This window comes from Grus americana, chromosome Z (genome assembly GCF_028858705.1).
Source record: "Grus americana isolate bGruAme1 chromosome Z, bGruAme1.mat, whole genome shotgun sequence".
NCBI lineage: Eukaryota > Metazoa > Chordata > Aves > Gruiformes > Gruidae > Grus > Grus americana.
The window spans coordinates 47,004,985-47,071,984 of record NC_072891.1 but is presented as its reverse complement, the minus strand read 5'-3'; the positions used below and the strand labels follow the sequence as shown (position 1 = coordinate 47,071,984).

The following is a 67,000-nucleotide window of genomic DNA, read 5'->3' as shown; positions in this document are numbered from 1 at the left end:
TGATATAATCCACATCTACTAACGAGTGATTTTAATGAACGACGCAGCACGCCGGGCTGAGCTCCACGGGCAGCTCCGCTTTCGGTGGCCAGCACGCTTGCCTGAGCCAGCCTGCTATTCCCATGTTCCCACCAAGTTGCTGAGCTGCCCCTTTCCGCTTAGAACCGCGGTGGCGTTCGCTACGCCGGCGAGCGCGCGCAGTAACGGTTCCAACAGTTTACGAGCGCAGCGGTGCCGCGAAACGTAGGAGTTTCACAGTTCGGAGAGCTGTTGTGCTCAGCAAAACCAGCGGACGGAGCTCCCCGGCCGTTCCTGAGCCTCCGCGATGTCAGACCGTAGGTGCGGGCACCCCCATGACTGTACGAGCCGTGTCGGTCACAGCCGGCGACGCCTGGAGCGAGCTGCAAGTCCTGTTATTATCTCTGCGGTTTATAACTACGCGCAACGACGCTCCTGGAGACTTAATAGAGTTCGTTTAGGGGGGACAGGCGACTGCACAGACAAAACACCCCCGTCTCCCCCCTGCAGTAACCCCAAACACAGGCTGTAACAATCTCAGCCCTTCAGACACAATCACCGAAAGAATGCCAGCTGCAGCCGTCATATCTGCGATGAGGATACGCTTTTACTCTCATCGCTCGTGGGAAACTAACGCTTCATCTATTATGATAACTTCACCGTACATCCCACCTTGCCTTGAAATTAATCTTATCCTTAAGACGGGACCGCGAAACTAAACCAGACTCCGTGATGTGCTTCAAAAAGCGGGATTAGAGACAGCGCTGGCAGCGTAACAACCGCCTCCTCCATCCGTTTCGGGGTGCAGATAGGTGCAGGCGTAAAACAAAACGTGGTGCACGCGTTACTCCAACCCCTGAATGTAATCACTGCGTCTGCCCTAGCTTTCACGTAGACCCACTTGTGCTGGGGCGCATTTGGTACAAAACAAAAATAATGTCATTAGGCTGTGCCCTTTCTAGCTTCGTCCTCATTCAAGACATCACAAACAGTTTTGCATCAATGGAAATAATGACAGCAACTAAGTTGGGGCTATTATCTGCTCACAAACAGCTTTACAAAATCCTGGTAGACAAGTCGGACCTCTTAGGCTCTGACATGCTTCAAACTGAAGCAGGAAATTCTAACTCGGCAAAGAGAATATATTGTCAGTATTTCTGCACAGTTCTTAAATTGCAAAAAATAGCTAGCCTTAATGAACAACAACATTAAAAATTCTGAAGATATTTCCATGAATATGATACAGTAATAAAATACTGTATGAGATGTTTATCTAGATCAACTATGCTTGCCTCTGAAAAGTTGCTTTATTTTGTAGAAAGATGAAACTAGAAGTATTTTCAGTGAAAATAAGGAATTGGAAAGCTACTTTGTTCTGTTTGAGTCTGGAGACACACATTAACACCATCACATCACTGCAACACATCAACAACAAAAAAAGCCAAATCTTTTGCAGGCCTTCGTTGAGTCTTTTGATATCAATTGCAGTATCCACATTAGATTTCCTCAACAAAAAATGTATCCAGAAAGCTTTTTAGAAATTTTTGAAACATTATTTTTTATTTAAAACTTTCTACAAGCTTGAATCAAAGCCTCTTGAAGTTATGCTGTATATGAAAGATGGCAGACAAAAGGGTGTCGTTACCGACTGTAGAGACTGTGCTTGCAGCTTTAATAGGCATTTTGAAGGTCCTAGAATCTTTGGAGAGGGACAAATATGAGCAATTCAGAAATACTTCAGCAGCATGATTAGAGATTTGATGTTTTGTGGAATCTGGCTTTGTTTTCATGAAGTTTCAAAAGAGACAAAGAGTGTAACTTCTCAGAAAGATTCCACCATGATAGCCAAAAATAGCACTAGTTATAGTCTTTGTATAACTTTGTTTTGTAAAATGAATGTAAACCTTTACAAAAAGTTATTTTCTGATACTGTCAATCAAAATAAATTTTTTGTAATATAGATTTCAAACCCCACACTGATTAAAAGTCTTGCACGGTCGATTAAAGTAATCTGTAATCTCTTCATTTGCAGCTTTTCACGATGTGCAGTCAGTGTGTGATTCTCAAATTACATACTTACACAAACACAAAGAAAACCTGAATTCTACAGTTGACACGTCCTGCCTGGATTTTTTACACTGACTAAGTAACAGCGATGGATTCGGTACAATTACATATTTGCACGTAAAGCCTGAATCTCACATTTGCAGTGCTGAGCATGCCAGATTACTCATTTTATTTCAGTCCAGATGAGGGCTGCCTGCCAAAGTTGCTCCTCCATCCAGGTTCTCTCCACAAGTGGATTTTTCACACGCGCAGAACAGAACAGCAGCCCTACACAAGCTTCCCAAGCAGGTAAAGATATGGAATATAGCATCTTTACCAAAAGACTCCTCACTTTTTTTTTTTTTTTTTTTGAAAGGGCATAGATGGCTAATTACAGGAGACCGAGAACTGCGAATGGAGGCTGATGTTCCTCTGACCTTTACACCTAAGCATTTAATCACCAGTGAGTGGCATCCTGTTCCTCACCTTTCCTACAGCCACTCTCTCATCCCTGGACACGAATCTCATTCTCTAGCACCTAACATCTCCCCTGGCCTGGAGTAGAAACATCCTGAACCCACCACAGGGCTCAAGGTCCCATTCTGGGGCTGGGCACCTGAACAGGTAGAGAGGGTAACACTGCGTCACTTAGTGGATCTAGTCATCACATACATTTTCCAGCAACGTAATTCTACTGAACTCAATTGACTACACAAAGTTTTAAGCTGAGCAGTAAAAAGCTGAAGATGGATTGGCTTATGATTTCTTCCATCACCTTCACAGGAAGATATGGGAATTTACCTTTGTTATGGGCATTTATCTTTATTATGGGCACGCTTTCCTCATTCTGTTCCCTTCCCTCTGGAACATTCAGTAGCTAGCCTCAAGTGAGCTATTAACGTACCAATTTTGTTGTCCTGATACGTTGATTTGATATAAAGCAAAACTTGGACAATGTAATAATAAACACATAGATAAAAGATATTATGACTATTGCTAAGTTATTATATAAAACTATATTCCAACAAAGTTACTTGCAGTGCAGATAAGTATTTGCTATTATCTACCCAAAGGCCATCACTGTCTTGAAATTTTCTGGTCTGAACACTGGAATATTACCATTTCTGGTTGAAGCATGCTTCAGAGAGACAAAGTACCTTCTTTCCTCTTCATTTATCATGTAATTGTGTTCTGTTTCAGTTCGAGAAAAACAGCATTTACCCTTGTCAGAGAATTAGTTGTTCTACTTTTTATTTCTGAAAGAGTTTATTATCCTCAAACTCCTGAATCGTGACATCCTTCTTGAGTCTAACTAGTCAGACAGAACACAGGTACCTTTTCCTTGTTTTCTGTCAAATTCTTTCTCCCTAGCCTTTCACTATTTCTGTATTACGTTGTATGTAATAAAAGGTATGCTTTGTTGTAACAATAAGTAGGATTTGATCTAATTGTAGGTTGTATAATATTTTATTATCTTGGTCCTTTACCTCTTAGAGAGAGCTTTTTCTTGTTTCTACACCAGCACTGAAATATTAATGCTTTTAAACATTAAACTAGTAGCATAGCATCCAAATACTATCAAGAGCAAGCATAATTAAGATGCTGTAGCTCAGATGATTACTTTAGAACTGTTTTTACATAATGTTGCATGAACTATTTAATACATATGTCCGTATGTACCGAAAAGCCGTGTGTTTTAAGCCCTTCAGGCCACGCGCATTGTGCACGTTTCCTCTTCCAGTAGCAGGATCTGGACAGAGAGGTCACTTCTTTTTGGTCATTGTTATTACTACATGAAACACTACTGTTCAGAGCAGTTAAAATATCAGAAGTGGCATAAGCTCACCTCTTCCTTCTCTTGCGCTGCCTCCATTAACAAAGATCTACTATTTGGCATTAGAAAAATTTACAAGATCCATGTAAAGAAGTTAATCTGCTGCCAGGCCCTTGAATGTCACTATGAAATTTAGTGTGTACACTGAGGTGGCATAGGATAAATATGCAGATATTTAGTTACTCACAGTGCATTGCACCATTCACAATAGCTACAATTTTATGTACCAAATTATACCATTAATTCCATCGGTCACTGGAGTTCCTCAGCAGCTACATGTACTTCTTGAAGCATCAGTCCTGTAGTTTTGGAAAGTTATGAAGGGTATTTACAGTGTGGTTTTGGGATGCAATTATTTTAACAGGAGTGATTTTTTTTTTTCCCCCAAATAGATTTTAACATATCTTTCTGTATTACTACTCCTCTACAACATTGTTCTCTTACCGGAACTTTCTTCCGGGGGTTATTTTTAGGGCTGAAGCTTTTTAAGTGGGTCAGATCTAAGCATGTGGAAACCTGTTTGCTCATTTTGGAAACAAAAGTTAACAGGCTGTAGAGTTTTCTTTCTGGCCTGGTAAGCATAGCCTGACCTGGCATAGTAGCGGCAGTACTCTCACAGAGAAAACTGAGTTTGAGAAGCTGAGGTATCATCACTATGAACAAGAATTACCTAAGCAAAAATTAGGATTTTTTTTTAGTTAGTTTAAAAGGGTAGTTGTGACAAACTGAATTGTAACTCACAATGAAAGGGCTGCCTGTCTCTGGATGGACACCGACTACTGCAGTCCAGTAATACAGTTTCTACATTGGAAGAACTGGTAGGAGTTTCCCATTCTCCAGAGGAGAGTTGATTACTAGTCATACACTGCAAATTTGCTCTCCCCTGCACTTTCCTGTTCCTGTCAGCAGTGATGGTTGCTAACACTCTTACAAGGCAGCAGCCTACAGCATACAAACTGCAGTGAACAAAGCAGAACAGGGGACTGTTTTTACAGCTTCATGGCTTCTCTGTGCTCTCAAAATTTAGCTATTAATGTAAGAAATGTGAGTTATTTATTTTGCAACCTATAACTAGTCAGTAAAACTTGCTGTGATGGTAAGGCAGTGAGGCAAATGTAGCACGTTAACATAATGTGACTAGTTAGCTTCAGCATAAAAGGCCCGCAGCAAGCGCCAGGAAATGTGCTCCTGCTTTAGAACAGAGAGACCTACTGCTTAAAAAATGCAGAAAACCAGCATAAAATAAATGAAGCACTGCTGTATCCGATAAAGCTTAAAGCCTTTTTAGTTTCAGGTAACCACATTTCCAAAAGATTCAGTAAATGAGGCACTGTGGCTACTTGCAGATTTAAAAATGAACATATAACCCATTTCATGTTTTTACCAGCTAAAGCCAGATCTGCATATGCCACCGTATTTCCAAATCATTCCTCGCTACCACCAAATCTTTCACAGATCAGCCACATACCTCTTGCTCGCACAGATGAGTTAAAGCTGACCCAAATCCCAATTTATTGTGGCCGTGGAAGGCTTGCACCCAAGCGGACCTGCAGCCTCCCTGCGTGCAGCAGTCTGTGCTAACAGGCTGCAGAACTACACTGGGTCTAGGTTTCAAAGGAGGTAGGCTGGAAATCTAGATACCGTTTTAGTAATCGCAGTATAAACACCTGAACAGCTATATTAGATTGGGAGGAAAACAAAAATGCAAAATACGAAACCTGCCCCTCAAACAGCAATATAGTAAAATCGGTAACCTGCACAAACTTTTAATACCACGTGCCTGAAAAAACCTCCTAAAACTTCCGACTCGCAGCCCGCGGGAGCCGGTGAGGCGGCTGCGGCCCGGGGCAGCCCCCGCCGCTATTTGGCACACCGCTTATCCACTTCTTACACTCCTCCGCTCGGCGCCTGTCGCTCTACAGCAACACGGCGGCGGCTCCGGTCGGGCCGCCTGGCCGGACAGCTCCGCGGGCGCCAAGACCTCCGCCAAGCCGGGCTGCCGGCTGATAGCGTCCCCGGGGGCGCACAGCTCCGGCCCCGCGCCGCTTACCGCCGCGGGGGGGCGCTGCTGGAAGGGGCATCTCTTCACGCGCCCCCGCCAGCGCCCCGCAAACCGCCGTAACGGCCGTGCAGCCGCCGTCTCCACGGCACCTACGGACGCCGCGCTGACGGCGGCGGCACCTCACAGGGTAACCCTCCCTGCTGGCAAATGCGCTCACAGCTCTCCCCGTCGCTGAGGGCAGACACGCAGCAGTGGAAGGGCTTTCCCCCGCCGCATAAAAGTGAAGCCACCGCCGCCGCAGAGGGCGCCCCATCCCCATGGCGGGCAACGCTGCCTCGCGAGGCGGCCCCTTTAAACCGCACACGTGACTCGCGCTGCCGCGGCGATTGGTCCAGGCAGCCCGACCACAGCCGGCGCGCGCCAAGCGTGCCCGGGCGCCTCAGCCCCGCCTGCTCCCACCCCCCCACCCCCCGCCGCGGCGGCGGGCCAATCAGCGTCTCCTCCGAGGCAGGGAGCCGCGACAGGGCGGAGCGACCCCAGCGGCCCGCGAGTACACACAGTTTCGAATTCCGCCCGTGAGCCGGACGCCTGTCCAATAGGACGGCAGAAACGAAGTTGCGTCCCGCTCGGACCCCGCCTCCGGGGCGGGGCCGCTGACTTCCTCGCCTAGCGGTTGGTCGGCGGGAAAGGCCGCTCTGTGACGCTAGTGCTGGGTTGGGTGATTGGTTACGCCCAGGCGCGAAATGTAACGCGGGAAAAGCTAAGGCTCGGCCTGGGCTGTGGGCGCGGAGGGGTCGCAGCGGCTCCTCCTCGGGCATCGGCGGGACCGGGGCTGCCAGCGCGGCTGGCGCCACTTCGGAAAGGTGCGGGGAGGTCTGCGGCTGCTTGACCTCGGCCGTTGCTATGGCCGGGACCCACCGCTGACTTTGCGGGTCTGCTCCGGGGTGGCCGCGGAGGGGGAGGGAGGCATCGAGACCCCGCCGGGAGCCGCCGTCCTCGGCGATGAGCGGCTGAGGTGAGCCCGGGCGGCGACAGCGGCGCCGACTTTGTGCCTCCGCACACACCACCCCCACCCCGGGACGCGGGCTCGGACAGCGGGGCTGAGCCGCCGCGGGGCGCCCCGCTCCCTCACCCGCCTTCCCGCGCCGGTGCCCGAGAGGAGTCGGCGATGGCGGAGCGGCTGCTGCCGGGCCCCTCGGTAATTTTTTGCCAGGACTCCCCGAAGCGCGTCCTGGTTTCCGTTATCAAAACCACCCCGATCAAACCCTCCTCGTGGGGGGGCGGCGAGGAGCCGGCGCCCGCCCCTCCCGTCCCCACTAGCCCCGGCTTCAGCGACTTCATGGTCTACCCCTGGCGCTGGGGCGAGAACGCCCACAACGTGACCCTCAGCCCCGGCAGCACCGCCGCCCTCTCGGCCGTCCCGCCGCCCCGCGGGGGAGCGGGCAGAGCCCCCGCCGGGGACGAAGAGGAGTCGGGGAGCCCGGGCGGCCGCGGCAGGCACCCGCACCTGAAGGTGAGTGCGGGGCCGGGGCGGGCGGCGGCTGCGGGCAGCGCTGCGGCAGGGTGGGCGGCTGAGTTAGAGGGTGACTCCGCGCCGCGCACCCCTCCCCCGCCTACGCCCGGAGATTTAAAGTGAAGTCACTTCCGGCAGCAGCGCGCGCGCCCCGGTACAGTGCGGGGGGGGGGCGGGGACCCGGGACCCGCCCGCAGGCGGGGTGGTGCCGGCGGGGCAGAGTGCCTCTCCTCCCTCCGTTACAATTGGGGGGAAAAAAAAAAAAAAGCTCCTGCCCCGCCCTCCCCCCCGCCTTCCCAAAAGAAGTTGTCTTCTATTTTGTCAGTTCCTCCCCATTTCACTGAGCGCACGTCAGAGTGCTGGCTGTGCCTGGCCTTTCCCCACCTGCACGTCGTAGCCTAGCTGTTAGGAGCGAGTTAGGTAAGGGCTTGTCACGCTCTGGTTCGGTTAACGGCTAAATGGCTAAAGCTGTCGCGGCACCGCTACTTGGTCACACCCTTGACTTAAAAATCACTGCAGGGAAAGCTGTGTTTTTTGGCTGAGCTGCGGAGGTGGGAACGTGCGGAATTTCAGTTCTGTAATTATTTAAACGCAGGATGGGATAAGGCGTGGCCGGCCAAGAGCAGATACTGTCCGTGACCTGATCAATGAAGGAGAGCACTCTTCCAGCAGAATACGCTGCAATATCTGCAACAGGGTCTTTCCGCGAGAGAAATCACTGCAGGCCCACAAACGAACTCATACCGGTGAGTAAAGGGAAGGCGTGAATAGCTGGCGGCAGCAGCTTAGGAAGCAGCAGGGGAGGATTTAAAAAAAAACAAAACCAACACAAACCACAAAAAAAACCCCCAACAAACTCGACCTGTTAATATTTTATTGTAACTGTTAAATTAATCATGTTTTTCTTCCGATGCTTGTTAGTGCAATCAAAGTCTTTGTAACTGTGTTTGTCATGGGAAAGTGTAGCAGCAATTTGGGCTATAATTGTATAGGCAAACTATGTAAATATTTTATCTGCTGCTGTCACAGGCTTACTTTGTAGCAAGGGAGAACTTTTCTTGAGCTTTGTGCTCTGCATGTGGTAGTGCTTTTTATTCTGACTGCCTCTTCTCTGTGATTTGTTTCTTTCTTGCTGGTGTGTTTCTCACACAGCAACTGAAGTTTAGCTTAGCTGTAAGAGGAGACAGTAACTTAAAAAGTGTCTGGTAACTTGGGTAGTGTAACAGCCTAGAAGTATAGCTTAAATGTTGAGAAAAGAGTTCAAATGCTTAAAATGAACATCCATTTGTCTCTCCTACCCCCTAGAATTCATTTTCTGGGGTGGAGGTGGTCATGCTAATTTACTGAACTGTATGTAGAAGGCAACTAGCAGTTAAGTTAAAATGTAGGATCAAGTCATTCAATACCCAGCTAAGCTTGAACTGAACAGGAGATGCTGTTTATTTAAACCAAGCAAATACTTTTTTTTTCCCCTTCGTGTTCCAACAGAGCTATGTATTTTCAGTAAAGTGTGAACTAATGTAGCTCACAATATGGACACAACCACCAACACTCCCCCCCTCCCCCTGCCCCCAAACGCCCAAACAAACAAATCCCCAGAAAAAACAAAACCTTGCCTCCCGTGGTCTCTTTTTCTGACTTAAGTCACTAAGACTAATCTAGATACTAATACTAAACAGCAGTTTCCTCATGCTCTTTGGTCAAAAGATCTTTCATTTCACTTGGTTGTATTAGGTGTTGAATTTGTGTGAACTACTTAACTGAGCAGAGCTTACCCTGGTGATATTCCTCTGACTTAATAAGTCAGCATCACCCTCATTTGGTCGTCCTTCCTGAGGAGCGGTGGCATGGCATGCCTTTGTGTAGTTGTACGCAGTCATCATTTGACGGAGGAAACAGCTGCTATCTCTGTTCTTCTCATTGCAGTTTGCATAGTGAAGCCTGCCTTGATGAGTGGCCTAAGAAAACCTTCTTGGCTTAAGTCTGGAATAAGTTTCTCTTGTGACATCATTTTATCCATTACAATTTTTATCAAATAGTTTTCCCTAATGAGATATTTCTACAAGTTCATATGTTACTATACTGTTGACTTCAGTTATTTTGCCCTAGTTCAGGCTATGTCAAGGATAATTATGTGGTTACAACTTGAATTACACTACTTGTCCATTTTCTCTTTACTTCGTATATTTCTTGCTCTGTAGGTGCATAGTTTCATGGGACAAAGCTTATGTAGTGCTGTGCAAGAGTCTTAAATCAGAAAATATGACAAGGAAAAATACATTTTTTGTTGGTGTCGTGTCGTCCATCCCCCCCCCCCCCCCCCCCCCCCCCCCCGGAAATAATTGTATTATCCAGTAGCATTGAGCATGTACTTCAAAGTAAAGATCTGTTTGGGTAAAAGTGAATCTCTACTATTTGGTACACCAGGACTTTTTATATAGGTGCAAGCATCTGAGTGCATAAAAGGAGAGCTTGATTGTGTAAGTCTCAAGCCAGGGACTACTACTGGATTTTTTTTTTACATTCAGCATTGATAAATCTGTTCTGTCATTATTTTTAAGGTGAAAGGCCCTATTTGTGTGACTACCCAGATTGTGGAAAAGCCTTTGTTCAGAGTGGGCAGCTCAAAACTCACCAGCGTCTCCACACAGGGGAAAAACCTTTCGTCTGCTCAGAGAATGGTGAGCCATCAGAGAACAATTTGCAGCTTTCAGAACTAGGATCAGTCTAGTATTGGAAATGTATGCATGTTCACGTGGCAAAGATCCATAAAAGCCTTGGATTTTAATTTTGGAGGAGCTTCTAGGGAAGGGAGGAGCCATGCAGAATCTGCATAGTTGTGCAAATATGTATCTAGGGATTGCATATGTTATCAGTAATTCTGTCAGTTGATACTAATGTATAAAACGATGGGGCATGTTATGAACCTTTCAACTGGACCTTGATGTTTTCAACCAAACCTAGCGTTTTGTGAGTGAGGAAGGCTGGAGTCAGCAGCATCTTCATCCCACAGATGTTATGCTTACTCATTGTTGGCCACTTATCGTAATGCGTACTTCATTGTCACTTTGTGTTTTTTAAGGCTGTTTAAGCAGATTCACACATGCAAACCGTCATTGCCCCAAACACCCATATGCCCGACTGAAGAGGGAAGAGCTCACAGACAGGCTGAATAAGAAGCAGACGGCTGACAATAAAGCTGTGGCTGAGTGGCTGGCAAAGTAAGTTCCCTTATGGTGTCATCTTTCCCTAAATACTTACAAGGGTGGTCTGAGAAAGTATTTTATTGTTTAGGGGCAAAAAAATCCACCAATAAACCAAAACCAGCTGTTCCTCCAGTACAAATCAGCCCGGCCTTGCCTTTCCTTAAAGAAGTGCAAACTCCTGGTCAAGACAAAGTTCCTCATGAAGCTTTTTCTTAGCTTTTTTTGTTTGTTTGTTTTGTTCTCTATTTAAATGCTTCTTTTTGCTTGATCAACACCTGCTAATACCTTGTTAGTTAATGCTACAGTTTTGCTGAATTTGCATCTGTATGAGGGACAACAATTGTGTATGCCTAGGGAGAAAGCCTGCAGGGAACACCACACAGGAGAAATCTGTCACAGATGTTCACTTGGGCACTTTACACTTAAAATACTGAATAAAGGAGGTTTCTGACAGCTTACATACTACCACGTAAGGGCTGAAAGATAAAGCCAAATGCAGTGCTTAGCTGGATGCAAGCAAGTGCGTGGGAGGTTTTTGCCAGCTTTGAATTGTTGGTGTGCAAGTCAGTCGTACGTATTTTAAAAGCATTCCCCACATTTGATTTTGTAGGTACTGGGAGACTAGAGAACAGCGTGCTCCAGCTTTGAAAACTAAAGCAATCCAGAAAACAGATCAGGAACAACAGGACCCAATGGAATATCTTCAATCTGATGAAGAGGATGATGAAGAGAAAAACAGCGCTCATTCAGCTGCTTGCCACCGCCGCCTCCAGGAACAGCGGGAACGCATGCACGGTGCGCTGGCTCTCATTGAGCTTGCAAACCTAGCTGTGGCACCGCTGCGACAGTAGATAGGAACAGTCTGCCTATACAAAATGTACTTCCTGGTGGTACTTAACCAGTTAGATCATGGGCATAAGCTAAGCACCTTATTTGCTTATCATAGGCTGCTATTCTGTAGAATTTATGAAGAATGTTGTTGCCCCATAACATGGGGTGAGAGAATTGCACTTTTTCTAAGGTAAAAGACAGATGTAAAGTTTCTTAAGTATTTTGTAAATACGGGACTGCATAATGCAGGGTTGACAAATTTACATATTGTGGGAAGCTAGATTTTGCAAGGTTAACTCATTTATTTGAAGCAGGTTTCGTAAGAAGCACTTTCTGAACAAAGTGTTCACGATTAGCAGGATGGTACATGTGGCCAAAGAAGGCTGGCAAAAATATTTATCTGATTATTTAAGCAAATTTATATTAAATGGTAGGTCTGAAGATATTATTAAGCAGCAATGAAACCGTGTTTTTCTAATGTCAGTGTATCTTTACCTAGTATCACTGAGGCAGAAGGCAAAGCTTAGTTATCTCAACTTGCAGAGGGGAAGAAACTGCTTCATGCAGGAAACTGTAAGATCGTTCAGGATCTTCACTGTGACTGCTCAAGGTATGAGGCTTGACTGCTGTTTTATGTTTTCTGATTTGATTTCAGCAGAATCTCTTGGTAGCACTTGTTATTCCTAATATGTGATGTTAGGAACTTTTGCACATTGTGGAGTTTATCTGGAAATGGTTAGTCTTGCAAAGTCTAGACAAAGGTCAACAATTGGTAATATTTTTTTCAGATATTTCTGGACCCTGTAGTGATTTGGCACTTGATTTTGTTAATAAAGGGGGTATTTACAGGGTGGTATGGATTTGTAGTAAACCATTTTAGATTAGCAAACACTAAGTTTTAAAGTATTGCTTTTATATGATTACTAGGAAATAGAAGCCTCCGTACTTTCTGTGCATAAAGCCACCTTATTGCTTTACTTCAGGATAACATGCCGATTTTGCGTTCACTAACTGTAGCACAGCTATCAATTAAACACTGCAGAAAACTAGTCACTATACAACTAGAAAATAGGCTTCCAAAGATAGTTACAAGTGTGTTAACAGTGTGATTTCATGTATTTCCCAAATAATGGAAGTTACAGAACGCTGCCTAGAACTTGGATGCTGACGTGAAATGTTTAGCAGGGTATCTTGTCACTTTGTGAATGTCGTATTCTTTCAAATAGCATTGTCTCATGGTGATCTTTTTCCATATTTTGCTTTGAAAGCAACCAGAGATTCCTAATATACTAGGAAAACTCTTTCAGATTGGACTTCTCATTGTGTGGTGGAGTTTTGGGTTTTTTTTATATTAAGCTACTGATTTAGGGGATATTAATAATTCATATTTACCAACCTGCTTGATTTAACTCCTTCCTCTCATTAAAGGTCAGGAAATTCAGATGAGAAGGGAAAGCACTTTCCCCTCTTGCTTAAACAAGAGGAAGAAATCATTTTATCAATTCCTTGATATAGACTGACCAGATGCGTACAGCTGTTCCAGAAAAGTAACATGATTTTACACCAGAAACTGCAACTCTTGGATTATGTTCACTGATAATTGATAACCTGTTGTGGTTGAAAATCTCATTAACTCAGTTTAAATCATATATTGATGCACTTAACTAAAGAGTAACTGAATAATTTTAAAAAAAACCCCAAACTTTCATTGAATGTAAATAATTTTGCACCAGTGATACGGTTTAACTTTTGCTTTCAGCTCCTAAACTTAGGTGACATCAGGGTAATTTGTTTCTGGTTTAAGTCTTTTAGGCTTAAAAATATGAAACACTGTAGTCATTCTAGGCTTCTAAGCCTATGTAAAACTGGTAATTTCAGTGTCTGTTTGGAGTTTCTCAAATAAGTTACATACTTCTGACTGTTCAGTTGGTTGCATGCTAATAGTCTGATCCCAGAATGAGCCCTGAGTGTAAATCTGCTGTACTTAGGAGTCATAACTCAGAATTGCTCCTGAGTAGTATTTCACAGGGTACAAGACTCTGTAATTACCAGCCAGATGCAGACTGGAGTCATAACTTCATTAGGACTGAATTTTTTTGACTTTATTTATTTTTTTTCCCCTTAGTCAGCTGTAATGTTTTGGGCAACTCACAGAATATTCCTTCAAGTATGACAAGTACACTGAATTGTACTTGGCTGTACACAAAATTGAGACAGGTGAAGCGGTTTTGTGTTGTGACAAGTTTTGGGTAAAATACCAAGTAAAAAAGATAATTGAGATGTTGAAGACTGCTTTTTGTTTTATTAAGGAATTACATACAAGAAATCCTGGAAGTGTTCAATGCTTCGTAAGATTAAGTTGTAGTTTGGCATGAGTTAACAGCAGAAGAGTGGATGTGCTGTCATTTTAATAGAAGCTTTGAATAAAAACTTGGTTTAATTTTCAAGTTTGGTGTGTGCTGTTTGGAAATTGTTGAATACTTGGGTTCTTCCTCGTTTCTGCAATCCTGTCACCCCGACTTGTCCTAGAGCACGAAGGTGTTTATTTTCCCTGCCTGTTGAAATGTGACACACATTAACCACGCAAAGTCAATTATTTAGAGCTTTTTTTAGTGATTGACAAACCCGCGAGCGTTCCTTTGAAGCCCAGCCTGGACCCGGCGTGCTGCAGCGGCGCAGGTCCCTGCGCAGAGGGCTCCAGGCCTGCGGCGGCCCTGCACGGCTGAGGTGGGCTGCAGCGCTTGGCCGGCCGCCTGCCTTCGGCGGGCCTGAGCCTCTCCCTCCCCTGAGGACGGGTGCTCAGACAGGCTGAACTCCTTTCCTATAGACTGGTTTAAAAACAGCAAGCTGGTGGCGGAGGGTACCGGTGAGCCTCGGGCACTGCCCTGCTGGCGTGGCGTCCCCCGTAGGCGGCAGCACGTCGTACCACGAGTGCCCTCCCTTTCGGCCGTGGCCCGGAAAGCCGCGGTGGCGGTGGGCTGGCGCTGCCGGAGACCCCCGGGTGCGGGGGCCGGGCCGGGGGACAGCAGCCCGCGGAGGGGCGGCGCGGCTGCGGGACCCCGCCGGTAGGGCCCCACGGCCGGGCCCCGCTCAGCCGCCAGCCCCGCCAGGGGTCGCCCTGCGGCCGCCGCCGGTCCCCGCCGCTCGGGGCCGGGCCGGGCCGGGCCGGGCCGGGAGGAGGAGCGGCGGCCCGGCCGGCCGCAGTCGTGCAGCCCGGGGTGGGGCCCGGCCGGCCGCCGCTCCTCGCCGCCATGAGCGCCGAGCAGGCCGCGGGGGAGGCAACGGGTGCTGTCGCGCACTCGGCGCTGCCCAGGGTGCTCTCAGCCCTCTTCTACGGGACGTGCTCCTTCCTCATCGTGCTGGTCAACAAGGCCCTGCTCAGCGCCTACAGGTGAGGGCCGGCCGCGTGGGCCGGGCCGCCGGCCGCGGCTGAGCAGACGCCGAGCAGTGGCGGGGCCCGGCCCGGCCGTGTCGCGGGCTGGCGGCGGTGCCGCTTTTCTCCCGGCGAGGGCAGGTAGTGTGTGGCTCCCGAAGCGGAGCGGGACCGCACCGCTCGTCGGGGAAGCGTTTCCGTTACTGTTAGCGCAACCCAGGGGCGTCCGTGCAGCTCGGGTCCCGGGGCAAGCAGCTGGTGCACCAGCACAGGCCCTTGAACAGCGGAGATGTTGGTGGGCAACGTGCTGAGACGGGGCTCGGTTTCTCCAATTTCAGACCCGATTTATGTCCAGCATGTACCGCTTCTGCAGCACCACCTGATGGCAGAGTCCTTTGCAGGCGTGTTTTTTTCAAACACGCCAGCCTTTTTCTTGTAGGCCTTTAGTTGCTCCCGGCGTCGAGGCCGGCGTTGCGCTGCTCGCAGCAGATCAGAGCCTTCAGGCAAAGCAGCGTCTGCCATGACTGTGCTGCCAGACAGCCTTGTTACCTTCCTGCAAGCACCTTTCTTTTCTGAGTTAGGCAAAAACGAAACGGGAACCTCAGAAAACCTCTTAAGAACACTGAAGAGCCACACGTATTGATGGGAGGTCCCATACGGAGCTGTTGTCCTGTAGCTGTGATTTTCTCACTGATGGTATTCTTGACTTAAAAGGTTTGCTCTGGTTTTGCAATGTTTTAGCTCATTGTGAACTAACCACAGAAAAGGAAAAAAAACACCAAACAACAAAATGAAAGGAAAAAATGAGAGAGGCAAAACTTGCTGTTATTTTCTAACATTCAGTGCTATTTGAACACGTAAAAGCTGTATATAATATGTCCCAGAAATGATACATGAGGCAAGTTGTGATTTTGTTTTATAGTGGTTTTCATCATACGATCTGCAGCTCCCTGTAAGTCCCTGGCATACGTCTAGCACATGAGTGAAAGACAACCAAGGACAGCACGCCCATCAGTAAGCCCAAATTTTGTATAAAAAGCTTACAGCATTGCTGGGAATGTTTAGGGCTCTGCAGATCAAAAGAGTCTGGAGAAATCTCTGTGGTACAGATGAGTGAAGTCTCTGTGTTTATATGGTGTAGCTGTAAGTACAACACTTTAGGTGTCACATGACTATAAATGGAAGTCCTGTTTCTTCTGCTCCTTTTTTTTCTTCTCCCCTCCCCGCCCCAGCCCCTTACTATCTCTGTTTCCCGGAACCACTTTTGCTACTGGCCGTTTCTAACCCTTTATCTGTATTATGACTGCAGTGTCCTTATGGCCTTCCTACTGCAGTTCAGACCATTTCTTTCTTTTGCTAATACTGTGTTCCCATCCCAGTGGTGCTCATTTGAGATGTACATTTCTCAGCACACCAAGCTGTAGTATAGCAGCTATTGGTGGCTTCTGTGATAAATAACCACAACCTCAAGGAGCCTTGATAATAGAAAATTACAAAGCTTGCTGAGAATGTGGACCCTCTTTAGGCATTTGTTAGTGCAGGTGTGCACAGAGAATGAAGTGGGTGTTAGATTCCTTGGATGCAGATTTGCACATGGCCATCCCTGACAGTGCACGCCAACAAAATGATGCATGACTCCTGGGGGGCAGCAGGAGCTGTCACGTCCAGGGAGCTCCCTGACGTCTAAGGTTTCTGGGCAGAGGCTCCAGACACTGCTGGTGATAGCATAGAGCAGCCATCCATCATAACTAACTTGCTTGCTTGTATTTCAATATGCATACAGAGAATTACCAGTCACTGCCACACCTGTATTGGTTTTAACTTGATGTAGATTTAGGTGAAAAAAAGGAGGGGCTCAGGCTCTTCAGGTGTTCTGCTAAAGTTTCTGCTTTCTTAACATTCAAGTATCTCTGCTCTCAGCTAAAGCTAACTGAAGGGGTATGTTAGGAATTTAGCCGTTTTAGCAGACAACAGATGTTTCTACAATTACCTGGGTACTTTCTTTTCACAAAAACATTGCTAGTGTGTTTGAGCTGTGGAGATAAGCTTCCAAGTTAGGGCAAATGCAAGAAATTTAGCTTACTGTACCATCTCAGGATGTATAGTGTATACGTGAGGCTACTCAAAAATTTTTAAAGAGTTCTCCAAGTGTGTTACCTTCCCTTACAAATATACCCAAAACAGTTAGCTCTTTAGAAGTCATCAGCTGTGCCTATGCTATGTTATTTGGATGCAGCTTCTGTTTTGCTGCAGAAATAAAATATTAGGACTCCAATAACTGCAGCAGTTCCTGAGCTCTTCTGAAAGACTGGCCAGTCATCTACAATCCACATGTCCAGTTGTTGACTTTGGTGCTAAATTTAAGCTCTTCTTTTTTTGTTGTTTTGTTTTGCTTGTTTGGTTGGTTTTCTTTTTTCTCCCTTTTCCTCAGTATTAAATTTCTGTTTATGCTTTTCAGCTTCCCATCACCAATGTTTCTTGGAATTGGACAGGTATGTTCAGAAGTAAAGCATGCTAAATGTACACATTATTTTGTAAGTTAAACTAATGTTAGCATAGAGGTATATTTTAGGGGGGGAAATTTCTGTTACACTGCACTGCTCGTCTTCTGGATTAGATACACCATAAGGAAGAGTTGATTTGTTTTAGTGAGATCAAGGAATTTCAGCTCAAGTCAAAACTATTACCTGGGAAGAGTCATGTAAAGGACTGGAAATGCTATTTATTTTATCTGGTGGAATTCAGTAATTAAGAGATCTGGCTTTCAAAACTGCCAAGATTTGTTATAACAAGTGCATAGATCCTGTGAGAGTCCCTGAGCATTTGTGGATTATATGCAGATACGTTGCCTCTATTTGTAGGCAAACCGTGTATTTCCTCATAAATCTCTCCCCGCTTTCTGAGCAGTTTTCCAGTAAGGCTACCACACAATTTTGGTTCATTGTTCCCATGTTTGCCTGTGGGCAGTTTGCAGTACTGCAGTGGAAATATATTTTCTGTTGTTTTTGTTGTTAGTGGGCATCATAGTAAAACCAAAGTTCAAATGTTTGTGTACATGGTCCGTAAAGAAGAATGTGTGACTCTGCAGAGGGATAGCTGGGAAAGGTGGAGCCTTGAAGCAAGTGTTGTTTACGCAAATACATTTAAAAGAGAGGATTTCTTTTCTGCCAGGATTACAAGCTAAGGGGTAGTGAGGAAGAGCTGAAACAGTCTGATATCTCTGCTCTTTGGAATTGAGGAGAGTAGAATATCTTGTAAAGTCTTTGCTGTATGAGAGGGGGAGAGAAAGAGTTTCACACGTCCAGACTGCTCAAGGAACCACATGTCAGGTTTCAGTGGAAACCAAAGACTAGAAAATGTGACAATACTTGATGTCATGGCCTTGTTTCTTTGCAGAACCCAAGAGTCTATGGCATTTGCATTTTTTGTTGACTGATCCTTCCAAAATTTCCCTGAATGGTTTGAAAAGTGCATATAATATGGTATAATGCTTTAGTCCATAGAACATGACTCCACCCCATGTTCTAGATAGACAATTAACAGATTTTTGTATAAGGAAAATTTAACATTTTCCTTTCCTTCCTGGGGCCAGTGTGAACTCATATGACGCGTGATGGCTCAGATACTTTCCTTCATTCTGTCTGTATCTTTTATTATTCATTCTTCATGTTGTCAACAGACTGATCAATGCACAACACCCACCTCACATTAACAAAAAAGCAGTAGGAGTGATTCTGCAGACTAAACAACGCTCTGAGTGAAAATAGCATGATTATTCATATCCTGGTTTATTTTCTGAGCTTTTCAGCATGCATTGTTTCACAGAGTGCCACTGATTTTCTCAAGCCACTAAAACATGTCTATATTGTATTTTTAAATAAATAGCAGGCAAAATTGGTAAGAATAAAGTTATTCCAGTTTATTTGTTGCGTGCTCTGTTGTTCTTTAAAAAAAAACATGTAATGCCTAGCACTTGTCAAATGCATATAAAGATTTTGTCTTTGAAGCAGTTCTTTCATTCATACATTACAATTTTGTTTTTAAATGTCTTCTTGTTTTTTCTTTTTGTTTAGATGGCAGCCACTATACTTATCTTGTATGTGTCAAAATTAAATAAGATTGTTCACTTCCCCGATTTTGACAAAAGTATACCTGTGAAGGTAAGATTTGATATTAACAAGAAAGTAAGTGTTACTTCTTGTAATGGCATCCTTTCTTATGGAGACAGGATATAATACAAGAACAGAAAACAGGTTTGCATTTGTTTGTCAAATGTGTTTATTTGTCTTTGTTTCACTTACTGTGGGATTTGACCATTTTAAGTTCACTGCAGTATTCTTGCCTTTTGTTTGTAGAGAAATCTGGTGCCTTTGGTTATGCAGTACATGGGAAAGCGTGCTGTGCCTTCATACAGTTGGATGAACTCTTTCAGATTCCTGAACTTTTTTTCTGGATGTATACAGCTCCCTGCAGGATCAATGGGAGATCTGTGTTTGAGAAAGAATTTTGATCACAGCTGAAAGGCTGTTTAGAAATTTGAATAGGACATGTGATAATAGAAGAAGAATATGTGATAGATGAAAAACCCGAACAATGGTTGATTCCGAAAGTAAGATTTATGTTCCATAGGAGGGGCTAAAATACTACCCACCAAAGATACTGTAGGTAGAAGCTAGCTGCATTGTGCAGACCTCAAGTGTGTATGGTCTAAAGAAGCAGGATGGAGAGAATATGAGAGAGGATCTTTTACTGTCTCAGATTGGATCTTTCATTGTCTCAGAAATGACTGTAGCAATGATCCTCGAAGATTTTTGTATCCATGTGCAGTGTTGCTGGAGCTTTACTTTGATGCATAAGCCTGCATATTTATGTCTTGCTGCAAGGTATTGGTCAGTGTTCGCTGAGAGATACAGAGAGAGTTGTTAGCTGCCAGCTCTGCTGCAGAGCTCAACTATCATAGTGTTTCAGGCCACCATCTTCATTGCAGAATCTTGTCATAGTATCAGTTTGAGGTTTACTATGAATATCTCACAGACATTGGTGAATGCTGTATTTTCTTAATGCATGCTGGAATCATTGGCATTTCTGCATGTAGAAATCTTGTAGGAGTATCTATAGCATGGATTATAAAATGGGCGATCCTTATTTTTTCCAAAACATTAATGAAGGTTTCCCCCTGGGTAGTTTTGAGTTCGGCATATAAACAACTTGTTGAGACTTCAAGAGGTTTCTTCCCTCTGCACCCCTCCAGTCCCACTACTCCCCCTCCCTGGTGTGGCATTCACTTTAAAATCAGTACAAGGGCATTAAAAAATACAGCACCCATTTTCTTTGTCCTAGTAATATCTATCCTTTGGAAGACTTTCCTGGATACTCTGGGACCAGTCAGCACTGCTGCGTCCAGGACTTGCATGTTGCTTGCAGTGCTGAATTTGACTAGTCACAGTGAATCGGCTGGACTGCTCATTATTGATATCTTTACTTTTTAAAGCACCCTTTGATTGACTCTTTATCCTTTTGACAACTTTTGCTTTCACTGATATTAAGATTATTGTTGCTTTTCACTCACAGAGCGTTTATGTCCTCAGTGCTTTCACTGAGAGTGTTAAAGTAACAAAGTGCTTATTTAAGTGAGGAAGCTTTGGAGTTCTTGACCCTTTTTAAGTAAATGTTTCATTGATCTCGGATGTTGTGCTGGATGTTGTGATTTTGCCTTTACAATAGATGAAGTTCAGAGGAAAGAGAATGTAATGTTGGCTCTGTTTTCATGCTATGAATGAGGGTAGTTTTCTATATAAAAATCTGCAGAAGAGATAGTCTATTAAATTTTTTTTGCAAGCTTATGTTGACAGGCTGAATATTTATTGTTACTTATACCCCTCTTACTTTATACGCTGGTTTACTGTTACTTTCACTTAAAAGTTAACTTTAGTTAACTATAGTTAACTGTTACTGTACTTTTCTCCTCTCTCCTCTTTGCTGTGAAAGAAAGGCAGAATTTTTAACATTAATAAAATCCAGGCCATGCCTCTGTAAGCTTTTCCAGCACACAGTGCTTTGAGAAGACACAGCCTCTAACAAACACCATGTCTCCTGAGGGATGTATAGGCACAACAACAGCAGCTATTACGCTTGTTAGGATAGAGGATCTGTTTTGTCTTTCTGCCATTTCAGTTCCGTTTGACTGATAGTGAATGGGACTAGATGTACAAACCACTTTTGTCCCCAGTGATTACTTTGGCTGGTTTTAATCTTCTGTAACTTTTCCGTAGTAGTAGAATAACAGCTTTGAACTACAGCTGATTATTATGTAGGGATCCCTGACTTCTAGCACATTTTCCCTAAGGTTCTGAAGTTCTTTTAATACTTATCTGTATTATGTTAGGGCCCATATGTTTCTGTGGGAGTCAGTTTCATTATGCTAGAAGTTGGAAATAATAAAGTTTAATTTACCCCTAAATACTTATCTTTCCTTTCCAGTATCTTGCATAGCATAATTTGTTAGGTACATCTAAAATGGTGTATCTTCCAGGCATGCTAATATATGTGGAGTACCTAGGGAAGCATAGCATACTTGCAGTTTATTCATTCTTTTATTCCACAAGTTCTCTTGCTTACTGTTAGTAATTAGTATTACTTTTATACTTAAAATTCAAATGTTAGAATGAATATTAATCTGAGGATTATAGTCATTAAAAATAAAATTGATTAACATTTACACTAAATGAAGTCTGAGTCTCATTAGAGGTAGATTTTGACTCTTCTAATGAAATCAGTAAAGCTGTGGTCATGAACGGTCACATGAATGAGAGATGCAGATCAGTTTGCAACACAGTTTTTTTCTTAACAAAACCCTCTTCCTTGCTAACAGTACATCTGATATTACAGTTATCAAATTCTATCAAATAAAGTTTCCTAACAGTACTTCAAAACATAATAATCTGAGTTGTGCTTTTAATTTTATCACAGTTGTTTCCTCTGCCTCTGATTTATGTTGGAAACCACATAAGTGGATTATCAAGTACCAGCAAACTCAGGTACAGTAAATGGAAGTTATAGACTATTTGGATTTTACCCTTTTCTTTTGTGGGGGTAAAAAATAAACACTAAAAAGAAAAAAAGCATTGCCTAGGGACTTAATGTATATGATGTCTGTCTGTCTGTCTAAATCCCTGATACTATTACAAACCTCTTACCCAAACATTTGATCTGTTTACAAGTTGTCTGCTTTTAGGGGGGGCTTAGCTAGGACTGTACTGACAGAAAATCACAATACTCCTTATGACAATGAAAGTCCTTTCACTTTCCCGTCATACCCAACCATCCAGCTTTTCCTAGGTGTCCTAACCACAGAGTGGGAAAGCTGTTAAGAAAGACGTTTTTGAAAAAAGAAGAATATGGGAAGGTTTTGTACCATGATGTCAGTGCAGGTTATTTAGGACACACCAAGAGACAGGAAAACTACTCTAATGGGGTGGTGGTGGCGGCGCAGCCCTGCTGATCACCAAGAGCAGGTTTTGGGAAGATGGCAAAAGGGCTCGTTGGCTCCTATATGCCCATAGGCATAGATCCAGGAGAGCTGCTTCCATGCTAATGCTAAAAAGCTGTAAGCTGTGTAGAGGACCTGCTTTAATAGATTGAATGAACAAATTTTTGATGGAAGAGAGCAGAAGTCTGATGGCTGCACCAGGATTGGAGGATACAGCACTACCATTGCAGTGGCTTCCAGTATATTATTACAGGCTCCTGAGGATTTGATAGTAAGTTAAACCAAAACAGAATTTTATAGGTTTTCATAACTTTAAAACGTAAAGCACCTGATTCTGCAACTCTTTGTTGTACCCATTTAGAAGTTGTTCCACTGAAGTGACTGTTGAGGCAGACAGAAAGGCTTGGACAGTACTGCCCCTAGTAGCACTTTGGCCAGTGTGGATGTGGACATAGTTTCAGTCCTGTAAAAGTTTGATTCATGGGTTCTTCTTCCATAACTGTAATTTTAAAATAAAAAGTTTATTAGGTTATTTTAAACATAAGTGCACAATCTCCTCCTCCTATGACTGACATACTTCTTTTATATTTACTATTCATAACTGATTTTTGTAACAGAAAAGTAAGAATGGCTGCACTGTTTCTACCATTAACATTTTGTTACATTGCATTTTGTGACATGATGTGACATTTGTTTACATTATGGAATTTTCCACCTTATTTGGTTTGTCTATAAGGTGTAGATGATCCTATGCATAACTTCAAAATGTCAGTTATAAAGTGATTAAACTCTGTGTTAGGATTTGTTTGATTTATTAATGGCAGTTGCTGATAGTTATCTTAAACAGATGATTAATTGGTCTGTATGGCCATGCTATCAGATTTCCAAAGTGTCAGATGCAAGTGTTTTCTCAAATTAATCAAAAAGGTTTCCAACTGCATCATTTAGTGTAGACCAACAATGCATTGTTCAAAAGTAGTTGTTTGATAGTTGCAGCTGGTGTTTCTTGTGCTTTCTCTGTTTTTTGTCTTGTGGATTTATTTTACTTTTTTGAAAGTACAGCTTGTTTTCTAAGCATGCTTGCTTTGATTTTTATTTTTGTTTATGTTTTCAGAGACAGGTTTATTGTGTGTCCTTTAAGTTTACAGTAGAAGTAATTTTTACTTACTCTGCCCATGAATTCTACAGGAATAATTATTTCATAGGGGCTATGCTACATAGAAAATAGCTTTTATATTTCATTTCACTGATGCAGAGAGTCCTTTTGGAAGATAGCCAGTTGCATTGTTTTACAAAATGGCAACTGTTGTTATTTTTCAATGATTTGGTTATCTAATCTGCCTGGAGTGTCAGACTGACATTTTTTTTGTATGCTAAGTGGCTGGGAATTTGTTTTGTTTGCTTACTACTGGACTTAAGGTTTCATTCTCTGCTTAGTAAAATTAGATAAGAATCAGAACATAAAAGTGCTATTAATCTGATGCTGTGCTTGGATATTTTTTTTTATTTTGACAGTTTGCCGATGTTTACAGTGCTCAGGAAGTTTACCATTCCACTTACTTTACTGCTGGAAATCATCATACTTGGGTGATCCTTTTTTTTTTTTTTCATTTAAGATACCTTTATTTTAGATCATATCAAATGGATTACTTGTAGCATCTCATCAGAATACCGAGTGAATGCTTTTTACTGAGAAATAGAGAAAACCAAGGAAGGTGGTTTTATGTAGCTTTTTTTTGAAGACAGACAGGTACATGCACTGTAGTGAATACAGGAAAAAATTCAGCTTGCTCTCATTTACACAGCTCATTCCCTTGACTGTTTCACAAGAATCAGGTAAGCAGAGCATGACTCAGACATTTCTTTTAGCAATTATGGTTTGTGTCTCATCTCAGAGGCCCCTAAGCTGCAAGCTGCTTCAAACAGACAGATCCTTATGTCTCAAAACAGTGATGACAGTATGGCGGTTTGCTTACGTAGAGTAGCTTTCGGGGGGAAGTCTAAAAGCATACCAGTTTAATAAACCGAAATGGTATCTCTAGCAGTGTGCTGTTAGGTCAGAAAACTCCTTAAATGTAGATACATCTATTATTTTTAATGAGAGATTAAGAAATGTATGCTATTGCAGCTCGGGATCACTAGTTTCAGTTGTATCAGTTTGGAAGAACAAGAATATAAATACGTCATACTCTGTCACCGTTGTAGTTCTATCCAGATGGCTTGTGCTTGGATAAGGCAAGGTCACTAGGGCAAAAGCAGCTTGCTGAAGCCAAACCCAGGCAACATGAGAGTGATGGTCAGGGGAAAAGCTTTTTGAAAAGCCTCCAAGTAGATTGGTTTCTCCTTTTGGCTGAAGCAGCAGTTGATCAATGTGATTCATATTTGGGGATGCTCCAGGATTCTCCTCTAGTTATAAGTCCTCACAGGGAAAGCAGAATTTGCTGTCTTTTCCTCTTGGCCTGAGGCCTCCTGTAAGCAAGTGAGGAAAATGTGAGTCAGTGAGATTGTCAGTTCTCAGCTAGACTACAGCAGTGTGATGTATGAGTGCAAGCAACATCCTAACCTAGGGGAAGCTTAAGTGCAGAATTCTATATTCATGCGGCCTGCCACAGTGTATTTCGTCAGGGCTGAAAATAAAAGGACTCCAGAGAGTCTGTGCTGACTTACTTTCAGGATTTGAAAAGTAGTCAAGTTTTGGGTTGTTACTGTTGAGATTCATTATGATCAAAGCCTAATGTATCTAGAGACTGCATACAGCTTTGTTGTTTGGACAGCGGTCCACATCTGTGCTCCTTGGACACACAGGATTTCTCTGAGAGCATTGTACATTCTGTTTTGATGGATCTTTTCTCACAGGCCAGCTCAGAGCTGGAGCCTGGCCTGAGAGAATGACTAAGGGAATGTCTGTAAGGCACATTGCAGTATGGTGCAAAAATACTTAAGACATTTCTAAATAAAGTAGTACAGGTATAAGAAGCAGGATGGTTTTATGGTATGTTTTTCCCTACGCGGTGGCAGTGCTGATGTAGATGTACTGAAGAATATAATAAGCTTCTGTGCTTTCCCCTCCAAGTATAAGGTTTCAGTTTGACTTCAAAATAAGTATCTATTTGAAAAATAGCCCAGATAGTGTGCTGTACGGCATCTTCCCCAAGAAAGATGAGATGAAAAACTATGCAAAAGATGTGTAGTGATTTTCCTTTACTGGGTTACTGGAGGACACTGAACTGTGGCCATTATGAGTACCAATACATAGTAAATTAGAGTTTATGCCAGCACTGTTACTTTGAACCTTTAACCTTTACTCTTAAAATTATCTAGTAGCAGAATGCTCACAATGCTTTTTCAATCTTTTTTCTGAGGGCCAAAGTCTGACAGCATGGCACATAACCAATCACATTGCTTCTGTAAGGTTATCAAGACTGTGCCCTCCTATTAAATGTTCTGTGATTACTAATTGCTTTTCAGGCAGACAGCCATTTAATCTCCTCTTCAAATAATGAAAATGTGAACTGTCTAATTTTTGTCTACAGGAAACGATATCCACTGAGTATTATAGTCAGCGTATTTGCCATCATTCTTGGGGCTTTCATAGCAGCTGGGTAAGGTTTTCATTTGTTATATGAAGTCATGAAAGGAGGGGCAAGAAGAGGATTTTCTTCTTTGTTAAATGCAAAGTATATTTAAGTTGAGATCAGTTACGCTGAATTAAGTTGATTTGGAAAATCTCTCCACTGACATCGTTGGGAGGTGCAGGAATACAAAAGGAAATATTTAACTCCAACTGGAAGTATTAGGGTGTTTCTTTTTTTCCCACTGGGTTTTCCATGTTTGCAGAATCATAAATGAAGCAAGTTATAACTGTGTGAGGAATATTGCTTTTATTTCATAGTATGAGTGTATTTTAATAATGTTAGAAAAAAATGTTCTGGGTAGAAAGACTGATCTTTAGGTTGTCAAATATTGTTCTGAATTAGGCAACGTCTATTTTTTTAATCACTTTTAACAAGTTCAAATGTGAGATTAAGTTCACAAAGCACTCGTACGTTAGTCTCCTCTGTTTTGTTTTTTTTTCCTGTTTGGATATTCCTTTACTTAACTGGAAATGCAGTGTTATTTTTTGTTTCTTGGCTTTGCTATGTACAAAGGTAAATAATTTCCCTGTGATGCGACTCGGATAGACCCATGTCCTATTAAGTGAATTACCCTATATCCATGAGGTAACTAGTCAAAACAGAAAGGATGACAATATGTCTGGTCTGACTGTAAAAATTAAGTAGTCATACTTTATTCCCTAGCTACATTTTGTGTTAAAAGACATAGATAAGTATACTCAGTAATAATTGGACAGGTTGTCAGGATTGAGACAGATGGAATTTTTCACAGAATGAAAGCTGAACATTTCCTGCCACTTCCACACTGAGTTCTGGGAGCTCTCTGATGACTCATTTGTGAGGGTCCTGTGACTGGAGAAATGTAGAGTACCTTGACTTACAAAGAAGGCTTACAGCAAAGCCTGTGACTTGCTGGAGTTCTCAGGATTTGCGTTTATGATACTTCTCTGGGTAAACAGGGTAGTGCAATGCATTGTATACTGTTTGCTTATTTGCAATATATTATTTCTTCCCAGGTCTGATCTGTCTTTTAATCTAGAGGGCTACACATTTGTGTTGCTAAATGACATCTTCACAGCAGCAAATGGAGTTTACACAAAGCAGAAAATCGATCCAAAGGTAACTGTGGGGTGATTAGGTTGAATTTAACATTATAAGAACAGTGGGTTACTTATTATATGATTTTATGAACATACAGTTAGGAACTAATAAATAGTTTTATTTGCTATCATATTTCAGTTGATAAATGCATCTTCAATACAGAATACCCCCGGAAAAACTTGTTATTAGTGTGTCAGGCCAGGCTTAGCTAAACAGCATATTGTCTTTTTTCCCAAGTCTTCTAGGCAGTTTGTAGGGGCTTTAAAATGTTGGTTTTGGCTAAAAAATAAATCCAAACCAAAAGCAAATTGTTTACCTGTAAACTTAATATATATATATGTATACACACACATCTAAGGAAGATGTCTTTTTGACTAGAAACACACTTTAAGTGACGATTCCGTAAAATAAACTTGTGGGTAGGAACAGAGACCTGACCAGTTTGAGCCAATAGCATAACTGGTATCTTTTTTGGCTGTCTAAAAGCAGGTCTACACCAAACCCAGGTATGCCAAAGAAGTAGGCCATGCGTTGATACGTTGTACTTTGTGTAAACATTGAGCAGACACTGGCGTGAAAACACCAAGCCATAGCGAACAGCAGTCTTGGAGATGCTGGATAGAGGTTTTGTGACTGAGTTTTGTGGGTCAGTCTGTACAGTGGAAATACATATCTTTTAATAGTCTCAGGAGCTGCATTGAGTCCAGACTCTGTATTTTTCTTTATGAGCAGCACTTAACAGCCTCACAGGTTTCTGCAAAATACAGGGTTTCATTTTAAAGCAAGAGATAAGCTGGAGAGATTTGCTACATAGCATGCCTGAATCTGGAGGAAGGGAAGACTACTGTTTCATTCCCCTGATCTTCTGCCTTTGTGTCAAGCAAGTTAACCAACAGGATATATGGCATCCCTCAAGTTGCTTGAAGTTACATCAGTTACCAGTGATGACAGATGTTTTATCAAAATTAAAATGCATTCATTTTCCTGCTATGCTGGCCCCAGGGAACGACCCTGCCCGATGCTTTTGTGGTTGGTTTGCAGTAGATGGAATGGGTAATCCCTTGGCCAGGTGGAGACTTATCTGCAGTCTAACACAAAGCAGTTCTGGACCAGTGCCTTGGGAAGTTTCTGACTAGCTGGTGTTGTATAGAGACTTTTCAGGGTATAGCACAGCAATAATGTTCTGCTGAACATACAAAGTGACTGAAATGGAAACTCAGCTCAGTACTAAACACCGAATCCAACAATTGCAAGCTTGTATTTTAAATTGAAGTGTATTATGTCTTGTCTGCTCGTTGACAATAATTTCAGAAGCATTACCAGAGTAATATTTAGTATTTTGCTTCCAAGTAGTTTGTAATTCCAAACACTGTGTTTCATTTTTCACAGGAGTTGGGAAAATACGGTGTCCTTTTCTATAATGCTTGTTTCATGGTGCTTCCAACAGTTATTATTAGCTTTTCTACTGGAGACTTTCAGCAGGTAGGGAGCAATATTCCATATCTCAGACTGATAATAGTATTTTGTTCAATTTTTTCAGCTGGGGAGGTGGGTGGGGGTTTTTTTTGTTTGTTTGTGGTTTTTTTAAGAGGTAATCCTACCTCCCATGTTAGTGACTAGTATTTGAAATATGTGACTTGGACTTCCCTTCACTGGTAAGAACTTATTATTCACTCTGATGAGAAGCTGAGGCTGTGTGACAGCCCTTCTATGAGTCTGTTTAAAAACTAATGTATGACTGGGAATTCTCAGCTAGAGCAATTGGTTGGGAATCCAGCTGCACTGTGTGATTTGCCACATGCTCTGAAATGAGATTGCAAATACCAAAACCAGGCAATTTCCAGTCCTTCTCTCATTTTGATGCACAGAACAGATTCCTGTTTAGTCTCAGTCTAGTTTTGTAACCTACATTTTACATTCCTATAGAACGAGCAGCATGACCCTCCATAGCTAATTGTAATATAGTATAATACCATAGGCAGTATGTCCTGGCACGTAAAGTATCAGACCAGGAGGTTTGTGTTGTTTTTCTGGCTCCCTCACAGACTTGCTGAGTTGCGTTATTCTTACCAATAAAATGAGTCTAGAGACTTGTATTATCTTTTGGAAATACTTGAGATTTGCCAGTGAAAATTGTTACAGAGCTTGTGGGTGTCATAAATCGTTCCAGTGTCTTTCATTGTATGTTGTTGTGCCCTGGACTCTCATGATTTTGTCATTGTGTTCTTACAAGTCTGCTTTAAGTGGAAAAATTGTCATTTGCTGAAAAATGGTGGCTTCAAATCTGCTCTGAGTGCGAAATCTCTTCTTGTGACATCAGTCCAGCATGACCTAGTGCCAGTTTAAGAAAATGCAGCTGATGCCCTTCCTGGCAGACTTAGTGGAGGCCAAGTTTGTATGGCCATAAGGTTTCAACTGCTTTCCCAGCAGTCATGGCTGGAGGCATTTTGGGAGAAGTGGACAGGGGAATTTACCTTGTTGCTAGATTTATTCCATGGGAGAAATAAAGAGTGCCTTGTTCCCACATGTTGATTTGACACAAACAATTTAATGTTCAATTACCTGAAAAAAAAAAATCAGATAAGTGGATAGTGCCTATTTTGAATATGCATTGGCTTGGTAGCTTAATATTAAAAGTCCCATTAAATGATGTGGATAACTAGTGTCAACATGATGCACATGCACAGAGATTAAATCACAGAAAAAAGGTAGAAAATGGAAAAATACTGATGAAAATTCAACACATCATTGTAGATAACACCTGTATTTAGCAGATTTTCAGACCAGAGAATTTGGCGTGCTTTTACCCTAGCAGAGATTTTTGCCCTGATCCATCACAGGCAATGGACAGTGTGTATCTTTTGCCAGTCAAAATACCAGTACCTTGTCTATGTGGTAGGGAGACTGCTTCTGCTCCTCTAGCTGTTCCTGGAGTAGTAGCTACCACAGAATCACAGATAGGCATAGGGGTTATTCACTTCTCCTTCACCAGCCGGCTGACTAGGGGCCTCAGGAAATCATCTAGTCCAACCCCCCTGCTAAAGCAGGATCACCTAGAGAAGGTTGCACAGGATTGCATCCCAGGGGGGTTTTGAATACGGAGAAGGAGACTCCACAACCTCTGGGCAGCCTCTTCCAGTGCTCTGTCACCCTCAAAGTGAAGAAGTTTTTCCTCATGTTCAGATGGAACTTCCTGTGTTCCAGTTTGTGCCTGTTGCCCCTTGTCCTGTCACTGGGCACCACTGAAAAGAGTCTGGCCCCATCCTCTTGACATCCACCCTTTAGATATTTATAAGCATTAACAAGATCCCCTCTTAGTCTTCTCTTCTTCAGGCTAAACAGACCCAGCTCTCTCAGTCTTTCCTCATACGAGAGATGCTCCAGTCCCTTAATCATCTTTGTAACCCTCTGCTGAACTGTCTCCGGTAGTTCCCTGTCTTTCTTGACCTGGGGAGCCCAGAACTGGACACAGAACTCCAGATGTGGCCTCACCAGGGCAGAGCAGAGGGATAGGAGAACCTCCTTCGACCTGCTGGCCATGCTCTTCTTAATGCATCCCAGGATACCATTGGCCTTCTTGGCCACAAGGGCACATTGCTGGCTCATGGCCACATCTTGTAGAGACTGCAGTGCATGAGTGTCCCAGTTATTCACTTCTCCTTCAGCAGCTGGCTGACTAGGAGGACAGGAAAGCATGATACAGTGGAAGAGAAATGAAGCCCCAGAATGTCTCTTTGTAATACTTTGCAATTTGTTGTGGCACACCAGCACAGTTCTAGCAGGGCAGAGCTGCCCAGGATCCCTCTAATCTATTACTTCAGGTGCTGGAGGCTCAGCTAGTTGCAGCTCAGCAGACTAACAGCCTTTACCCTTTTTCTCAGGGATGTGTTCAGCCTTTGCTGAGTTTTGTGCTGATACAGGTGACTTTAAACTAACTAGATTAAATTGAGGCATATCCTGGAGTTACTAGAAATGGAAAAGAATCTGTGACGTGTCTTAGTGACTGTTGTGTGGCACTGTGTGTTTATTTGCTGCATGTCACTAAGGAGCAGACTTTGGAGTGATGATTTAGCCTTTTCATTGACCTTCATTGATGAGAGACCTTGTTAATGCTTATTTAATCTACTTCTGAGCTCAAAAATGAAGGCTTGGACCTTGGAAGCTGTTAATGAATGAATCTATGATATGAAATAGATTTCAAGGAGATTATTTGCTTTTCTCTCTGTCTGATATCAACACTATTTATTACGTAATATTAATCACAGTGTTGGTATCTGTATCAAAAAATATAACATTCAGATTCTCTGTTTTGTGTTTGTATTCATTGCTTGCAGTGTGCAGTTTTATATCTGCACTGCTATATATGTTACAAGAATGTGTCTAGGTATCATCGGTGCTGTTGTTCTGTTGTCTCTAAAGTTAAATGCATCAAACTGTTTCCAGTAGTAATATAAACATTTTGTAATTATAATATGCATTAAATATACTTTGTGATTTTGCACATTTTCATATTAGCTATATTTTATATGTGTTTACAGTTGGTTGTATAGCATGTAATTGTCACACTCTGTCTTTTTTTTTTTTTTTTCTCAATAGGCAACACATTTCCAGCACTGGACAAATTTTTTATTTGTCTTTCAATTTCTTCTTTCCTGCTTGCTGGGGTAAGGACACAGGGCAGTCAAGTAAGACATTTTAATGACAGTGTTTCAAATTGCAAATCTCAAATGTAAGACTTGCTAATAAGTTATGTTAAAATTCAAAGAAAATATATTTTTTGCATAGGCTTCTGTCTTGTTTTGTAATTACTTCTAATAGTGTAAGTAACTGTTGCAGTACTATCTATGTTGTTGACCTCACAAGTACATTGGTCAACAACATGACACTTAGTTTTTTATTTTCTGCACTGAGTATCTCTCTGCTAGCCATCTCTTCTGATTATTGAACTACTACTTTGCAGTAATAGAATATAAGCCCTTTAGTATAGGAACTGTTTCAGTGTGTTCTTTAATGTATCTGGAAAAGTATGGGAGACTTGAAAGTAATGAAGCAATGCTTTGTTCCTGTTGGAACTGCAGAGTCAAAGCAAGAACAAAAAAGTGAGTTGGATTCTGTTCTGCTCTTTCACATGTCACCAACCAAGGGGTCAAACTAACTTCAAATATTGACATTTAAGAAGCACAGAAAATAGGGATGAATCTGCTAGAACTCCAGCAGCACATTATAACGTGCATTTTGAGTACTCTGTATATGCACATCATTAACTTAAAATACAGATCTACTGAATTTTTTTTTAGGGTTTGGAACAGGTGGGATTGAAGATCCCAGCAAAATACTGATCCAGAAGATGTTGAAGATCTCAAAGTGTTGCTAAACTTCTGAGCTCTTTGGAAGGCATTTAAAAAAAATTCTCCTTTGCTTTATTTAGGTTTCTCTTGATGTATTCTACTGTCCTATGCAGTCATTACAATTCTGCACTTACGACGACAGTAGTTGGTGCCATCAAGGTGAGTTATGGAGAAGAGGGAGATAAATATGCTCTAATAGACAGGGAAGAGCATTGACTCAGCAGTGGTCCTGATTATGCTTTGAGCTGAAAACTCAAAATGAGGGCTGATACTGAGACACTGCTTGTGCTATACATTCTGGAGATCCACACAATAAAGTGACCTTGTTTTGTTCCATTGAAGCTCAGGTATACTCTAGAAAGCAATGTGAGTGTTGATTTATTTTTATTTTTCCTGCACAAGAAACTCGAACCACTTTAATTAAAAGATGTACATTTAACCACGTTTCATGACGTACTGTTACCCACTTCTGTTCCTTAGCAAGTTACTGTGAGTTAGTCAAGTAACCTGGTGCAAATCCATTGCAAACTGTTAGGGACTAACCCACTTTCAGTTTGGGCTGAACTAGTTTCCATTGCTGCTAATAAATAGGGCATTCATAGCTACAGAATAATGTCTCAGCTGTAGTAAGGAGTTTAGTGCTTTATGGTTCTGTTTCTGTGTGAGAACTTGTATTCTAGCTGAATGGACTATTTCATTTTGGTTTGTATAAATTCTGGTCAATTTGATCAACATCAAAACATGCTTAACTGAACTTGATGTCCTTACAGTCTGTTTTCTGTAACCCAGTTTGATTTAAAACCAATGCAACTTCCATTGTGTTGATAAGGCCAGCATGCCTGAGCTGGGAAAGTCACCGACTGCACAAGCACCTTTCTGTAGGCCAGTTTGGAGAGAAGCACAGAGCTGTAAGCTGGAAGAGTTTTAGCAGAAGATAAAACTTGTGTGGTTGTGGGCCAAGCAACTGTCAGAATCCAAACTAGCTTAGGCACAGGAGTGGCAGTCGGCAGGGTGCTCCCTTTCATGGGTGACAGGAAAACAGTACCCCCAGCATAGCAAAATCCGCAAAAAGAAGATGGTACTTTTCTTTCTACAGTTGGGTTGGGTTTTTTTTGTTTGTTTGTTTTGTTTTGGGGTTTTTTTTTGAAAGCTGGCAACATGAGTCTAGTAGTTTTTGTTCTGTAGTCCTGAAAGCATTCTTTTAAATTTTATATGTCTGCATTGAACTATTAAGATAGAGCAACACTATTTCTTTTTTCTGAGTAATAATTAGTCTTTGAGACTTTTTTAACACCTTTAAAGCTGATAAGCACTTTATGATGCAATAGTCCCCAGTAGAAATTGGTAGAAATGATGTCACTGTCCAGGCTAAATGCTAAAACATTTGAAACCAGCAAAGTGTTGGTAAAATGATCACACAGTTCTATAGCTTTCCTTCTGTCTATATGGGACAATTTTCCCAAAATTTGATGGGGGCAGGGTGAGGGGTAGAATCTTTAACTTTAAACTGTGCCTGCCTTGAACTTGAGCCAAGTGCTTTCAATGCACATTTAGTTGGCAAAGTAAGGAGGTAACCCTTTTAAAGCAATCGTAAAGAACTTTTATTGTAACTTTAAAGCATAATTTTTGTGCTTGAGAGCCCAAAACCTGCTTCTAAGAAATAGGATTTGAAATGAACCTTCCAAAGATTAAAAAGAAGCACATTTTCAGAAGGTAGCCATAGCTCCATGTCATCTAATATCAAATAGCTAATTTTCTTTTTATCTTGTCTTTTTTATAATTTTTTCTTTTTTCTCCTTTTTCCTTTTTTATTTTTTCTCCCTTCTTGCTTCCTTCTCCCTGCCTCCCTCCCTTTCTTGCTCCCTCCCTCCCTTTCTTGCTCCCTCCCTCCCTCCCTTGCTCCCTCCCTTGCTCCCTCTCTTTCCCTCTTTCCTCCCTCCTTCTTTTCCCCCTTGGTACATTGTGTGCATTTAGAAAACACTGATTTTATTACTCTATTTTGCTGTTACATTACTGATAGGGCTGACATCCTAAGAAAGTAATTTAAACACTGATTTTAGAGTGGCCAGCAACAGAGTATAGAAAAGTAAGTTAATTGATATCATTTATATTCTTGGAGATGAAAACCGACTTCAATAAATGCGTGACTTTTTGTTTCCTTTCAGAATATATCCATTGCTTACATCGGAATGTTGATTGGCGGAGATTACATATTCTCCGTGTTAAACTTCATAGGGCTAAATATTTGGTGAGTGGTACTTGAATGGCTTTTATTTGTTAAAGCTGAAGATTTCTCAGTGAGATAGAGTTTTATGTTTTGTTTGATTTAGCCCACTTGGGTGATGCAGTTTTGAAACTACTGGTCTGAGGATACACTGCCTCAGGATGTAAAGTTCATTACAATTAGTTTTGTCTTTTCATGCCTGTTTTCAGGTATTGAATCTTACTGTGGTAAGATCTTAACTATGGAAACATGCCCGCATTTTTACTACGTGGGATTGAGTTCATTCTTTTTTTATGAGGAGCAGTTCTGAGCTGTGAGGCTTCCAAGTAAAAACCAAGTGGTGTGGGAGGTGAGAACACCAATTGAATGAGTTGTGCCTATTGAATATGAGTTATGACTTGTGAGTTGTTACTTTTTGTGTTTGGATGAACTGTTACATCTGTTTGTATGGATCTGTTGGAGCAACTGACAATTGATCTTTGTCTACTCAGGGCTCGTTTCTCAGATGCCTTACGTAGCTCTCAGGTGCTCCTAATTTATGCTAGCTGGCATTCTTCAATCCTTTGGAGGGAAAGGTGCATACCTGTTAAGTGATATATACAACATCAGGTATCTCTGACACCTCTGTTCATTCTCTTTTCTTTAGTATGGCAGGAGGACTGAGATACTCATTTTTAACCTTAAGAGGAAATAGCAAGCCTACACAACCTGGGGATGAAGAGAACACGCTTCTGAGTCAAAGAGTTAGCCAAAATGCCTGCCCTGAAAAAGACTGAAGATGCAAGTTTGTTTAGCATTGCTGAGAACTTAAATAAGTACATGCTGGAACATATTTAAAACAAGAAAAAAAATCTACCTCTGTTGCTATAGCTGTGCACATAACTTACTGGTTCAGAAATATTCTTGCACACCATTTTTTTTACCTGTGGACAAGTTTAATTTTAGCTTTTTGTTACACCACAAACTAATTTATAGGAAGGAATGCCGTGAGCAAATCTCAAGTTGTAAATTTCTTCATTCACCTGTACTTCTGTTTCAGTGTCTGCCAGTACTCTCTGAGGCAAAACTGCCTGTAAAGATCATGAGGCTTGATTCACCATTGCCTTATGCCATATGCAATCTTTGATATCAGCAAAGAGATGAAAGATGCTAATGATTGAGAATGATTTCACATATGCATTTGCTGTTGTGTAAGTGACTGTAGAATGTATAGGGCAAAGAGGAGATGTTCCCCCAAGATTGTCCCCTGTGTAAGTGTTGACTGAATAATTCAGGGTATGGCCTAGTGTGTTCAGTATGCACTATGTAGACATTCTCTCTCAATCTTTTCTTCATCCTCAGTAACATCACAATGTTCTGCTGCAATTGTCACTGTTGTTATAAGTGAATCCTCATAACTTTCCTGCAGGATCAAGGAGAGAAGGAAATTGAGAAGATTTTTTTATATTTAGAAAAAATTCTTTTTGTGTGAGCCAGTACCAAACAGATAATTAGGAGAGATAACAAAGGGGGGTTTTTTTTGATACATTCATCTTTTTATATCACAGTCCCCTCCTCTGATGTTTTGTCTGTAATTACCTTTTAATGCTGCAGAGAAGTGATGCTGCTACATACAAACTACAAGAGGGGAAACTGATTGATATATGGAAAACTAGCTTGTATTTAAATGAGGAGAAAGGATAAGTGTCTTGTGTGTTATATATGCAGTGAAAGCTTATCCGGTACTAATTTATGCTTAAAATTCAGACTAAGAAATCATAACAAGCCCAGGGGGTTGCTACAGTGGGCAAGGCTGGACCAGTGGTTAAAAACAAAGGTCTGGAATCTGATTCATTGGGTTATCATCTGGGACAATAATGGCACCACTCTCTACCTTTATTTCCTTCTCTGAAAGTGTAGTTGATAATATTTACCTGTGTCTCTGAGGATATGGCATTAATCTTTGAAAACACTGTAGAAGCATTGCAGCACTGGAGGACAGCAGAGTAATTAATCTTGTTGAAATTTTCAACTCCCTGCAAGAATGAGCCAAGATTTTTTAAAATAATTGAATCAAAAGAAGATTTTGAAGACCATGACATGGAACGAGGGTGATCTAATCACTTTATCTCTGCCTGAAATAAAATACAGCTAAATCTGTAAAGCATTACTCTGTAACATGTGAATGACCAGGCTGGATTAGATCTCAGAAATGTGTGAATAGCTTATACCAGAAGCTTCAGGGAATGACTGGGCTGCCCACTGCCTGTGTGGATTTGGATGGCAAGAGGAGAAGTGACTGCAGATATTAGAAGTGGAATTTAAGGGCACAGTCAAAGTGGAACCAGAAGTCTGGGCTATCCAGTTTCTCACACCTGGCAAAGAGGTGTGACTTTCATTTTCTACCTATTGAAGAGCTGAGAAGGGAGGGGGTTGCTGCAGATATTTTAGCGAGATCTTCTGTTTTTAAAAATTCCCTTTATCCTTAAAAAGCCTTCAGTATTTTTGGATGCATTCTTTTATAGAACTGCTCTTTCTCCAGATCACCTCTACCTCCAGAATCCTAATTATGGAACCTCATCTCTCTGCCATGGGACAAGTCATTGTAAGGTTTTCATTAATTATGAAAAGATCACAAGAGCCATTTGATTGCAATACGAATGAACACATAATGGCACCTGCTAAATAAGATGTAGTTCAGAGGAACAGTTACTGTATGCATTTAATTAATTATTTTTTTTTGCTGTACCTTTTATAAATAAAGAGATCCAGATTATAGTTTTAACGAGTTTTTTGGGGTTTGTGTGGATGGATACATAAAATGCTTTTAAGCACACATGGATAGCATAAATATTTGCTTTCTCTACAATCAACTGCTATACTGTACATGAAGTAGTTCCATTAGTTCATTCTGTACTGTAGTAGAAGTAATTTATTTAATTCATTGGCCATTACATGGTTTTGAAGTCCTTCAGTCTTAGAACTTCTCACCTAAAATACAGACCTGATTCTCAAGGTCTTTATGATAGTATTACTCAGAATCATTTACAATACAAATTTAGGAACAACCAAAAGTAGGTATTATCTAGAAGAACTTGGAAGTGCTTGCATCCTTTCACAAAGCAACTCAGCTTCGGTCACATACTGTTTTCCTCTGTATCTGCGGAGATAATACTGATTCCAGTAAATATGCTGATTGAAAGTGTAGGAATGTGGGCTCAACCATGCACAACTCTCATGTTAGAATTTAGGCAATTACGGAAATGGCTGTTTAATTCAGAACCTCAGTACATATGTCTTTCAGTTAATAAAGTAGTAATTTAAAACATTTGCCTTAGGATACATTTGTAGACAGTCCTAACCTTACTTGTCTACAGATTTCGTATTAGCTTAATGAAAAAATAGTTGTAAAACTAGATTACTTATTTGCTCTGTGAAGCTTCATTTTCTTTTCTTTCTTTTGGAACAATGGTAAAAATTGTCAGAGAAAACATTAATCTTCAGAATACATATTTAAAAGAATTAAGTAGGCTGGTTTTAAGAAATACTGGATTGACTTCTGGAAGTCACATTCCATGACAGAAGTGTCTGGTGGTTACATGCTGCTAGCTACAGAACTTGAAGTCCAATATTTTTAAAACTTTCTGAGTTCTACAGGTGGCAAGATGTATTTACAAGGGAACATACAAAGAAACTTAAAAACTGTAATTGTATCAGAAAGGAATATTGTACTGTAAGTTGATCTGTTCATACTCTTAATTTTCTAGGGACTGCTTAGCAACAGGCCAGCTGTAATGGAATGATAGCAAGAGTGAAAAAAGTACAGTGGTCACCCAAAGAAGCTTTCTACCCATGCAAAATGTAAGGTTCTTGCAATGAGCCTTATGAAAGGCAGAGAGGCAGTACCTCAGGAAAAAAACAGACAGGGCTAGATGAACAATTCTTGACATTGATAAGAATTTATTATTTTTCCTTTTGGTATCTCAGCCTTATTTACAGATACTAGGCCCATGAAGTACTTTAAGCATATCTCAGACACGTTAGCAGCCTCAGGAAAAGAAAATGTCAAGGGAGCATGGACAGATCTGGAAGTGGAAAAGAAAAGACTGGCAGCTATAGAACGTTGCCTTTTGACTCCATTGTCAAATAGAAGTGGTTTTGTTTCCTTTTCATACAAAGGAGGTATCCATTATTGTTGCCTATGAAGAATATAGTGCAACTTGTTCAAATTTAAAGCATTCCTTGAATAGTGAGTGATTCTTTGGGGAACTTGTGATTGTATGTAAGTATTTTTCAAATGTAATATTCAGATCTTTTTTGATCTGACTGGGCTTACTTATGAGGTAAAACGAGGTGTTACAGTGTAGAAAATAGTAATTATACTGAAATTTTAAGCTTATGTGTGAGGAAACTGGGTTGTTAAGCTGAGATGGTAATGGTTTTTATGACTTCTTGTTGCAGTTAATGTTACTTTCCTTGTGATTCAGACATCTTTACTCTGTAATATGTCTGCATGATGTGGTTTTCTGGCTGAAGGTGTGAGTAATGTAACACTGGACATATTGCTGCTCTTCAGTTGGAGATTTCTGGGTGTCAGGTTTTACTTAAATTTTAAATATTATTCATGTGAAATGTGGAAGAATATTGTTAAAATATACAGACACATTTTATTTTACATTATCCTAAGTGCATGTCTAAGCATCAGTGTAAGCATCTTGTTTAAAGAATGGATGTTTCAGATTGCCACTATGAAGAGTGAAGGTTGTTACTGTGCCTTCCCTGAGAAATTCCATATACTAACTTTTAAAAATTTTTTTAATCACTTGAAGTCTGAATTTCATTGATTTCATCCTTGTCTTGCAGTGAGATACTATTCTTGTAAGCATTTTTTCCCCTTAAGGTTTTGATACATGTCCTCAACTTTAATATTAGCTGGAATCACAGAATGGTTTGGGTTGGAAGGGACCCCAAAGATCATCTAGTTCCAACCCCCCTACCATGGGCAGGGACACCCTCCACTAGACCAGGTTGCCCAAAGCCTCATCCAACCTGGCCTCGAACACTTCCAGGGATGGGGCATCCACAGCTTCTCTGGGCAACCTGTTCCAGTGCCTCACCACCCTCATAGGAAAGAATTTCTTCTTTATGCCTAATCTATCCTTCAGCTTAAACCCATTACCCCTTGTCCTGTCACTACACTCCCTGATAAACAGTCCCTCACCATCTTTCCTGTAGGTTCCTGCAGGTACTGGAAGGCCGCAATTAGATCTCCCCAGAGCCTTCTCTTCTGCAGGCTGAACAACCTCAACTGTCTCAGCCTGTCCTCATAGGAGAGGTGCTCCAGCCCTCTGATCAGCTTCGTGGCCCTCCTCTGGACTCGCTCCAACAGCTTGATGTCTCTCCTGTACTGGGGACCCCAGAGCTGGATGCAGTACTCCAGGTGGGGTCTCACAAGAGCAGAGTAGAGGGCCAGGATCACCTCTGTTGACCTACTGGTCACGCCTCTTTTGATGCAGCCCAGGACACGGTTGGCTTTCTGGGCTGCAAGTGTGCATTGCGAGGTCATGTTGAACTTTTCATCCACCAACACTCCCAAGTCCTTCTCCTCAGGGCTGCTCTTAGTCCATTCTCCGCCCAGCCTGTAGCTGTGCTTGGGATTGCGCCACCCACATGCAGGACCTTGCACTTGGCCTTGTTGAACTTCATGCGGTTCACATGGGCCCATCTCTCCAGCCTGTCAAGGTCCCTCTGGATGGCATCCCTTCCTGCACCACACAGCTTGGTGGTGTTGGCAAACTTGCGGAGGGTGCATTGAATCCCGCCGTCCATGTCGCTGACAAATACGTTAGACAGTGCCGGTCCCACGGTGCCAGCAAGTTCAAACACACTTTCTTCAGAAAAGCTGAAAGTCCTACTCCCTTGTTAATAGATTACTGCACTTGTTCATGCCATAAGCGCACCATTTGTAAAATGGGCATACTGATATTAACTTCTTTTCAGAAACCTCTTTGAAAAATCATATAATATTTCTTTCTCTGTATAGAAATATTGTGGTCACTTTAGTAACCTTTCATTATCTTGTTTTCAAATTTGTAGATAAATCTATTTTTCTGGCCTCCACACAAGCTTGGTGTAAACTTGCTCTGGAGGTGTCTGAGCTAGAGTTTAACTCTTCATTGCTCTAAGATGTGGTGTTGATGTGTGTTATCCCCAAGGTTTGGAGCATTCTTATCCAGGGTTTTGTTTTAGACCCATCTTTAGCCTCTCTGAATACTAAACAATGACTATATATTTTTTTTTGGTCTTTTTGTTCTTGGGTACTTTCCAGAAAAGGAGCAAAACATTTTCTGTAAAGCACCAGAAATTGTTGTTTATTTTGGATTTTTTTCAGTAGTTTACAAATCTGGGTGTAATGTAGAGATGTTACTCTAATCTAAAGCCTGGACATTCCTTGGAAAAAGAAAATCACGTGATTTGATTAGACTTCTCACTTCTCTGCCAGTGCTCCGAGACTTGCAGCGTGCTGGGAAGAGGCATTTCCCAGGGAGAAAGCGACTGATTCATACTATCTTTCTGCCTTTGCGCACCATGGAAGCGTTCCAGCATCAGCTACTCACTCTTACAGGGGGTCTGATCTTTTTCTGTGTTGTGGTGAAATGCATCAGATTTATGAAGTACGTTTTGCCACATATATGGAGTGCTTTGCCTCAGAATTTCTTTCGATCGCTGGGAGAATGGGCAGGTAAAGGAAACTTCCTCACCTTTGTCTTCTCATAACTAAGTGATGGATTGTTACATTTCTGATCAGGAGAGGTTTTCCTTGCGTTTCCTAACCCTGTCCCTTCAGAACAACTGAGTTCCCACTAGGTGTGGTTTGCTTAATTTCTTTTTGTTTTCTCCTAGTGACTTTGGTTTCATGAGCCTGAAGGTTTTTCCTACTTGGGGAGAGTAGAAAAATGGTCAAACTGGTAACAGCTCATGCACCTGGTGTATAGATGTGAATTCTCTCCCCATTCCTACTTCTGATGTTTTTTCTCTACTGCAAATGCTTTAGTTTTAATAGCATTGCCTATATCCTCAGTTTCCTGATATGTGAAGCGACTAGTTTATGTCTAGCATATGGTCTCCACTCTTCAAAGCAACTTTTCTTTGTTCCTGGTGACTTTGCTCCAGTCTGGTTTTTTCCAAATTGGTGACCTATCCTTAATGGTATCATTAACGAGCCAAATCTACTCTAGCCTAAAAACTTCAAAGGCTGCAACTTGGCAGTACTTTTTTGAAGATATTACACATCCTCATAAAATAACAAAATGTTTAATAAACACCTTCTTCTTCCTACTGATTGTTGATGTTTTTCTTAAGCTCATTAGATTATCAGTATTAAAGAAGAGTGATCAGGTACTACAGTGTCTGAGTTCCTGGGCTACAGATGTCCCTGATGGTGGCATCTTGTTAAGAAGTGACTTGAACAGTACTCTTGTGTTTCATTCCTTTCCCCCGCATTAGAGACTTGATGTATCTGGATTGAGTATGTGTTTAATAAATACATCTCACAGCAGATTAATAAAAAATGAAATCCACCCCTTTGCAGAAAACCTGCCTGAATACCAGCTGCTCCTGAAGCAACACGTAGGTCTCATTTTGATTTAAGTGAGGCAAGGACCTGCGTTCTGTGCATAAAGTGAGGAGCAGCACATGGATCTTCCTATGTAAAATCCTTGTTTCCACTGAAGGCTGAGACTTATTTCCTTCAATGGACCTTCTATGCTCTGTCCTTTCATAAACATAAAGTCTCCTGGGACCAGTAAAATTCATAAGGCTTGGATGACTTGCTGTATCACATGGCACATGAGATACTGGGAATCATGAAAATTGAAGGTGGGAGGTAGAGGCTTGTTTGCCATTAGACCCTTGTTTTTCATCTGCAGGTCTGCTAGAGAGCCAAAGATCTGCTGCTGCTTCACTGAGGGGTCTCTTCTCTGTGAAATGAGAGGGTAGTTCATCTTCTGTAGGCAATGAACCTAACCATTCAAAATCACCTTGCTTCCTCAGTGTCTCTTGCAATTTAGAAGTCCTTAATCCACATTTTTTAGATATTGACTCATTTTCAATTTTGCTCTGAAAACTTACCAGGTTTACCTTGGAATTACTTTAGTGCTTTCCTACTTCAGTTATTTCTTCTTTATTTCTAAGGTGATAAGGATTTTCTTTCTATAGTTCCTCTTTAGTATTTCTTTGCATAACATTTAAAGCTCAGGGTGCTTTACAAATGCTGAAGATTGTTTACTTTCCCAGTAACACTAAATCTAAAGGTAAAATGAATACAAAGGCTCTGAAAGAAAAATGTTTTATAGATGGTGGCAAGTTCGCTATGATGTTTCCTTTGACAGATTTCTTGTGAGAGAAAGTGTTATATCAGTTTCAGTCACCAGTTAGTCCTTATGACCTACCATTCTGCCACCAGCATATAAGTTAAAGACTTGTAAAGCACAACTTGTAAAAATATGCACATGGAAGAAAATTCTACCACCTCTCAGGCAATTGACTTGTTGCTGAACATCTCCACACTGAAAATGAGAGTAATAACTACCTACTGCATCAGGTAGGTTATTGTGGGGAGGGATTTGCTTTGAAGACAAAATGTGCTAAATGAAGTAACAAAAAGATGAAAAAGTCAGAATGAAATAAATTTTAAAAAAGATTGATTGTGTGCTTTAGTAGAAGCATTTAGGCTGCAATGTTCAGGAAACATGGATAATGAAGATTAAAGAATTCAAGAAAGAGCAAGGTAAGGCAGAGCTACAAATATAATCCTGATTCTTCTTCTTACTTTTTCCAGTGGTCACAGGAGCAGGAGATGGGCTTGGAAAAGCATATTCCTTTGAGGTAAGATAGATTACTTACCCTTACATTTATTTTAACAAAATGGCAATTGCTACCCCTTCACCAGTGTCTGCAAGTTAGTAAAATTATTCTAGTGTTCAAAGCCACTGTGACAAATGTAGCACTAATCCTTCTCCTCTGTATGTGCAGAATAACGTTAATCAAGTTCTGAGAGAAAACTGGTGCTGCATTTCAGAGGAAAGTCATTCATGCCTCAATGGTCTCGTCAAACCAAGGAAATAAAATGGAAACACTGAGTAATCCAAAAGATTTCATATTGTCTGTCCAGGGTAGGAAGTTGCCTACGTCGTCTTTCTTACCGAGTTTCACAGCTAATCTGCTTTTTGACTTTCAGTGGGGTGGTCCAGCATTAACACGCAAAATGTTATTTTCTAGCCTTTACACTTGCAAATACATTTTTAAAGATATATCTCAAACAACAAATAAAGGAGAAATCTGTGTAAATTAATATAAACTACAAGCTATGGAAATTATAAGGAAACCTAATGGTCTAATCTAATCTAATCTCTAGGAGCCTGCAGGAGGAGAGAGGAGCTCTCTGCTGAACCTGTAGCTGCTGCTGTGCAGAGTCACTACAGCACTCCCTCTCTATTCATCCGTGCTAATCAACACTGGAAGCTGGGTGGCCTTGTACCGTCTTGTATCAGCCTTCCTATTAGTGATAGTGACTGAACGGTAGATTCAGTCTTCATTCAAAACTGGCTCCCTTCCTAGAAGCTGAACAGCAATGAAACATGAGTTGCTGTCTTCAGAGCTGAGGTGACCAGGTGAAAATTAGCAGCCTGTAATGTTACAAGAGTTTATATGTGATGCCTTCTGCTCATAAATTAGAGAATATTTCTCATGGGAAAAGAAAATGAGTGTGCTTTTGAATTAATTTGCAGGATTTTTAAGCTAGTAATTTTAAGTGTATGCATTGTTTAAGCACCTACCGCATGATTTTCATTACTGAGAGTGGCAATACGATAACTGCTTTTGAAAGTGCATTGAATGTAGGAAGCACAGAGACAAATACGGCTATTATAGTTTAACGTTTGGCACAGTGATAACGATCACAAGCTTTCTTGTGGGAAAGAAGGGAAAATGTTGCTTTCTGTCTACTCCCTGAGTTGCTGTAGTGATGAGCAAACAGGAAGGGTCTGATGAATACTTAGGTCAGGGGGAATGGGATGGGATAAAGACAGAGAGAGGAGATATCAGAATTCTTGAACATTTCTTTAACACCACACCTCTGGGTGTAGTCATGTGCATATGCAGCTTGCTGAACTAACTTGGTGTGTGAGCACCTGGTGATATTTTATCCATGTGAAGGCTGCAGGTGCCTGTGAGTGTCTAGATCAGAGCCTCTGTCATTGTTCTGCCTCCTTTGTGCTATATAGGTTATGCAAGAGTAAATCCCAATTAAATGGCCAGTTATAGCATGCAAATGGCTGCTCTACATCATGAGAAAAAAATAAAACAACTACTGTGTTTTGGTTTTTTTTAAAACTTGGCTGGAAGTGGCTAGATTTTGTGGAACATTTGTTCATTGTTTTTGGCTTTTGTGGGATGACTGAGAGCCATCTTTATCCATGCCGAGATGTATCTTCCTCCCCAGGTGGTCCCTTTGATTGAAGCTGTGCTCAGCTACTGCTCTGTGGGGCAGATCCCAAGCCCACACCACATGAGCTCATAGCTTGGCACATCATCTTGCTGGCTGAGGTCAAAGCACACACTTGTGTGTGGCTTGTGGATAAATAAATCTGACCCTGCTGTTTTAATGTCTGCGTACCTTTGGAGTTTCTGGCTCAACACTACTGTCTTGCTGGTCTGATGTCAGGGTACAACATTCTCTGATGTTCTTCTGGTGTAGGTCCCTCTGGTGTCACGGGCTGATGTGAAAGAAAGTCTTGTTTGATGGCCACAGTGTCTATATTCTTCTAGTGTTTAAGCTCTGACACCAGAGTACACTTTCTGGCATCCTGAGTTCAGGCATGGACTGATAACGAATCACAAACTAACATAAGTGCTCCACACTGATTAGTAGTATATGGTATAGGAGACTAAGGAGAGCAGTTCTTGTGTTTTGGAAGGCTAATGTGATGTTGCTTTCTCCGTTTGGTGTTTTATGTGGAAATCCCAGTAGGTGGTTCATTGGGTAAAACCCAGCAGACTGAGGTCCAGGGAAAGATTACAATATTTACTGGTTCAGTACCCTTGTTTCCAAGGTCTATGGCTAAATACAGGTCTCTGCAAAGTCTCTTAAGCTCAAGAGCTGACTAGGGCTGTATGAAGAGCCCAACAAGTGTGAGGTCTCAGAATACTGCTTTGATGCCAGGACAAAGATTTGTCCCTTCCATTTTCTGAGCTTGTGTTGAGAGGCAAGCACACACACATCTTGAGTTTATCCTCTTCTGCATGGAAGTCCACACTTCCATGAAGTCTCTGTATTTCTAGCACATCAGGGAGATTTTGAATGACTGGCCTTCTTGAGCATAAAGACCCTGACCTTTTAACGGACTGCTGTGATGTCAGAGTACTGGGATTTTGAATTTATTTTGCTATACTTATTTCAAAAGCCAGGTTTCTGTTAGATTTGGTCCATTAGTTCTTGGGCTGATGGGGTTTAGACTCACCAGACTTTTAACAAGGAACAAAAATAAGTCAACTCTGAGTGTGCTACTAGGCTGTCACTTCTCTACTCATCTGTTAGCATTTCAGCCACTGGTGCAGTCTTGGTTTTTTTCTGTTCTTCTGATGTAATAACTACAGATGTGCTTTAGCATCTGTTACTGGCTTAGCACCTCAAACATACTGGGTTTACGGACCAGGCCATGCCATACTCTGAGCCCTATAGTTTAGCCTCTGCAAACTTCTCGTCTGATTTCAGGGTACAAGCACGGTGTTGGTGGCTCACACGATCACCTTTTTTGTTATTGTTAATAGTTCATAACTGTCTCATAAGTCAGGCCAGTGCTTGTGTCTAAATCAATGTTTTAGCATTTTGAGACAGGCACTGCATTCATTTATTAATACAACAGTTTCTCAGACCTTAAACCTTTGTTTCATTTCCTGAAACTGGGCGTAGTATTACCAGCAATGTAATACAAGCTAAATATGATCTGAATTTTCCTGCTTCAGTTGCATATGTAGTCTAATTTCTCCACTTGGTCATGGATTTATTCCTGGAAATACTGCTGTTCTACTTGTGTTGCACAGGTGCAGAGCTAGCAGAAAGCTTGCAGAATCCTTCTGCCCTGTTGTCTCAGTCCTGGTCTGCTGGACCAAAAAAGGTTGAAAGATTTGAATCATAGACACCTTACGGGTCTGAACCCCAGGCAAGGAAAGAAAAAGGGTGAAGCACTGAGGCCGTATCAGCACAGTCCTGGAGAAGAGAGAAGAATCTCTTTTGTAATAGGTAGAAATTTACGGTAGGCAGCTACAGATTCCATAAAGCATTATTAGGGATTTTAAATTATTATATGTAACGATCCGTGTAGAGTATGACCAGTTTGTGAGTGCAACTGTAGTAGTTACCTGCATGGTTTGAGTCTAACACCTGTGTCCTGTCTTTCACGAAGCTTTATTGTTTAAAATTCACCTCAGACTAGGCTGCAAAAATGTGCTAGAAAATACAGAGTGACTTTATACTAATTTAATCTTGGTTTAAACTTTTAAACAATGAGTTTTTGAGATTCTGGAGAGCAGATCCTGCTTGATCTTGCTTCATTATTAGCCCCATTTTTAAATGTTAAGTTTTCATAATTCGTTATGGCTGCAGTCAGTAATAACAACCTTACATTTTAGCAGGCTGAGAGGTTCAGGAACATTTTGAGTCCTGTGCCACTGGGAGTCAGGATTTCCTAAGACAAGCAGCTTCATATTACACTGCTGGGAGGCAGTGCTCATTCTTAACTGTGAGGGGAAATACCATCCGCTAACCTCAAAGCCTTTGTATTTTAGGAAAATGCTTTGTGCTAAAGACGTCTACAGTAGAAGTTACCTTTATTTGAAATGTGGTAGTGTTAAAACTGATTTAACCTTTGCTGTGAACGACCAGGAAATTCTTTTCTAAGCATAATTCTTTTTGTTTGCTTGAGGGTGCATTTGAACCTCATGGTAGTTACAGTGTTCTACAAAACGTATTTCTGAAAAGGACACACGTTTTCTGTGTGGGTGAGGAAGCAAAAAAGAGTAGTCAGGTGTGTAGCCTCTCTTTCCCTGAAAAATGGCTGCTACAGCCTTATTCTTCTGGTTATTCTGGTATGCAGCAGCAAGGGAGAGTCCTCTCACTTGACAGCTAACAATTTTATAAGATTGTCACAAACATGTCTTTTTAGCTGCAATGCAATGCAATTGTAATGATAGGAATAATTTTTTTGTTAGGTTTTAGGAAGGATTTTTCTACCAAATGAAATATAGCGACATAGCTGAGATGATATTGAGAAGCCCAGCGAAGCAGAACTTTGTTTTTCTTCTGTATATGACATGGCTGATATTTGGGTTTGGGTCTGAAGGCACAAAAATTAAAATAATCCCCATCTGAACATCCCCAAATGTCAGGAAAGAGCAAGTGACCATGGAAACGGAGACCATGTCTCCAATTGGAAATGGCTTGAGTCAAGCTCGTTGTGGACAAAGGGAAACCTGCCAGTGTGTAGGCAATTAGAGTTCTCTTGCTAAGAACTTAAAATGGAGCCCTTAAAATAAGCTTTCGAAACTCCTGAGTGTCTAAGTCTGTGCAGGTCTCTTTGGAGCACCCGTCAATTATGTGAGAGGGTCTCCAAAAAAAGCACAGAATTGTGAGCGTGGTCTTTGTGCTGAAAATGCAAATGGTTGTGGCTGATACATTTAATAGACAGTCTGCCCTCCGTACTCTCGATGTAGCGAATTTTTGAACAAAGGTCTTTATTCCTTAACATTCTCTGTATTGTTTCAGAAGAGCCCAACAGGACAAACTGTTTCCCTCAAATAAGTTTAAGGAGAAAGCATTGTAGGGAGTCAGCTATGGAAATGAATGGTCTTCAGTGTGTGGGCTTTGCTAGTTAGTTTCTTCTTCTAAGCAAACTTGCTACTTTCAGATGACATTGCCTTTACCTTTTGTGCTGACTAATTTAGCTCCCTTTCTCCTTGCTCTCATGGGCATTTTTCTAGTTTCAGCTTTATCTTTCCTTTCTTTCTGCACACAACTCCGTTCAGCTTCTGCTTGTTAATAACTTAGTTTCACAAGCTGAGGCCATGTTCCTTTCTCATGCTTTGCCTAAAACTCTTTAACTGATGGGAGTGGGAGACCTTGGGAAAACAGGAGAAAAGTGTTCTATATTTGTTCTGCATTTGTTCTGCACGTGGTAATACCAAACTGACTATAAACGGACTGCTGTGTTAAATAGTGTTCACAGCTATAAACTTCAACTATTGCCAACATCTTTGTAGATGTGTATTTATGTGACTGTATTTCGAATTTTTTCCCTGTTTAGTTTGCATCTAATGAAAAAACAGTTAAAATTTATCCATCTGACCTGCATGAGATTTTATTTCTATTAAAAAAATATGAGTGAAGTCCAAATCCCTTCAAACTCCTGAGCCTTCAATTCAATATGCTTAATCTACTTCCTCAGGATAAAAAATGGAGAGAGTGGAAGATGATGTTGTAAAACGACTAGGAAGTCATCAACATATTTGGCCTCCCAAATCCAAGTCAAAATAAAAATGTGTTCCTGGGAAATGTCACATTGCTTTCATTCCCTGCAGACTTTCATTCATTTGAAATTGGCTCAGATTATTTATTTTTGTTCATATTATTGGGGTTTGATTCTTGTCCAGTATATTTTTCTTGTAAGGATCTAAGATTATACAGTGAAGGAGATGTTTTGGAAGACTGTTAGAAGCCTGAGTATTGTTTCGCCTGGTTTTAGTATCTGTTGTTTTCCCATTAGGCAGGCGGCAGGTGAATGAAAGCAATTTTTAAAAGTCCGTAATTGTTTTTTGTTGCAAAACTGGAAAAATTGTAAAGATTCTTGTCACCTTACTGTTTTCTAATAACTTTTATTTTCCTCTCTTATAGCTGGCAAAACGTGGATTAAATGTAGTTATGATAAGCAGAACTCTTGAAAAACTGCAGAGAGTCGCCTTTGAAGTTGGTAAGTGTTTGTCTCAAACTTATCTTCCAGTTTAGCAGGTTGGTTTTACAGGGATCTGGAGGTCTGTTTCCTCGGTACAGTATCTAGTACAGTAGGGCCCCAGATATTGCCCCAGCTATTGCTCCAATACTACAAATAATTTCTGGCATTACTATGTTGCTTGAACCCTTGTGGTCATCGATCACTTTAAAAATATGTGCTATAATTCAAGCAGTGCAATAGGTTGGATAAAAAATGTGGATGTGGGTTCTTTACTGGCTTCAGCTGCCCTTAAAATCTGTAAAAGTAGGCAAAGGCAATATAATACTAGAGTTGTTGGAGAAATGCGTGAAACAGTTATGCTTGGAATATAAAGGTTACCTTTAGGCTAGTTCTTGGAACATAGAAGAGGAGTAAAAATGAAATCAATGTACCATTTTTTAAGGTTTTCAACTTATATTTGGCTTTTGATAAAGCAGTTAAATAGTGTCTCCTTAGAATTAATGTTCCCTTTCTTTTCTTCAAAGGAAATTAGCCATTTACTGTGGGGAATGGCTTGTTTAAATACATTGACAGTTAGGATTTCTTGAGGAATCAAATGAGTTTATATCCTCCATTAACTCTAAAAATTGCTGTAACCAATGTTATTCTTCCCACTGTCTCTTTTTCTATTTATGGCTTCTATCCACCAGATTCCTTCACTCTCAGGTTCCTGTGTTAAGCATGTGGCCCTCCAAGACTACACCTCTGTCAGAAAGACTTTCCTTTAAGCAGGCTTGGCAGCTGGTTCCAACAGAGTATCAAGCCCAGGATCCTTATCTGCAGAGAGAGCAGTAGTGCATCTCTCAGGGATGTGGCAGACCTGAAGTGGGTGAAAAAGCCTGCAACTGCTGAACCTGAAGCTACTGAAATCAAGGATTGGACTCTGAATTTTTTTGTCCAATTTCCATCCTTCCCCCCCCCCCCCCCCCCCCCCCCCGGAATAGACTTGTTTTCCCTTGGGAAGCAAAGGGTATCAGAGGAAGAAAGCACCAGTTCCCTGAATAGTCTTTATAAGCAGCTGTATCTGTGAGACCAATGTGACTATGGCCTCTATGTAAACAGCCATAAAAAATTAACTTCTGTGGGAATTAGGCCACCTCTGGTGTCATTGTTGCATTTCTTTGCAGCTAAATGTTAAAGAATTAAAATAGAAACCTGGGAGAAAAAAAGGCTAAGGACCTTTTATAGTTTCTTTGCATTGTAAATTATAATCAGAAAGAAAGAATGAAAACAGCAAGATTCCTGAGACTAACAGAGCTAAGTAAAGAAAAAAAGTGGTGGAGCCCAGAAAGATAACATACTGTAAATTCCTTTGCACTATGATTTATTATAAGGCCACCCACAGGCTCCCTTCCTAATTGAGGCCGTACTGTGCTGAGCTGTGTCGCAACACGTAAGGGAGGACTTGCCCTGTCCTGAAAGGCACAGCTGAGATAGCCTGCAAACACTCCCATGCCCTCTGCAAAAGCGACCCGTGGCTTTTCGCACGCGAGGAAGCTTCCCTGACCGCAGCAGCACTACCCATGCAATCCAAGGTGTGGGGAGGTGGATGGCGTGAGACCAGGAGCGCAGTCTACACCCATCAGGTTTCCGTGCCGCCTTCACCTGGGTTGCGGGCACAAAGAGGTTTCCCAAAGCTTGCTGAAATTGTTGACAAATCCCTGTGAGATCTTTCCATTGTTTTCAGTGGGTTTTGGCTGAAGCCCAGAGTGACTCGTGTTACTTATTGTGTCGGGTTGGAAATGAGTACAAAACAAGTAGATGGCACAAACAAAAGGAAGGAGAGGAGATACAGTGATGAAGAGCACAGCGTATCTGATCTGGGGGCCACTAAAATCAGCAGGGAGCTCTGGATGTGGGCTTATGTTAAAGCTTTGGAAATGTTCCACTGATTCCAATTTGCAGACTCAGGCTTTACTGTAACTAAGCTAAGCAGTCATTGGGAAGGAAGAAAAGTTAAACTCACTGTGATTTCATGTGAGTAAATAAACAACAGAAACTAAAAATGAAGCAGAAACTTAACCAGAATGGTTTTACTGTTTTCTAAATTTTCTAATGCTGACTTTTTCTCTCTAGACTGCTTAAACAAGCAGTCTCTCGCTCCGAGCGGTTATCATTACCCTGAACTAACATGCAAGGAGATTAAGGCACAGAGAGATAGAGACACAAACTTGTTGTAGGCTGCGTAAATTTGTTGTAGGACTGGACACATTACTTGTGTTTCCTTTTTCTTAACAGATACACCATATATCTTTTTCCAATCAGTTGGACATCATAATTAAAAAACTTGCTTTCCTTTTCAACCTGACAATATTATTTGCCTAACATACTGTCACATTCAGTTTGGATACTGAATAATGTCAATGAAAGCAGTCTAAAGTGCAGATAATTCCACAGACGTCAGTGTTTGGCTTTTGAGCAGTCCCATGGGCCACAGGTGTGCCTGGGAACAGTTCTCAGAGCTGTAGCGGGCAGAAATCCACCGTAAGAAAAACATTTCTCTAAAGAAGCACTGGAATTGAAAGCCAGATTTCCATCTGCTTGGACAAGAAAGCTCTTTTAGAATAAGATAAAAGATAACAAAGTAAGTCTTGTGGAAGGCAGACATAGAGGAACTTTACATCAGGTATACTGCTCATTTAACACATTCATTATTGTGGTGGTGAAACATTGATCAAACCATAAAACCAGTAGATTAGAAATGAGGGATTGCTACTAACTGCACTCCTTTTTTTATTTCTTCTGCCTACACTTCTTAAGCAAGCTGTACAGATGGACCTAGGTCCTGACTGAAAAGTTATACCGTAGGATCTGTTTATATGACCAGGGTATGTACTGTTTAGCTGTTAATACCAAACAAACAAAAGCCACTTCTATAAGACACAAAAATTATTCACAAGAAGTGTGGGGATTTGGGGTTTTAGTTGTTTTGGTTTCGTCTGGGTTTTTTTTTTTACTTTTTTTTTTTTTAGAAGAAGCAAAACTGTATTTCAGGAAAGATAAGGTGTGTGATCCTCAGAATGCAGTAGAAAATACAGCTACACTACCTTAGACTAGCTGAGCATGTGGTTCATGAATTTGGGTTTGGTGAAATCATGCCTGTTAGCATAGTATAAAGCAGTGACCATGAAAATCACCCCATAGAATTGTCAAGAACCAAATGTGTCTTGCTCCCACTAGGAGCTGCAAAGGTGCTAATTCATTTAGCTGTCCTCCCTGCTGCAGGTTCAGTTTCCAGTCCGGTCTACTGTGTCCTCTGCCCCTTGTCCTTCCAGAGCTAGCTCCGAGAGCTAAGCAGGTAACAAGCTGAGATCACTGACTAGTGTAAAACAACTCACTTGGCACACCTTTCCTTCATCCTCAAAGGCTGTTAAAAATGCATTGTGTCTTGCTGGTCACTTGAGGTAAAGCATTATTGCTCAGGGCTTTTTCTCCCAAATACACACTACTACATAACAGAGCACTTCAGCGCCTTGACAATGTTCTGAGTGCTCTGGTAACTAGTAGCAATTCCCATGGTTTTTGTTCACTGAGTTTGTGTTCTCTGGCATCTTCTATCATCTTTTGCAGTTCTGCTTTTACGTTAATTCTTTTTGTTTCTTCTCTATTTTCATGTGATTTCTGAAACTCAGTTATCTTATATTTTTGAGGAGATACAGTTCTCCAAAGGACTTTGGAAATGTAGCCAGAATTTGTGCTTTAAAATCTAACAGAAATTTTTATATTTCTCCCCAGTCTAAAATCTTTTTTAAACCTCTTTCTTTAGTTAAAATAACTTCTTATTGTGCTCTCCTCTCTGCAAATTTCCACTGAATATGAATGTCATCTTAGCTTGAGTGCTTTTCTCTTCATATTCAAATTTTGCTATAGTGCTCCAAAAGAGTATCCTCTTTCTACAAGGATCGGTTCTTGTGTCGCTCAGGCATTCATTTTGCTACCTCAGGTGTTCAGAAGATCCTCATAATTCTCTAAACAGAAAAGGAGAGTTTCTGGCAGACTGCATGTCCTAACCAACTTCATGCTTCATCCTGATATATTCCCCTCTTGGTAAATTTCAAAAGGCAGCACACGATCCTATCTGACAAGTGGGCTTCGCAAGTGATCTGAGGTCAGAAGGAGTTAGAAGTATCCTTCTTAATGATACATTTCATATAACAGACAGGATTAAACAACCCAGCTCAAGTTTTTAATTTTCTTTAAATTAGTGTTCATTTAAAAAAACAAAAACAAAAACCAGACAATAACCTGTTCTTGTGTTTGAAAACCTAGGCTTTTTGCTTCTGGCATACTTAAGACTTTTTAAAAGAGTTGGAATGGCTTGTGTCTTCAAAGACTGTCATAAATCTTTGCCACAGAGAGGGAGAGATGTAGGAAACACTGGAAATTATTTTTTGGCTCTCTCTCCTTTGCAGAATTGTTATCATTTTCTAAAGAGCTATCCCTGGATAATTCATTTATCAGCATGATAGTTTTATTGTTTTTTAATATATTGTTTTATTCTTAAACGAGACAGAGGAAAGCCATCTGGAGTGCTAGTTTGTTGGCTGACAGTGCTGGTTGCAGCAGTACAGTTCTGTACAGACAAGGGGATGCAGAGAAAGTCCAAATGGTTTGTTTGATCCTCATTTTTACGTTGCTCTAGTTTTGGCTGCCCTTCTCATTGCCCGCAAGAAAGATGGCCACAACACCACTATGCTTTTTAAGACCATCTCGTTTTGTTTATAGAGCTCTTCAATCAGAAGGTCACCGTAGGTGTCTGCTCCAGCTGTTGCTCTGTTCTTTCCCTTTGCTGTGCTCACACTCACAATGTCCTTTTCTTTATAGTCGTACCATTCCCCCAGCCGGGGACCACTAGGGGGTCATTTGCCACTAGAGTTGCTTTTATAGGTTGAAGGTTCAAAGGGTGTTTCGTCCCTTTCACACACACAACTGCAGCTTGGAAAAAGGGCAGGAAAAAGGGCAAGAAAAAGGGCACTCCTTCCTCCTTTCTTCTGTCACGGAGACAGATGTCCTCTAAAATTACACACAAGATGCAGGCCGCATTTCAGATCTGGAGTCAGTGTGTCTGCTGTTCCCTCAGACCACTTGTGCTACTTGGGCAGCATAAAGCGGTTGAGACGCGTGGTGCAGCAAGGGGCAAGGAGGGAAAAACAACGCCACCCTCTCACCCTCCAATGCAGGCCCCGTTTGTGGCAAACTGGCCTGCTGGACCCAAAGCCAGCTTTCGGCCCGCCTCGCTCTCCTGCAGGAGCTGGTGCAAGGACTCCTCCTAAATTCTGAATGTACACAAGGGATGAGGCAAGATTTCCGGGTAGAATTTAGCAAGTCTGATTCCTGTTGAAAGCAATGCTGACTGTTGCCTGTATGATAAAATCAGCGTACAAGCAAGCAGAGAGAGTTTCCCACACGGAACCGAAAGCACACTTTCTGCCATCCACGTGCACCTGAATTCCTGCCACTTGCAGTGAGTCTGCAATCCGATCGTCTACTGACATTTCCAAGCTTCGCTTGTCACTTTTTCAGCAAACTTCATCTGGACTTCAGGTTGCCCATAAAACTTGAAAGCAGGTTTAGTAGCAAGAATTTACAAGGTGAACATCTAGTTAGAAGAAACCTTACTGGGCCCCTTTAAAGGAGAACCTTGCCTTTAAAATGAGTAAATAAGAGCTTCTACCTCTTTTCCTCATGAAACTTCATTGAAAATATGAACAGCAATAAATCAACTGCTGAGAAAAATGGTAATGTACAGCTGGACTCCACTCCTGCATAGCAATGACACTGGAAAAATCATACACATTTCCCTTTCCCTTCTGTGTAAATTGACCTTGTAAAATTTAAGCTATACTCTCCCTTAAATGCCTTTTAGTCCTGCAAAATGCTGGGGAAGGTTCAGTCTACAGGAGTACAAATGTCAAAGTAGGAGAGGAATTGTTTGAAAATAATGCAGAAAATACTATCACATCCAGCCTTGTTTTTCCCTCCTCCTACATGAGAAGACAAGCTCTGCTTGTTAAAATGTCCATCTTATCTTTTAAAGTGTATGAAAACACTTTAAAACAATTCTGCAAAACTGTGCTTATGTAGAAGATCTAGCACTCACATTCACTTGTCTAACATATGCTGACAGTGTTCATTTATAAATATTATGATAACCAGGGGATGAAGTCCTGTGTTGTTTATTTCTGGGGGATTTTTCTTACTGAAGGACCAAATGGTGTTTGGATTTGCTGAGGAAACTTCCACTGATTTCAGGGCATAAATTCATCCTATATTTGCCAGGCCATTTCCTTGAAAACAATTGGGTACAGTGAGAGTGTTTTGCTTGTGTTTTGATCTTTCTTAAAGCAAGAAAGTTGAAACAATTTCTTACTGTACAGCAGACATTACTAAATGAGACATCTGATTATTTCATTACTTATTTACAGCTCTCCATATCTCTGGGTAGAGGCAAAGGGCTTTTCTAATTTTTCTTCTTTTTTTTCTTTTTCTTAATTACAGAGCAGGCCACAGGTCAAAAGGTGAAGGTTATACAAGCTGATTTCACCAAAAATTCAGTATATGAGAACATCGAAAAAAATCTGGAAGGCTTGGATATTGGTGTTCTGGGTGAGTCACTAAGGTCTGTTAATTGAAGAGTATTTTATGGCTGCAGTGTGTTAAACAGAGAATTGTATAAATGATGTGTCATAACAACTTGTTAGCCAACACTTGAAACCAAGCATACAGCTGCCTAGTGCATTTGAGCATTAGTTATCATGAAGAAGTTTTAAAAGTGAATTAAGATTCTCTGCAGTCTTCCTGTTTCTCTGTACAATGGCTTCTTTACTGTGAAACCTCCTCTGCTGCTCTATAGCAGCATCCAGCTTGTGGGGTGACTTCCTCCCTGTTTGGCCTCAAGGAATTAATTTTTGCTATTGGTTCTTTGACAGCTGTGTGCAATTCTTATATTCAATCTGAAATGAGCCTGTGGCTAACATTAATTGGTACGATCCACACAGCAACAATGAAAACGTGTTTTTTGGGGAAGTTTTTTTTCTTTTCTTTTTTTTTGTAAAGAAAATCATCCTTTTAATAGTGAAACAAATGAAACAACAACAACAAAACACAAACCAACCAACCAGCCTCCAAACTCTAGCAACAGATTGTTTTTTCTGTTCCCTGAAGTCAGTACTGATCAGTACTGATGACTTCAGTGAGAACAAGACTCACTGCTAAACAGCATTTCTCTTCACATGGAGCTCAAAAACTTCTGAGTCTTGAGGAGAAGCCATTTATTTAACTAGCTGAACTAAGCCATTTGTTTAACTAGCTGAACTATGCACTTTGTCTAGATTTGGTTCTTATCATTATGTTTCCTTTCATTAGTTAACAATGTTGGAATGCTTCATAATCCTCTTCCGTGCCGTTTCCTTAATGGACCAGACATAGATGAGGTAGGATTACTCTGTGGGTTTCTACTTCCAATATAACAATGAGGAACTGTAATTCCACTTAACAAGGGACAGATTCTGTCCCTGCTGCAATCAGCACATATTTAACTGTTCAATTGAGTGGGAAAAGAACTGGGCCTGAAGGAGCGTATTTTAATTTGTTTTTAATGCTCAGAAAAGCTTGCAAGAGAAGAAGAACGGTGGGTTTCAGCTAAATTGCAGCAAGCACTCAGCAATGGAGGGGAGCGCACAGCTGTCCTGGTTTTAGCAGGGATCAGCAGCCCCTCCGGCTTGCTGCTCACATGTCATAGGGTCTAGCCTGGTCACAGCCACAGCTGAAGTGTTGGGTTCTTGTTAGTACTACTAAAACTTACCTTCTTTGGAAAACAATTGCTTAAGAATGTGGAAGAAAAATGAAAAAAAAAACCCACCTCATTTAAATATAGTTTCCTTTTGCGGGGGGCGGGGGGGGATATTAATTTACACATATAGAACAGTTTGACAGGATTAAGGATGTGATCAAGTTTTTCACTGCCTTATTGTCATTTTTCTCTATGGTATTAGCAGTGAAAAACCCCATAGTTTCTAAATGTATTTCTTGCTAGCACCTGTCAGAGGATCCATTCAGTCTATAAATGATTATCTTTTACAAATCAGAGATCCCCAAGCAGGCTGCTTCCCCCAGAGCTGCAGCCATACGATGGCACCTCTGCTTGCTGCTACGACTTGTCTTGGGAGGATACCTCTGCACGGCAGTGCTCTTCCTGCGCAGGCAGCCTACCTCTGTCACTGAGAGCCACTCACCCTCAGCCTGGCACCTCTCTAACTCATTGTCTGTTCGCATCCAGCCTGGTTCGCTGGTGCCATCGCTGCCTGGGCAGCAGCCTTGTGGGTTTCGCCACGTGAAAAGAGGTGGTTGGCTAAACAGAGGGCACAGACTCAAGGGGCTGCAAAACAGATTTGAACGCCATGTTTAAAATAAAAATTAATCAGGGCTCACCTGCCTTTGAGCATCCCACATCACAGGCACAGTCGGTGACAATCGGAGGCGAGCAAAGCAGCTCTAAAAGCAACGGTCTTGCTAGAAAGCTTTTCAGTTGGATTGCTAGCTTAGTTACCTAGGTAAGCTACAAACTCTCTGAAGTTAATTATAAACTTATTGTTTTCTTGCTTATTGCAGAACCTCATCAACTGCAACATGTTTTCTGTTACAAAGGTATGTGACACACTGGCATCTATGTTACATTTGTAATTATTTTGTTGGGAAAATAATTAGTCCCACACAAGAGTCACCAACTAGCTTTCTTGTGTGTTTTAATTTAATTTATCTGCAGATAGTAATTTTCAGCAGGAATGTCAGCATTATTTTAAGGACCCCATCTGCTTCTACTGCCTATGAAATATTTTGATCAAAGCTGACTGGAAATATTTTAACACAGTTGCTTGGTTGAGACACATCAATACACTGTAGCTGAAACATTTTGCAAAACAATGTTGGTTTCTGTAAACAGAGAGATTTGTTTCAGAATCAAAATCTTCAGGACAGAAGACCTGCAGTTTGCCTTTTTGTTCTGTATGTGCATTTTTGACACAATTCTGTTCTGTAAAAAAATATTTGTGTATCAGTGCAGGAGAGGAACTTAAGGACTTGACTCCCAGTTCTGTATCGTCATGTCTTGGTGCTAATTTTGCTTGGCTACTTCCCTTACAAGAACAGTTAGTATTTCATGCTTTCCACCTCTGATTGAGGTTTGTATTGCTCTGCTGTTTGCAAGCAGCATGTTAACATGAACAAGAGCAGAACAAGAGCTTTGTAATTCATCTCGACCTTGGCTAATATCTTTCTAAACATGACAGGAAAATCATCAACAGATGTTCATCTTTGGCTAACAAACTTTACATCCCAAATTTGTACTGCTGCTCAATGACTTCAAATAATAAATCATATGATATCAGTCAATTGAAACAAATTCTTCCACAAAGTAGTTTGGTGAACTTTCTGCTCCTAGGTTTTACTCTATTTGTACGTCAAAAGAAGAGAAATATCTGCAATATCTGAATGCTATATATAAATGCCTCACAAAAAAACCCAAACAGGCGAACATTTTGTACCCTCTCTGTCTGGATACAAAAGGGTTCTCTCTTTATCATTTCTCACCTTACATATACCTCTGAATCATCCTCTTCTGCTTCACCAGGGTCTGGGGATTCCTTCCCTCCTCTGCTGCAACCATGTCCTTTTCAGTCTTTCATGAACATCCACCTTCCTCCAAAACACAAAAACAGAAATCATGCTCCCAGTCAGCATTCCTCATGGTTAGGTCCAAATCATCTTTCAATCTGTTTGGGGCTTTTTGCCCCCTCCCTGCCTTGCTAAGATCCTGCTCACCACTTCTTGCAGTGGGGTGCCTGAGCTCCAGATATTCCCGGCTCTTGCAGATGCCAGCGGGATTTTCCGTACTGCAAAAGCAGGACCTTTTGCCACGTTTTCCACTTTACTTGAAAATTCCCCTTTGCACCAGCTGATGTGACCCACCTGCATTGTCATCTTTTCTGAAAACAAAGTTTGCGAACCCCACCCTGCTCCCGCTCTCTGGTTGTGCACAATGACTCTACTGAAAAAAATAGGGAATTAACAAGGACTGAATTAAGCTGCATCATTCTTTTGCACTGCTTTTCATTACCACCCTTTACAGGTTAAGTCACACTCTTATTCTCAGAAGATTAATACATTTTGTGTGTTTTTATAAAGAGTCAATAGTACGAGTATGAATTCCCTAGGGATTTAGGCTTACTATCAATAACACTCTTCAAATACAACAAACAGAAGGAGATTTCTTACCTAAAAATAGATTTAATTGCAGTTTAAAAATCACAAGTTTGATTAAGTCTGTTATTAAAATAAGAATGGATTATTATATAATTCGCATCAAATATTATCCTAAAGCGCTCTCTGGTAGCAGGAAAAAAGTTTTCTTTTCTTGATTTTCTGCTATTTCTGATCCAGGTAGAGCCAGAAGCAAAAATGCAAAAACACTGTGAAGTTGACTTTCTCTGTACAGTTATGATTCAGTATTGAAGAATGACGACATTCAGATACTGTTGAAAAGCTTTGGATAAACATAAGACTTTCACTACTTAGAAGACTAACCTTTGGAATTTTTTGACAATTCAGATGATTTGCAGGCCATTAACATTTCTAAAATGTTTTCCAAAACTTTGAATGTGCCACATTTTAGCTATTTGAACTGTATACATATGGCTTGGACTTGAGTGAGTGGAAATCTTGTGAATAAAACAGATCAGTTGAAAAGTGCAATAAGAAAGAGGGAGAATGGATACAATTTTTAACATATTTGTCTTACAGATGACAAAAATAATTTTGAAACAAATGGAGCCAAGGTAAAAATGTTTTTTTTTTCTAGAACTTTCAATAGGTTTTAGCTGCTACGTCCAGTTTATTCAGTGGTAGCTATGCTTTTTCATTATTAACTTCTGCACTTTGCAATATATTGATTAGTAAGATTTTCTTCTGTTGCTGATAGTGCTGTGTGAATGAATGATAGGAACTGCCATGAATTGTCAGTTAACTGTAGAACAAGACAGAAAATATAAAATATAGGTCTGTGTCCAGTAAAAGCATGCAGGTGTTGCAGAAATAAAATGGCATGTGATGGGTCTAATTAGGCAAGAAATAGCATTTGAATATATTGTCATATTCTTCTAAGAGTGGTAGCTGTACTTGGAATAATAGTGTTCAAGCTCTGGAAATACCTGTACTACATCAGAGAGATTAATTCAGCTATGCAATTAAGGATCCCTTTTCTCCTTTTAATAGAATGTGTATTTTAGACATGGGGGTCCTTAAATCAGAAGTTAAGGTCTTCAAATGGAGTTTCTAGAAAATATCAACTGCTGCATTTTAGAGGACAGTGCATGCTTTTTGTTTTGGCAACAAAATAAGCTCTTGCTGTTTAATTGTTTTGATTTGTTTTTTCCTGGTTGTTGCTGAATGAATTGTTTTTAGTGATTTGTACAGGGAGTTGTGAATAGGGAAGCTAAAACAACAGATGCATGGAGCAGGAAAAAGAATGTGCTGGCTAATGAGCAAAAGGGACCTACCAATTACTCCGGAGTGTAAAATCTTTCCCCTGATGGCAGATTTTGCTCTGTTAGATGTACAATAGCATGTACAATGTTCCCATGGTTCTGATTGCACTAGGCATTTAAATTTCACTTATGACATTATTCCTAGCTGTTTTAGACTTAATTGCACCTAGCTAACCATAAAAATTGGGTCTTTTGAAAGTGTATTCTACAGTATAATAGGAGAGCTATGCCTTCTGGGGAAAAAGTTGTTTTCAACTTGTGCAAGCTTTTACTACAATGCTGTCAAATGTAAACTGAATGTAACTGTTTAAATTAAATTTCAGACAAAAAGGTCTTATTCTGAATCTGTCCTCTGGTCTGGGTACTTTCCCTTGTCCATTATACACAATGTACTCAGCTTCTAAGGTAAGTCATTCACATTGCTTTATAAGGAAATCCCCATCAAGTGTTTACCAAAGCGCTTCTATCAGCTATATAGGGGCCAGGTTTTCAGGATATAAATCAGTATTGCTCCACTGAAATAATGAAGCGATGTAAATGAGCACTGACTGAGAACTAAGAATCAGTGAACTATGTAAACGAAATCAGCTGAAGGTACGTCTGATCATTGGAACATTTTTGCCTTTGATTAAACAGTATTATACTAGTGCTCACAATCTGTTGTCGTTCTGGGAAGTGATAATTTTTACCAGGCTGGCTTAGCTAGTTTACTCAAAACTGTAGATGCACAAAAGTGCTAGATTTTGCTTATGGAGCCAAGAAGAAAATTCCTGGTAGATGGGTGGTAAGTTGCCTGACTTCATAGCTTTCACTTTGAAATTTTGCTCTGAATTATAGCCCCAGAGCTCATAATAATGAGGAGTGAATGTTTTTTATTGAAACTCCAAAAGCAACTTGCTCAGCTCAGGTTTGCTCCAAGTTAAAAATTCTAACCGTATTTGCTTGGACATAGCTAAAGTTCAGCTTGGTAAGAAAGAGCTAGTTATTCTTGGTAAGAAATTCTAGTTTTCCATTTCTTTTTCTCTTTTTAAGATAAGTTTCTCATTACTCAGAACTTGAACTACATTCAAACCAGACAATTTTAGTTCCTTAGAAAAGTTTAGTTAACACTATTTCAAAGTGATATGGTACATGGGTTGTATTCTTTTGAATTTTTTTCATTCTTGGGTATCTTTTACCTTTGTTTCTTTAAAATGGATTTTTTTTTTTTTTGCAATGCCCTCAAAGAAAACTATTTTACTTGTCAGCATATTGATGCTTCATGCAAAATCATGACACTATTGGTGTTTAAATTATAAGACCTAACAAATGATGGTTTTGAAACAGTCACTTTTTCTCCTTAGTAGGACGTCTATATTTCTCAAAGATCTAACTCCTAAAATCAGTCTTAAAAGAAACCCAACTTTTACACAACAAAGTTATTATACGTGCACTCTTCATGGTATGGAGAAAAACTGAGAGAGATAAATCCTAAAGGCTGAAGCTACAACCCTCCCCAAACTCCCAAATACATGACTTTGAAAATCGTATTTGTAGGCTATGCTTATCGCTATACGCTAAAGGCATGAGTTGTATTTCACTCCCCTTCTTATTGCAAGAGAAACAGCAGTGCAAGCCTTGAACTGGGAGGGCAGGTGTCAGCCAGAGATGAGAGCCACGTGGAACAATAGCTAGAATAAATTCGACTCAGGCATTTATATCTCTGCATTTTCATAAATGTGACAAAGCTTTCAGTTCAGTCTGCAGCATTACTTGTTTCATGCCTGGCTTGGCATCCATCCTTTCTGGTGCTGATAAACAGACAATCTTGCCATTGCTCGTGTGCACCAGCAGAAAACGTTATCTTGAAAAGTTCGTTTCTGTGTTTTTCACCACTGCACTGTGCCTTAGGTTGTATGATGCTTGGCCATTTTTGTTAAGGATCTCTTTGCAAATATTTGTGAGCATATGTGAAAGTACTTAGTTTCCTATGCTAATGTTATTTTATTTTATTTTATTTTATTCTAGGCTTTTATAAGTACTTTCTCCAAAGCACTACAAGCAGAGTATAAGGCAAAGGGAATTATCATACAGGTGATGCTATATCTTGCTATGTTTGCCTTCACTTTAACAAATTCTTCAAGAATATCTGAGATGCCTAAATCTGTAGAGTGTAGCCAGCCTTGGTGAAGTGCTGGGTGATCATGTCAAAGCTTCCCTGTATGCAGCTACAGGCTCTTTTTCCTTATTCCACTATAGTACCATTACTTATTCCACATAGTGCCTTAATCCATTGCAAATATCTTATAATTTGTCAGATGCTGTAGGATTCTGCAGAGATAAGATTAGCCTTATCTAAATGTTAGATGACATTGCACTGTTATTATGATTTCTTATTTTAGGTAGTGGCTCCTTACGGTGTTTCTACTCCAATGACAATGTTCCAAAAACCCAGTCTTATTACAAAGACGGCAGAAGAGTTTGTTAGTGAATCACTGGATTATGTCACCTTTGGAGATGAGATTTTTGGATGTTTAGCCCATGAAATGCTGGTAATTGAATTTGATAGCATGTAAATGGGTCCCAAAGGCTGAACCAAGGCTCTCTCAGCTCAGCATGTTCTTTTGACTAGTTTGAGAGACCTTAATGTTGGAAATCAAATGAGAAACAGTGAATAGGTTATTAATGTTAATATGGCACCAGTAAACTATGAAGGGATGAATACACAAATAAAGCACTGTGGTATCAGCACAGCGCAGCTTTCTCCACACTGGTGTCTTGAGCTGAGCTCAGTTTGATATCTGGTTAGTCTTTATCCTTTCTCCAGCTGCCTGTTTTCATGACCCTATTAGGAATATTTCTGAGACCCCTACTCCTTTAGAGAAATTGGCCAACAGATTCAAAAGTTGTTAGTGGGGAAGGGAAAGGACATAAAAACAGACTGTGCTATCACATAAACATCATTTCCTTAGGATACCAAGCTAACAAAATAGAATAAATATTTATACATGGCAGCTGTTAACACTGAGCATTTAATCAAAGTAGAGGGACAAAACCAGATTTGCTGAAAACTGAGAGGAATTAACATTTCCCTCTAAGAAAAACATACGTACTGAAAGTATAAAGTAAAAGCTTTTGCATTTACTGTTTTCTATGACCCTTCTGAACACTCAGTTAATTTCTTTCAAGAGGGTCCTATAACCCTTTGCCTTTGTATTGTTTTTGCTTGATTATTCCGAAGGCATGTGTCCTGCAGTTCATCCCCTTATGGGTATTCCACAGTGACAGACTTCAAGAAGCAGTCCTCCATACATTTACCAGTTACCTGAAGAAGAGATGGAGGAACCCCTGACAGAGTAATTTTTTTTTGAGAAGATGTACAATGGGAAACCCCAGCAAAATGCATTTTACTACATCTCTGCATGTGTGAATGTGGAAGGAATCAAATCAGTTTGAGCCACAGCTTCATCTAAATCACCTATGGAATGATAAGTGATTTGATCCAGTCAATCTATTAAACAAATTTATTCCTGTCCCTTTCCAAAGACCATAAAATTTGCTAGAGCTGTTCCAGTGACTTCTGTGGGACTTCAGTAGGTTTAAAGAAATTTATGTTACTATTTTAGCATAAGCTTGGATGCCACAAATATTTATCCTTAGTTGATGTTCATGAATAAAACAATAATTTGCTTTATTTCTGAGCTTGTTCACAGTGTATTTTGTTGCTTTGCATCTTTGGTTTCTTCTGAAAAGTCAAGGAAATTTGCAAGAAAAAAAAAAGAGAAAGCTTCAGGGTGTAAAGTACACACTGGACGTTTGGAAGACTGCAACCATAAAAAATGTACTGTCCAGAGCCTGTGAATGACTTCATCCTCTGCGATATCTGATATGGGCTGGAGGAGGCAGGAGCACAGGCAAAAGACAAGCAGTAATTCTGCATTCCTGGATGAATCCAGAAGGCAAACCTTTTGATTGCAGGTACCTGTAAAGATTATACTGGGTACTATATAAAGGTGTTTCAAGGACAATGCAATCATCAGGCACAGTCAACATGGGTTCACAAAGGGAAAGTCCTGCCTAACTAATTTGATATCCTTCTATGATAATGTCACCTGCCTAGTGGATGAAGGGAAGGTGGTGGATGTAGTTTTCCTGAATTTTAGAAAGGCTTTTGATACTGTCCCTCACAGCATTCTTCTGGACAAGTTGTCCAACTATGGGATGAGCAGGTACACAATGCGCTGGGTGAAGAACTGACTGAACATCACTGCTGCAGGGGTTGTCTTGAATGCGGCTACGTCTGGCTGGTGACCAATGAATAGTGGTGCTCCTCAGGGCTCAATTCTGGGGCCAGTTCTGTTCAACATGTTTATCAATGATCTGGATGCAGGAGTTGAATGCATCATTAGCAAGTTTGCTGATGACACCAAACTGGGAGGTGCTGTTTACTCTCTTGAGGGTCAAGAGGCCTTGCAGAAGGATCTAGACAGATTGGAGCATTGGGCAATTATCAACGGTATGAAATTTAACAAGAACAAATGCCAGATTCTGCACCTGGGATGGAGTAACACCAAGCACAAGTACAAATGGGGAGAGGAGTGGCTGGAGAGCAGCCCTGCAGAAAGGGATCTGGGGGTGCTGGTGGCAGCAGCTCAGTGAGAGTCAGCAGCGTGCCCTGGCAGCCAGGAGGGCAAACCGCATCCTGGGGTGCACCAAACACAGCGTGACCAGCTGGTCAAAAGAGTGGATTGTCCTGCTGTATTCAGCATTGGTGCAGCCTCACCTCGAGTAGTGTGCGGTTCTGGGGCCCACAATTAAGAAGGATGTGAAGGCCCTTGAATGTGTCCAGAGGAGGGCAACACAGCTGGTGGAAGGGCTGGAAGGCATGTCCTGTGAGGAGTGGCTGAGGACTCTGGGTTTGTCTGGTTTGGAGAGCAGGAGGCTGAGGGGCGACCTCATGGCTCTCTGCAGCTTCCTGAGGAGGGGAAGTGGGGAGGGAAGTGCTGAGCTCTTCTCCCTGGGATCCAGAGACAGGACACCTGGGAATGGTTCAAAGCTGCATCAGGGGAGGTTGAGACTGGACATTAGGAAGCATTTGTTTACCGAGACGGTAGTCAAACACCGGAACAGGCTTCCTAGAGAGGTGGTTGATGCCCCAAGCCTGTCAGTACCTTAAAAAGAGACATTTGGACAATGCCCTTCATCAGAGGCTTTAACTTTTGGTGAGCTCTGGAGTGGTCAGGCAGTTGGACTAGATGATCGTGGTAGGTCACTTCCAACTGAACTATTCTATTCTAGTCTAATCTAGTCTATTTATTCAGATGTACTTCTATTTGTTTAAAATTAGGAATTTTAATGCATCTTCTCATTTTGTAGGTTTATTTTACTTCTGCATTCCAAAAAGTTTTTTTGTAAAACTGCATTAAGATAGCAAAGGCCTTATTAATAAAAGTAAGTATATGTTGGTGGGTTTTGGTCAAGGAAGAGTCTATAATCTTTGACACACAGGAATCACAAAAATATATCCTACTAGCTCCAGAAGTTCCTGTCTGCTGCATTCAAGCTAGTGACATATCTAGGCAACAGCACATAGGCCATATAGCACCCTACGGTCTGAACTTTCTGCACTTGCCTCCTATACTTGTTGCTGTAATTTCCAAAAATAAGAACTAAGGATTGCACTGAGAACTCTGGACTGAAATAATGACAGTTGTGATACATAAAATGATATGTATCTTTCCTACAGCAAAATCAGATTTGATTGAGGACTGCAAACAGTCATTAAAAAAAAAATCACCTTATTTACACAGGTTACCAGGTCCTTCTATTGAATTTGAAGAAGCTACCGATACACTTACA

General features: G+C 41.1%; 3 protein-coding genes across 11 annotated transcripts; all 3 read left to right on the top strand.

Annotated features, from left to right (window-relative positions):
• The first annotated feature begins 6,672 nt into the window (after positions 1-6,672).
• Positions 6,673-13,861, top strand: ZNF367 (zinc finger protein 367). The gene is made up of 5 exons (XM_054811022.1): positions 6,673-7,413; positions 8,009-8,159; positions 9,975-10,094; positions 10,496-10,634; positions 11,230-13,861. Exons 1-5 carry the CDS (start codon positions 7,069-7,071, stop codon positions 11,468-11,470), a joined length of 996 nt encoding a protein of 331 aa, XP_054666997.1. The 5' UTR covers positions 6,673-7,068; the 3' UTR covers positions 11,471-13,861.
• Positions 13,862-14,055: 194 nt separating this feature from the next.
• Positions 14,056-37,643, top strand: SLC35D2 (solute carrier family 35 member D2). 6 transcript variants are annotated; one of them, XM_054809069.1, is made up of 13 exons: positions 14,056-14,316; positions 15,746-15,837; positions 17,282-17,315; positions 18,897-18,983; positions 21,793-21,860; positions 23,828-23,899; positions 25,846-25,914; positions 26,943-27,045; positions 28,417-28,509; positions 31,624-31,691; positions 32,456-32,534; positions 34,541-34,623; positions 35,246-37,396. In XM_054809069.1, the coding sequence occupies exons 3-13, from the start codon at positions 17,295-17,297 to the stop codon at positions 35,373-35,375; spliced, it is 873 nt and encodes a 290-aa protein (XP_054665044.1). In that variant the 5' UTR covers positions 14,056-14,316; positions 15,746-15,837; positions 17,282-17,294; the 3' UTR covers positions 35,376-37,396. The 6 variants fall into 6 exon arrangements, with proteins under 6 accessions (XP_054665044.1, XP_054665040.1, XP_054665038.1 ...); XM_054809068.1 differs by lacking the exon at positions 14,056-14,316 and adding an exon at positions 14,702-14,841 and having other exon boundaries at positions 35,246-37,395; XM_054809063.1 differs by lacking the exons at positions 14,056-14,316; positions 15,746-15,837 and adding an exon at positions 14,332-14,841 and having other exon boundaries at positions 35,246-37,391.
• Positions 37,644-37,826: 183 nt separating this feature from the next.
• HSD17B3 (hydroxysteroid 17-beta dehydrogenase 3) lies at positions 37,827-64,813 on the top strand. Of its 4 annotated transcripts, XM_054809072.1 has the most exons (11): positions 37,827-43,180; positions 43,418-43,464; positions 49,526-49,601; positions 56,121-56,228; positions 56,988-57,055; positions 58,233-58,268; positions 60,420-60,454; positions 61,486-61,567; positions 63,170-63,235; positions 63,544-63,693; positions 64,383-64,813. In XM_054809072.1, the coding sequence occupies exons 3-11, from the start codon at positions 49,553-49,555 to the stop codon at positions 64,491-64,493; spliced, it is 705 nt and encodes a 234-aa protein (XP_054665047.1). In that variant the 5' UTR covers positions 37,827-43,180; positions 43,418-43,464; positions 49,526-49,552; the 3' UTR covers positions 64,494-64,813. The 4 variants fall into 4 exon arrangements, with proteins under 4 accessions (XP_054665047.1, XP_054665048.1, XP_054665046.1 ...); XM_054809073.1 differs by having other exon boundaries at positions 41,039-41,320; positions 63,544-64,517; XM_054809071.1 differs by lacking the exons at positions 37,827-43,180; positions 43,418-43,464 and adding an exon at positions 43,612-43,751.
• Positions 64,814-67,000: the final 2,187 nt, after the last annotated feature.

Excerpts from the sequence above, each read along its gene's own strand:
- ZNF367 (XM_054811022.1), top strand. The coding sequence starts at position 7,069 with ATGGCGGAGCGGCTGCTGCCGGGCCCCTCGGTAATTTTTTGCCAGGAC. Across the intron at positions 8,160-9,974 it reads CCACAAACGAACTCATACCG|GTGAAAGGCCCTATTTGTGT; the intron begins GTGAGTAAAGGG and ends ATTATTTTTAAG. Across the intron at positions 10,635-11,229 it reads GTGGCTGAGTGGCTGGCAAA|GTACTGGGAGACTAGAGAAC; the intron begins GTAAGTTCCCTT and ends TTGATTTTGTAG.
- SLC35D2 (XM_054809063.1), top strand. The coding sequence starts at position 14,702 with ATGAGCGCCGAGCAGGCCGCGGGGGAGGCAACGGGTGCTGTCGCGCAC. Across the intron at positions 14,842-17,281 it reads GCCCTGCTCAGCGCCTACAG|CTTCCCATCACCAATGTTTC; the intron begins GTGAGGGCCGGC and ends TATGCTTTTCAG. Across the intron at positions 32,535-34,540 it reads CAGTAGTTGGTGCCATCAAG|AATATATCCATTGCTTACAT; the intron begins GTGAGTTATGGA and ends GTTTCCTTTCAG.
- HSD17B3 (XM_054809073.1), top strand. The coding sequence starts at position 41,167 with ATGGAAGCGTTCCAGCATCAGCTACTCACTCTTACAGGGGGTCTGATC. Across the intron at positions 43,465-49,525 it reads GAAAAGCATATTCCTTTGAG|CTGGCAAAACGTGGATTAAA; the intron begins GTAAGATAGATT and ends CCTCTCTTATAG. Across the intron at positions 49,602-56,120 it reads GAGAGTCGCCTTTGAAGTTG|AGCAGGCCACAGGTCAAAAG; the intron begins GTAAGTGTTTGT and ends TCTTAATTACAG.